This window comes from Lemur catta, chromosome 8 (assembly GCF_020740605.2).
Source record: "Lemur catta isolate mLemCat1 chromosome 8, mLemCat1.pri, whole genome shotgun sequence".
Taxonomy (NCBI): Eukaryota; Metazoa; Chordata; class Mammalia; order Primates; family Lemuridae; genus Lemur; species Lemur catta.
The window spans coordinates 21,237,361-21,309,449 of NC_059135.1; the positions used below are offsets into that span (position 1 = coordinate 21,237,361).

The 72,089-nt window shown below is 34.6% G+C and overlaps 1 protein-coding gene across 2 annotated transcripts; it reads right to left on the reverse strand.

The window, feature by feature from the left end:
- Positions 1-2,299: 2,299 nt before the first annotated feature.
- Positions 2,300-56,491, reverse strand: LOC123643395 (sperm-associated antigen 16 protein-like). Of its 2 annotated transcripts, XM_045558908.1 has the most exons (8): positions 56,304-56,491; positions 44,091-44,137; positions 35,787-35,882; positions 33,867-33,985; positions 23,716-23,853; positions 14,455-14,562; positions 8,340-8,457; positions 2,300-3,835 (listed from the first exon to the last, which is right to left on the reverse strand). In XM_045558908.1, exons 1-8 carry the CDS (start codon positions 56,428-56,430, stop codon positions 3,743-3,745), a joined length of 846 nt encoding a protein of 281 aa, XP_045414864.1. In that variant the 5' UTR covers positions 56,431-56,491; the 3' UTR covers positions 2,300-3,742. The 2 variants fall into 2 exon arrangements, with proteins under 2 accessions (XP_045414864.1, XP_045414865.1); XM_045558909.1 differs by lacking the exons at positions 2,300-3,835; positions 8,340-8,457; positions 14,455-14,562 and having other exon boundaries at positions 23,651-23,853.
- Between the last annotated feature and the right edge of the window lie 15,598 nt (positions 56,492-72,089).

Below are 72,089 nucleotides of genomic sequence, written 5' to 3' on the forward strand. Positions count from 1 at the left end.
AATGCTCAAGCCCCTGGCTAACTATCAGAAACATGATTACTTTCATTTCTGTGCCAGTCCCTAACTCCCTTATAGAGCAAACACAATGGAAAGGAGAATTATTTAACTAAAAAAATGTTTTGAAGAAATTATCTATAATTTAGCCCAGAGAAATAAATAGAAAATATCTAAGTGATTAAGACACATGTAAACTAAAATGGGGAGTAAGCACACATCTCATAGGAATTCTGAAAAAGTCAAGAGTTAAAGTGAAAGATGCCATATTTGAAAAAATAATATCTCTTTCTTAGACTATATAGTCTATATAATCACATGAATCTGGCATCTCCTAATATTAATACAATTCAGAGCAGAAAAAAAATACTAAACTTAAAAAGCAACACTTAATTTAACTATAAGGAGTACTTCGGTCTACTGCATATGGAATATAGTAAGGAGTACATTGCTTTACTGTTAATTTTAAAGAACTAAATTAAGGGGTACTTTGCTTTATCATATATGACATTTATTTCTTCTTTAAAGCTCTGAAGTCAGCTTTCATAATCTTTCACTTCACCAAACATTTCCAATTTCTAGCAGTTCATCTGAATTTACAATTTCCTAGGATAAACTAAAAATACAATCATATGTATTATTATAATATGGTTTGAATATAGGCATTATTGCATTTAAGTTGCAACCTTACAGCAAACCAAAGTAATATAAATTAATAACTAACATAAGTGTAACAATCAAAACCAGCAGATTTCATAACCTTTTCAAAATTAATCTGCAGCTTAGTAATGCAAGTTCTATATCTAAAACTAGAGTGCATGTTTATAAGGACAATAAAGTTATTCAGTACAGAATTTAAGGAATTAATTTTATTCAGATAATTAGGATGTGTAACTCAAAGAAACTATTTTTCATGTTGGGTCAGAATTTATTTCTTTTAACTAAAAGCCACTTAAAAATATCACAGATCAAAATACTCTTTCAAACTTAATTTTAACATGACTTGTAAATATCAGTCTAGAAAAAAATGCAACCTATTCTTTTATGAATTAGATTAAATACCAGGATATAATTTCATAAAGGAGTTATCTGTAAAGCATCAGTTTATTTTAATGGAGATGTACATATTAATATATTTTAATCTATATATTAATATATTTTAAACAAATATGAAAAAGGACTACAGAGTCAAGGAAGAGAAAAAATTAAATATGAGAATGCCAATTTTAAGCCTTAATCACAGAAAACAAAGAATAGTCATCTGGAAATAATAGGATGTTACCTTTATTAAGGAAATTCACCATTTTACAGTTTACAGTTTTTCTATATTTTAAAGCTTCCCATCATTCTTTTTTAAATCAATTTTATTGAAGTATAATTTATATACAATAAAATACATACATTGCAAGCATACAGTTGGGATTTTTTTTTTGTTTTTTGTTTTGTTTGTTTGTTTTATTTCAGCTCATCACTGGGGTACAAAAGCTCACGTTATATACATTGTCCATGTCCAGCCCATCCCCCTGAGTCAGAGCCTCAAGTGTGTCCATTCTCCAGACAGTGCGCCTGGCACTCACCATGTAGTCATACCTCCATCCCCTCCCCCTACACCCCACCTCCCCGAGTCAGCACCTTCAAGCATGACCATTCCCCAGACGGTGCGCAACACACTCATCATGTAGGCATACACCCATCACTCCCCCCACCCCCCGTCTCAGTCTGATATCCAATTGATATCCTTCCCCGATGTGCATTTAGGTGATGATCAGGGAAACCAGTTTTCTGGTGAGTACATGTGATGCTTGTTTTTCCATTCTTGGGATACTTCACTTAATATAATGGGTTCCAACTCTCTCCAGGAGAACCAAAGAGATGTCGTATCACCGTTATTTCTTATAGCTGAGTAATACTCCATGGTATACATATACCACAGTTTATTAATCCATTCGTGGATTGATGGGCATTTGGGTTGTTTCCACATCTTTGCACTTGTGAATTGTGCTGCTATAAACATTCGGGTACAGGTGTCTTTGTTATAGAATGACTTTTGTTCCTTTGGGTAGATGCCCAATAATGGGATTGCTGGATCGAATGTTAGGTCTACTTGAATCTGTTTAAGGTATCTCCATAATGCTTTCCACAGGGGTTGCACTAGTTTGCAGTCCCACCAGCAGTGTATGAGTGTTCCTGTCTCTCCACATCCACGCCAACATGTGTTGTTTTGGGACTTTTTGATAAAGGCCATTCTCACCGGAGTTAAGTGATATCTCATTGTGGTTTTGATTTGCATTTCCCTGATGATTAGGGATGTTGAGCATTTTTTCATATGTTTGTTAGCCATTCTTATATCTTCTTTTGAAAAATTTCTATTCATGTCTCTTCAATTTACTGACACTTTTGTCATCTCTAATTTCTTGTGAAGTATATTCAATAAATTTTTCATTTCATTTATTCTATTTTTCAGTTCTAGAACTTCAATTTCCTTTGGCGGGGGTGAGGGGTGTTTGTGTGCAGTTTTTCATTTCTCTCCTGAGATTCCCTATCTGTTCGTTTACTATCGTATTTTCCCCTAAGTCCTTGAACATATTAAACTAGCTGTTTTAGCATTTTTTTATTTGCTGAATCCAACACCTCAGCCATCTCAAGGTAGGTTTCTACTTATTGTTTGTTGTCTTGATTGAGGGTCACATTTTTCTGTTCCTATACATATCTAGAAAATTTTAATTATATACTTCGTAGTGTAGATGACAGATTGTAAAGACTCTGGATGATTGTCTTCCTCTAAAGAATATTAATTTTTGTTCTAAAAGGCAGTTCAGTTTTTGGCTGATCATCTTAAAAGTCTAGGTTTAATTTTATGCTTTGTTAAGATGGATCCATGAAAAGCTCTGTTTCCCAAGGCCCTCTAACTTGGCAGACTCAAACTCCAAACTCTTGTCTCCCTTAAGAATCCTGTGTAAGCTTTGTTTCTGCCTAATAAGGTGGGTACAGGATGCTGACCATTAATTTGTTGTTAATAAGGTATGAAAGAGGTCCTTCCACCCAGGAAGCGATCTGCAATGTCTCCCATCACTGCTTGACTTCTAGAATCTCTGGTCTCCTCTTAGTCCTCCAGAATTTTAATCCTCTTGTAAGTCTCAGGTAATCATGCATGTGTAGCACAGACATCAGCTAAGAACTCAGTAAATTCCCTCACAAACTGGGCTGTTCCTCATTACACCTCCCTCTTCTCTGGTGACTTTTCCTACAGATTTTAGTTGCTTCAAAAGCTGTCAACTATAGTCTCTGCCATTTCAATTCATCAGGACTGCCGTGCTCTTCTTAGCATCCATTTCCATGAAGCTTGGTTTGGAAATTGCCTAGCCACAAAGCCATTGTGATGTTAGAGCTCATCTTGTAAATTTTCCTTCTCTCATTTGCCTTCTGTGACTTGTATTGTCTGTTTTCTAATGCCTAAAAATAGCTGCCTTATCTGTAGAGTTTAGTTTTAGAGTTATTTATAGAGAGAAGACTAGTCTGGTACCAGGTACTCCATTATGGCCAGAAGCATAAGTCATTCCATTGTGGTTGACTCATTTTTCTCTAAAATTAATCATATAGTATCCTACCTATATTTCCTCTTAATCTTTATATTACAATTTTAATTTGAGAAATAGTTACACATCACTTCTCACTGTTAAATATCTCTAGAATGTTAATCACTGATAGGGATGAGAAATCACCAAACCAGTATTAAATTAGAATTTCTTCATCTTGTGCACATATTAATACCTTTAATTTTGGGAACATAGTAATTATATCCTATTGCTACGTTTTTAAATGTTGCTTGAAGCTCATTAATCTAAAAAATAAAATTGAAAGATATGAGGTTAAGTGACTTTAAAAGGGTTACATAAAATGCAATATTTAAACACTGATAGTAAAATATCAAAAATATTAATCTCTTGAATTAATGCCTTTAAATTTTAATCAAACATGATTTTTAACAAAAAGAAAATACAATTTTAAGTTAAAATTTAATCCCACAGGCAATTATCAATTATCTGTTATAGGTAAGCATCTAAAATGTATTTCACAGCACAGTTTCCTGAATCAAGAATACTCATTGCCCAGTTTGATAATTATTCAGTTCTCTATTTTGAGAAAGGTTTTTTCCTGTGTTCAAATTGCTTCCCAACAACTTACCATCTTTATATTTATAAAATATGAGGTAATTACTATTTGGAAAGTAAAATATGAAGAGGCTGTTTTTGTTCTCAAAACTCTTAGCTCATTTTCCACCCACAGATATTCTTTGTTTTATTAAACATGTCTTATAATTAAGAACATTTGTTAGTTTGATGGCACCATTTACCTATATTTCCTGAACAATAGATTTAAATTTAAAATTCAACCTTAAAAACTATCTCATCCCTCACTGCAAATGATTATACCAACACAATACACCAACTGTTTAATTATATAGATACACATATTTTTCTACTATCACTGGAAAGTTAATAGAAAATAGCATATAATAAATTGTAACCTATGGATTAGTGTTCATGAACTGCCTAGGTTTTAAAAAAAGTGGCAGATTAATATCTATTCTTAGACGCCAAAACGGTTATCATTTTTTTAAATAAATTTCTTACTTAGAATAAGATTTATTGAATAGTTGCTAATACAGTACTGAAAGTTCCTTTATGTTTCCCCTATTAACATTATACATTATGATGGTACATTTGTCACAAATAATAAACCAATATGGTATATTATTATGAATTACAGTCTATATTGTTTGAGTTTCATCAATTTTTCCATAATATCCTTTTTATGTTCAGTATGCTATTCAGAATACTACCTTACATTCTGTCATTATAACTCCTAGACTCCTCTGGACTCAGATTTTCTCTAATTTTGAAGAGTACTAGTCAGGTAGTATTTTGCAGACTGGCCCTAAATTTGCATTTGTCTCATGTTTTTCCTATATTTAGACTAAAGTTATAGATTTGGGGGAGGAAGACCACAGAAGAGAAGTTCCATTATTAGCAGATCACATCACAGGTACTTGCTATCAATGACTTAAAACTGATGGTGCTAACCTTGATCACTTAGCTGGGGAGGTTGCCAGGTTTCCCCACTGTACAGTTACTTTTCTACTGTTTCAACTGTATTTTTGGATGCAAGTCATTAAGTGCAGCCACTACTTAACAGCTGAGTTGTTAAGCTCTACCTCCTTGAGAGAAAGATTGTCTACATATGTTATTTGGGATTCCTCTATATGGGACATTTGTCTGCTCTCCCACATTTATTTACGCAATCATTTATTTATACCATTATGGAATTATAGGTATTTACTTCATACTTTGGGTTATAATCCAATACTATATTATTTTGCAGCTCAAATTGTTTCGGCAGGTTTGATTACTGGGAGCTCTTTCAGGGTGGATTCCTATAATGAGGAATCTGACTCTTTGTTTTTTTTTTTTTGATGTTTGACTGCTAACAGCTTTTAAGCCTTACCCTCTCCCTCTTCCCCTGGTACCCTACATCTGGGCAACCTGATAAGAAATCCTGGTACTGGTGGAACATTCCAATCACACAAGCCCCACCTCACACATAAGAATTCTCACCTTGGCCCTAACCCCCAACCACAATAAAAACCCGAAGCCAGTCTCCTTTCCTTCCTCTCTCTATCAAGAGATTTCAGAAATGCTTGGGAGGCATGTACTGCTCTCTGCAGAGAACTCAATTATGCATCCAGTAACTTTTTCATACCCTTTTGGTGTATATATGGCATTATCAGTCTAAACATCCAAATCATTTTTGGTTGGGGATCCATCTACCTCTGTACTGTAGTGCCCACTATAGTTCCTTTGTCCTTTGACATAACCCAATATTTTGTTGGGGACTTTTTATTTATTTTTCTTTTCTTTTCCACTCTTTGAGCATTTCCTTACTTTCTAGCATAACAAGGTGCTCCAAGTTCTCCAGGCTCATCTTGTATGATATTGTCCCTGCTCAGCCCTAGAATCAGCCACTTCTCCAAGGAGCCCTTATTTCTTTTCCTTTTATTAGTGAGTGATACTAGAAACAAAGTGCTGAGCCCTGGGTATGCTTGTTGCTGCTGGAGTGTCCTTACTTCTAGACCCTCTCAGCAGACAGACCTAGAAAATATATATATTTATTTTTTAATATAATAAAACCAGTAAAACCAGTCACACTACATTGTAAAGTGAAGACATAAGATAGCATATAGACTTCAGGCCATATAGATATATTAGTGCCTTTTTTTACTAGGAACTATCTGGGAAGAATAAGAAGAGGGTGCTATCTGAAGGAAGAAAATTAACATTGATAATTATGTTTTAGCTAAACAGTCAGTTAATATAATATTCAAAAAAAATCTATGTTAAACCCAGAGGCTGTTTTAACCCGGAAAGATCTGAAAAGTCTTTCATAGGCAAGTTATCTTTTCTTTTGCCTTAAGCAGGACTAGAAGTTCAAGGACAAAATAAAATCAGTTGCAGATAACAGAGATAACACCTCTTTGTGCATATGAACAGTAGTATGGAAAATTCAACCCTAACTCACCCTAACTCATAGAGTGAGTGATTTTAACTTTAACTTTTTAAACATGTTTTCATTTTAGATACATATCAATCATAAGGAGAATAATTTATCCCTGTTTAATAGGTAAGAAAACAGAATTATACGTAAATGACCTGAATGTTCACATGGCTACTTTATAGCACAATTGAGATTTATACCCACCACTCCCAATCCTTAGCTCTTCCCACTAAACCAGTGAGAAGCAAACTGAAACCCAAAGACTGTATGCCTAAATATGTTTTCAGTATGGCTTCAGGAAACTCCCTCATTTTAGAGATAGGGGAACTGATGACCTTTCCAAGAAGATAACTTATCCCTAATCACACAGCAGTTGAGTAGTAGATCCAATGCTGGACAGGTTGCAAAAGTAAAAATGAACAGTCTGGAGGGGAGTATAGACACTTGCCAGCATGGATGTCTGGAAGGCCCTGGTATTCTTGAAGAGGGAGAGATCAGTATAAAGTATGAGTAGTCTGTCACAAAGCATATGTGGTCACTGGGGAACTTATGGCCAGATCACAGATACATTATCTTGAAGAAAAATAAAAAGGAGATGAGACCATAAGACCAGGGGTAGCAAAAATCTAAGCTAAACCTGGGGGCAGGAATAAAAAATAGGAGTAGATCTTAATCTAGCTCCCAATACCCCAGGATATAGAATTATGCCTTTTCTTGGGAAGCTAGACAGACAGGTTAGATGAAAAGGAGAAAAGGGATGAAATTCTGAAGGTCTGACACATAATGCCATAAAAATTTAAATTATTGTTAAACTCATTGTGTTCAACATTACTTATAATACAATTCAAATGAACATTCCAAGACACAAAATTAAAATTCAAACAAAACAAGCATAGAGACAGTTATGTTTTGTATTTTAGAAGCTAATAATTATACTCAAAAGACAAAATAAACTTGATTAAAGCATATCTTAACAATAAAATTATTCAAGGAAGAGCATTACCATCATGCAAGCTTTTGTAGCTTCTGAAAGTTTGACCAAAAATGAAAATCTCCAGAAAACAATAAAAGAACATTAAGCATAGTTGCAGTTTTACATTGTCTAACAAACTGTTACATATTTATGATATGACATAAATATGTAACATTTTGTTTTCTTTTTCTCGAATTTTATGCGAAAGGTTCTGCACCCACTGCCCTAGCCCTAGGCCTATGCAAAAATCCTACAGAAAGAATAGAACAGGATGTCACCCATCAGCAAAAATGGCAAAAAAAAAAAAAGAAAGAAAGAAAGAAAAGAAAACTTGAGTCAGTAATTAGGCTTGTCAAATAATCATTTAGGGAGAAATTGCAGAGAGTTTTTATTTATTATACAAGTTTCACAGTAATCTTAAAAGGTAGTTCTTTGTGGCTATACTTTATATATGAGAAATCTGAGCTTTAATTGTTTAAGTAACTTTTCAAAGGTCAATGTTTATAGCTAACGAAGCTGGCAAGCTGGCATTTAAACCCAGGTTTGTCTGACCACAATCACTGAGTTTTTTCTTCTAACTACAATTTAATAATCTCCTATAAATTTAAATCTCAATTGAATAATATTTAATTTGATAATAATCTTTATAGGTTTGAAAATGGAAAAATACTTTTTCTGAATGTTTCCAAATGACTTTTTTATATGAATATTGGAAGAAAATATTTTAAAATTTATCTCAGAAATAAAACCAATAATTCTACTTACATTATAAAAATAATGATTAAAAATCATTTTGAGGTATTTCTGACTGTATCTTTACCTTCCCAATTGCTCTGTCTCTTTCCAAGGAGGTCAGCATTTTCTCCTTCAGTAAAGTGTGGTGCTTCTCATGTAACACCCTTATAGTTGGTTCATAAGATGCATAATGTAACTTCAACCTATGAAAAATAAAAGGCCAATATCATCTTAACGGGTAATTGAGCTAAATCAGTGATTTCCAAGTAACATTTAAACCTTTTTTTCTTTTTCTGTTTTTTTGTTTGGAATAAAAATGAATAACCATATAAAGGTCAACACACTACAGCCAAGAAGCATAGGAAGTGTCGTTTAGCATGCAACTTCACTGCATCCTGAGGTGGGGTGTGCGGTACAGGGGAAAGTCACTTTTGTATTAACTAGTTCTGTATTTCCTACTAGCACCTTTTGCTGTGTTGAAGTATGTACTCAGGTGAATGCTTCTGTTCTTCGATATTAAAAAAAAACGTGGTTACTTTAACCAATTCTGAAACAATTTTCAAAAAGACAAGGGCCACAAACAACGAATGATTAAACAGAAAGTGTCATTCAAGTATAAAAAAAGGATGGTATTGAAAATAAGTTTGGTTAACCTTATATTAATAAAATTAAGTATAAAAATATTTTTATATCTCATGAAAGAAATAATTCAACTCAGTATATGATATAAATACCTTTAAAAACCTGTTTTATTTGAAAATGCCTTCAAAATTTTTTTTACTTTTTTATTAAAGTGTAATTTACATGGAGTAGAATATACAGACCTTAAGCATTACAGTTCAGAGTTTTGAGAAGTATGCACACCCATACAGTACACACTGTTATCAAAATATAGAGCATTAATAGCATCCCAAATGATCCTAGAACTGTATTTGGTATCACAGAATATGTTCTCATTTCAAACTGGTTTCTTTCACTCAGCATAATGTTTTTAGGCTATTCCATGTTGTCTTGTCTTTAACTATTAATACTTAACTCCTGTTATTGTGAGCAGTTTTCCTTTATCTGCATATTCTACTATGTGCTCATCTGATATCCTGCTGATAAAAATTTGAGTTGTTTTCACTTTGGGCTATGATTAATAAGACTGCTATGAACATTTTTATACAAGTTGTATAAGATATTTTTTCATCATGTATCTTCATTTCTTTTAGATAAAAAATAGGAGTTGAATTGCTGTGTTGTAACAACTATATATGACAGCTGGTTACTCTATATCCTTGCCAGCATTTGCTGGTAATCAATCTAGCCAGGGTTTATCAATTTTTATTACCAATCTTATTATATTTTCCAATAACCAACATCTGACTTTGTTGATTTTTTATGTTTGCCCATTTGCTATTTTATTGATTTATAAGCTCTTTTTGTTTCTTTTTCTTTCTTTGTACGTAATTTTTTCCTTTTTAAGCTTCTAAAATGAAAGATCACATCATTGGTTTTAAAACTTTCTTTTCTAATATAAGCATTTAAAGTTATCAGTTTCACTGTAAGCTGCCTTGGCTGCATTCCACACATTTTGATATGCTATATTTTCAATCCTTTAGTTCAAAACATTTTCTAATTTCCTTCTTTGACTCATGCGTTATTTGAAATGTTACTTAATTTCCAAATATTTGGGAAACTTCCAGAGATCTTTTTGTTATTGATTTCTAATTTAATTTGGTTGTGGTCAGAAAACATTCTCTCTATGACATCAATCCTTTGAAATTTATAGAGACTTGTTTTATAGTTCAGTATATGATCTATTTTGGTGAACATTCCATGTGCACCTGAAAAGTACAAAGTAGAATTCAAGAAATGTTAATTATGTTCATTTGATTGATAATATTGCTCTATAGACATAGAGAATTTCTGCCTACATTTTCTAATAATTATTAAAAATAAAGAACGCTAAAAATCTCAATTGTAACTTGGAAGTATCTATTTTTCCTTTCAATTTTACCAGGTTTTGCTTCATGTATTTTGAAACTCTTATATTAGAGTCATGCATATTTAATGTTATATCATCCCAACGAATTGACCCTTTTATTAATGTAAAGTGGCCCCTCTTTTTCTCTGCTTCTCAGGATGCCCTGAGAATATTGGTTCCGTAGCCTGACTCCCCAGGCACTATGGCCTTCCAAATGTGGTCCCCTTTTCACAGAAAGAGCTAACACTAGATGTGCTGCAAAATGCTACAGAGGCTTCTTCCCCACAAGGTAATAGATGCCCTCCTGGAAGTACCCCACCACCTCTCCGGATTGCCAAAACAATGGTATGTTAAGAGAAGAAAGAAACTATATAAATAAACTGCTATAAGAATTAGTCAGCATGTACTGGCAGGAACCAAAAGAGTGACCCAGAGATTAAATCTTGAAGTACTTGATAAAGGGGCTGCAATATAAGACTGGATAAACAATATTTCATTGACCTTGAGACAATGGATTTAACACACTAGCAGGGTGGCTCTTAAAAATCTGGAAAAAGTTATAGCCAACATTCAGCAAAATGGAAATGCCAGAGCTGCCCTGGAAGACAGCACTCCATAACACCACAGTAATTATAAACTTATGATCACATCTGTTCTTGCACAAAATTACCTATGGTCATTTACTTGAGTGACTATACACTGGGGAAAGATATTTTAAGTATTTGACATTGAAATCCAGAAACCTAAAGCATATCATGAGGTTTCTGTTAGAATGGGAGTCTATAGAGGCCAGAAAATGAGTAGGGTATGGGCTAAAGTCTGGCTCACACTTAGCTTATTTTGTCCATGTACCCACCCAATGATCAATTCCAGTGATTCTGAGTGAATAATTTGAACAGGCATATTTGACAGTTGGAATAAGCTAGCAGAATAGGGAAGGCATTCCTCAGCCTCTTCTTGGATTTCAAATACATGCATGATAGAGTACTTGATATTGTTCCAGAGGTTCTGTTTATATTTTTTTTCTAGCCTTTTTTCTCTCTAGTTCTAAAAACTTCTTTTCAGCTTTTTTCTCTTTGTGCTCCAGTTTGATTATTTTCTATATTCTTGTCTTTGTGTTCACTAATCTTTTCACTGGCAATGTCTAATCTGTGAAGACCAATTATTGAATTTTTCATTGAAAATATTACATTTTCAGTTCTAGAATTTCCATCTGGTTCTTTGTCTATAATTTTCATTTCATTTCTGAAATTTCCTATTTGTTCACTTATTATAGTCATCATTTTCTTTAAAACTCTAAGCGTTTCATAAGAGCTGCTTTAGAGTCCTCATCTGCTAATTCTATTATTTCTGTCATTTCTGGATCTGTTTCTATTTTTTCTTAATTATGAGACATGTTTTCTGCTTCTATATATTTATATATATATATAGATATAGATATGTACACATAAACCTTTTTATTTATTGTATATTAGACATACATACACTTATCTGAATTTTGTTATCTTTCTTTAAAGAGTTATTTCCTGATAGACAGTTAATTTGCTGGTAGATAAGCTTGAGCTTTTCAAAGCTTACTTTTAAGATTTTTTTAGGGCAAGTCTGAAGTAACTCCTTCTCTAGGACTACACTAGCCTTGCTCTTATGGCATGGTTTACGAAGGCTTTTAACAGACTGTTCAGAGTATTCAATGAGGTTCCTCCCATATAAGCTGGTCAGAACTCCTGCATCTTCCAGCATTGTAAAACCTCTGGAATCTGTACTTTGCTCACAGCTTCCCAGGAGCTGTTCTTTGTGTTCTCTCATCCTATCCTTCCACAAGTTAGCTACTTGGTCAAAAACTAAAGAGAACCACTATAGACATTTCTTAAGTTACTTTTCATGCACCTACTTCCTTTTGTATACATTGTTCTGCAAATTCCAGTTACTTCTGTAGGCCTGCACTCTCTGATCTCTGATTCCTCAGCTTGGTAAGACCACTGTGTCCTGCTTAGATTGTATCTTGTCAAACCGTGGCCTGAAATGTACCTTCAGGAAGAAATCTGGTGTGATCATGCTGCTCACTTTCTATGTTTCCCTTCTCTGAGGTATCACAGTCCTGCTCTGCCAATCTTCCAACATCTTAAAAAACAACTGCCTTATATTATTTTGTCAAGTTTTGTAGTTCTTTACACTTGGAAAGGTAATCTGGTACCAGTGGAGAGCTAGTTCTATATCAGTTACACTGACATGGCCCAAAGCAGAAGTTCCCCAAACTAATATTATTTTTTATATTAAAAATTAAAACAGTAGTCTTCATTTTGTACAATAAATGTTTTCATAAAATATTTATCAAAGTCATTTATTTGGAAATCATATTATACTTCATTGATAGCAATAAATCTTAAGCATTAAAATACAATGACATTACATATACATTTAATGTATATTAATTCAACTATATTCAGAAAAGGTAATAAAAATAAAATATAAGTAGTATGTCTAATTCCATCCTCCATTTTGCTTAATATGCTTAGCATATATATACTTTGCTGTATACTATACACTTCCATAAACATATATTTACAAACACATATTCAGGTACAGATTTATATATACAAAACCATGTAAGCTATAATTTTTGGACAGTTGAAGGACTTTTAAGGAAAATATTGATAACACAATTTCCCTTTATTTACTAACTTTGGCATTAACTTATTCATGAGATATGGCTTTATTATCCTTTGTTCAAAGAATTAGTAACACATAGAACATTACTGGCCTATAACAAGGAAATAACATTCAGAGAAACTCTCTGGTTAATCAGTTTGAAAGAGTATTTCTGTTTTAAAAGGTCCATAAGTACTTTATAACTCATCTGTTTTCAAGTTCTAATATTTGGTATTGATAATTCTGAAAATAAGTATATTATTAATAAAATACTCATGTTAAATAGGAAATACTGTAAAATTTATTATCAAATTAGTTGAACAATTTATAGAAAAAAATAAGGTCAACTTTTAATGGTTTATAATGAAAGGAAATACGAATACACAATTGAAATATTTGGGTAAAATATGACACAGAGAACTCAGACCCTAACAGCATGGCATCAAAAACACTCTACCCTATAGCTGATTTATGATGCAATGGCAAGGTGTTCACTATGTTTGCTTGATTAACTTGATGACCAGTTTTTTGGGGGACTCTGATGGCATTACTGAAGTTTTGTTGTAGGTCCTTAGAAAATGTACATTAGGGATTCATCCAGATGGTTAATGGAGACAATATTCTTAACAATTATATGAAGAAATAAATCTATCTGATACACAATGTGTGGCTGTGTTACAAGGCAATGTGAATTTCTTCAAGAGGGCTCCTAAGATAATATAATACGAAAAAGTATAATATGAAATGATGAATTTTTATATGAAATGAATTATAAAGTATTCCCTTTAAACACATTAGGAAATTTAACAAGTATGATAGATTTTTAAGTATAAATGGCCAGTAGCTACTGTATTAGGCAGTATAGATATAGAATATTTATATCATCACATAAACTTCTATTGGGCAACACTTCCCTAGAGCAAGCAAAAGAGAATTTTAGTTAAAGATTGTAAAATTCTTTTCTTGCTTTTTTAGGGGAGAAAGGTAAGGAGGGAGGGAAAATAAAATCTCAATACTGTCTTCAAAATAATTTCTAAAAGCCTTATCATAAATTCAGGGTCATTTGGGATATGCCCTCTACCCCTGCAAAGCCTCATCTGCATTTTGCTCTCTATACTTACAATCTGGTGAACATGCCACGCTCCTACATGACTTGGTGCCTTTGCACAGGATGTACTATCTGCCAAAAGCAGCCTGCTGAACCCACTTCCTCACTCTGTTTGCTCTTACTTATACTCTAGAATTCAATTCCTCTGGAAATATGTCTTTGAACCCTTTCACATTCCAATCTGGTTGGGATGACTGCCCTTTTGTCTGGCATAGCAAGTAAGCAACATATTTTGCTACATTTTTGCTTAACTCCTCCCACATCACACAGCACAATAGTTCCTGGAACTCTTGACAGCAAGGGCCTCAACTCACTCATCTTTGTATTTCGAACACAGAGGGTACCATCTGGCACACAATAGATGCTAAATAAATGTTGAATGGATAACTTTATCTGAAACCTTCCATACACAAATTACTTAATACTAATTAAATAACTCTTTAATAAATATGCCAACAAATATGAGCAACTTACCCTTTGAGGTCATTAATTAATTTGTTCTTTTCCTGGTCTATTCGCTTGTGATGCATTCGATGAAAATCACGTTCTTTCTGAGTTTTCAGCAGGTCTTCTCTAGCCTTACTGAAAAATAACAACAACTTTAAAAATCACTGCTAATTCCTTTCTGAAAAATTATTTAGTTTTCAGTTCAAATCCAGTATTGAGTAATTCAGAATATAATAGGAAAACAAAGATTTTGCTATAATTCTCATTGAAGGATCTTGTCTGACATAATTTGTATGGGACCCATAATGTGTATGGGGGTGAGGGATAAAAGTACAAAAATTGCAGTTTCAAAAATATGATTCATCCACATTTCACTTAAGTAAATGAAAATTAAAGGTGTGCTGCCAGAATATGCCCAAAGTAAAATCCATCTACTTCCAAAGAGAATTTGTTTGGCTTACAAAACTGAAATACATATAGAACAGGATAATTCAAAATAATTACAAATGAAGGAGAAGACTTTATAGAATTTAACTCTTAACTTCCTAGAGTATAAGGTTAAAAGAGAATATATTGGATTGTTCGGTTAGCTTTGATAAATGGGAAGAAAAGCATATATAAATTCTGGAAACCCAAGATTTTATTCTCTTAATTTGTGTGAGAAATGTATACCAGCAGTGGATTAGATTACTACAAATAATTGGTAGCTTGATGAGAAAGGTCTTCAATGTCAGTGTTGCAATACAGAAGAATTCTTCAACATGATATATCTTCTGCAAACCCCTGGGATAAAGTAAGCAAGAAAATTCTTTCTAAGCCCAGATTCTATGTGAAAAATTAATGAGAATATTTCCCTCACCTCCATAATATATTAGTTTCAATATAATAATGTAAAATGTAATTTATAATGAAAAAGTAGTTCTCTAATAGTCTCAAATCACTGTTAGACTGTTAAAGAATTACTAACTCAATGCAAGTTCTATTGAACTGAGATTCACATTCTGAAAAATGGACTGAATTAAAGCACTGACACCTCACATTAGGATCAAAATGGAAGAAATCTGTTTCTGTCACAATATTTAAAAATTCAGATTCACATAAAATAAATGCACACAAATAGATTTCTGTTTTAAGCTATGTCAGAGCAATCACTGAGGAGCAGTGTGTGGGATAATACCAAAGAAGTTTATGGGATGAGGTTAGGTTTGCAGGCTCCTGATGCCATATATGTTGATCAGTATGACTTCTTGCTTCAAGATCAAATTACATGTCGCTTATGCTGAAAGTGTCTTTGATCCATTCTTCCAAGTTTCTTTCTCCCCCACCAATACTTTGTTTTGGATGACCTGACCCCCAACTTCATTTTTATGCCAACAATCTTGTAAGTGTAAGAAATTGTTTATTCAAATGTTCAGTCTTAAAAAATCATCTGAGGAATATGCCAATGATTAGATAAATAAAAATTTACTCTTTCCAGGTTCTAATCCATGTGTATATATTGACAATATAATTTGACAAATAATATAAATATAAATTGACAAATAATTTTGACATTGATATTGAATGAAAATTCAAGTATTTTCATATTTTAAAATTTGTTTCTTATTGTATTACTTCTGGCCAAGATGTCTCCACTGTCAAAATGAAATTAATGATTATTTTCATTCAAATACACATAGTTTATTTTTCAATGTTGGTGCAAGAGTTTCATATATTCACTGGTAACAAAACAATATAGCAGAATTTAGGATTGTTTTGCATCTTAACAACAATAAAGCCTTTATTCAAAATAAGAATATATGTACATCTTCCAATTTTTAGAGTGTAGATAGACCAAGGATATACTCTTTCTTGTCCAGTTCATTATGAGATTCTTCAGAATAGTCCGTTATGTTTGTTACAACTCTTTTTGCCATCAGATGATTTTGAGTTTCTTATTATTTGCATATTTTCACCTATTCAGAAATACTTCAAACTTCTAGTTTTCACAATAGTCTATATTGCTAATTGAAAATATAGGTTTTTAATTATTAGGTTAAAATTTAAATAGGAAGTCCTGCTTCTAACTAGGATGTAGAAATCTGCGAAGAACACTGTTCCACATTAACAACAATATAAATCTAGATAAACTACAAAATGTAACATTTTTCTTGAACTCATCAGAGAACAGAAGTGACAAGGCAACCAAGTAGCATGAAATCAAAATAGGGACAAGCCATTTCAAGTAGAGACAGGAATACAAACTGTGGCCAAGCGGAAGAGAAAGAATGTCAGAAATCGGCTAAAATTTTAACAAACTGAGTAAGGTTAAGTGAAGGTTAGCCTGGCAGTTTGAAATAGCTGAGAGTACTTGACAAAACAGGAGCTTAAACTCATTTAACAAGCTTTTTCCCACAGGTGTCCACTAAGTGTTCAGAAGAAATATTGGAGGAGACCAGAGAGAGCTCCCTGAGAGTGCTGGCATGCAGGAGATAACCAGTAGGTGCTGGGGAAAAGACATAAAGCATAGCCTACGTCCTGCACCCCTAGGGAAAGGGTAATACATAAGGCACAGGTAAAGACACTTTGCAGGTGAGGGAAGAATAGAAGAAAAACTCCCTGCCCCTAGTGTATGGACAGGTAAACCCATTTGAGTATAGGTCTCCTACACCTGAGGTAGAGGTGTGAAACTTCTACAAAGAGCAACTGCAGATACAAGGCAGAGTTTGGTCACAACACTGAGGAGGTAAGAAGAGTCAGGAACACTGACAAAGTCCTAACCCTCAAGACTCAGGTACATAAGGCCTCCCTAGGAGTGAACACAGACCAAAAAGAGAGAACTTCTCTACCACTTCCATGAACCTAGTCAAGTAGTAAGCAAAGGGGAGGAGAGAGTCTAAATACAGTGAATGGAAAAAGTAAATGGTTGAGTTGATGTTTTGTTATGAAAACACAAGAACCTCACCTGAATTCTCATTCATTTAGAAAATGATCCTATTCGCAATTAGAAGTGTGGGGAAAGGTGTCTATAGAATATGTAAATCGTTCTCAAAAAGGAACAATAAATCTATAAGAACACCTTGCCAAAAAATAATGAATAAAATCTTAGCACATTGATTTTTAAGCCCATATTTTTAAGGAGTTCAACAGAATATCCTGATATGCCTATCAAAACAATTTAGCTCTAAAATATATCAAGTTGAATGAGAGTTTATCTCAATAATAATATCATTTGTTTTAGAACAGTAGACAAAAATCCAATATTAGCTCTCTATAAATAATCAGCTAACAGATCCAGTTGCTTCATTAGAACAATTCTAGTATGATAATAAGATCATATTTAATATAGGAAACTCTTCATAGCATTGTGATCTTGACAAACTATATAATCTCTGTAAACATCAGATTTAGCGCCTGAAAAATGGACATACAATGGGCTTCAAAGTGTATTCAATGAAATATTTTAGTAAAGTGGCTTATGTACTGTCTTGCACATAGAAAGTAACATGTTACTGTAATCATGTTAGATTATTATACAGAATGTTACTGTAATCATAATTATAACCATCATTATCACCATATTACTATTATTATTTAGTATAGCAGAAGAGATATATTCAATTGCTCTGACAGCTAGATTAATTGTCCCAAAATAGGGGATGTGCCAATAAGTAGTTAAATTTCCTCTAATGAACTAAAAATATTAGGATACATGATTATTAGTAACACTGTGAATCTTTTTAAAAAAGAATTTAAACTTTTATGAACATCTATTTTGAGTCTACTAAATTTGTTTTATTTTCAATAACTTGATAAATTCTATAAATGAGCTTATGTCATATTTATCTTACCTGAAAAGTAAACCCACAATAGGTTAAAAATACTTTAAAAAATGATGCTACAAAGTTTCTTAAGCAGAACCACAAATGTGCAGCCCTGCATCAACTCACTTTTTTAATATACATTTAGAAGCCTATTTGTGCTCATCCCAGGAAAGAAAGCATAGGAATTGATTGAAGTGTTAGACCTTAAAGTTTTTCTGACCATTAAATTGGTTTTCAGGGACTCGCTTTCTGTTTGCACAATGAAGTCTACTCAGTAAAACAATTTAAATTCATTTCATGGTGATGCTTCTCTATTATGACTTTCCTGCTATCCATCTGCTTAATAAAAGGAAAACAAAAGTTATACTAAAGAATAAAGTTTAAAGTATTCATATAAGCAACATATAAACTTTGTAGCATCTTCTCATCAAATTTGTAGAGCATCTTTGAGTCAAAAAAAAACTTTTATTAACAGAGAGTAAACACAGAGATTCTGTTTCAAGTGCAATGCAGTAAGAGTTAATGAAACATTCTATTTAAACTTGTATATCATAAAGAACACAATTAGCATGTGCTTCATCTTAATGAAATGGTACAATTACCATCTAACCTTCCCATTTTAGGATATCAGCATGTTAATTCTATAATTGAAGTATGTAATATGTGCAGTATTACGATATACATGTTCTTATCATAAAAATATTGCCATCAAACTCCATTTTTCAATACGATATGAATGGTATTTAAGAGTATGCTGTAAAAAATCTATTTTTAAGTGCATGCCCATGGTAAGTAATTTTAACTGAATAGTTTTAAGTATTTTGGAATGATGATTTAATAATGAATTTATTGGATTATTTTATCATAATTTGGCAAAATAAACATATAAATATATTCTTTTTTACCTGCATCAAACTAAGCCATCTTTGTCACATATTTTTCTCATGTGCAAACTTGAATCAAAGTAATTTCTGGTAACTGTAACTATATAATTATTAAATATTTAATTTCTTTGAATTAGTTATAAATAAAATAATTTAACCCACTAAAATTCATAGTAGAATAATTATTGGATGGTTAAAACAGAATTCAATCAGATTAGAGGAAAAATTTCATTATATTCTTGACCAAAAAAGAAATGGATAAACCCATGTCCATGAAAAATACCTTCTTAATTTAACAAGCAATTATCTAAACACTAAAGCATGAAATTTTATGAGCCTCATTATTATCTTTATTTTCACAGTGTTTGTTTCTGAAAGTCATAAAATTAAATGGGTCTTCACAAAAGTTGGGCACTCTTTGACCTTTTATAGAAGTGAATTTCGTAAGTGAAATCCAGGCCTCTTAGTAAATAGCACCTTAATTTTCTTCAATATTAATTGCCATTTAATTTTAGTTTTACTTATGTTTATATTTGCTGGCAGATGGTAGAATAAGTATTTCATCATTTTTACAATGGAAGTTCTTCATCTTTCAGTTAGTAATCCCAGTCAGTATTATTTTCTACCAGATCTTTAGGGCTCTCAACACTTTCTGGTCTGCATTATATTTCCTCACTGCAAAAGCCCAGCAAAAGAAGACAATACTCAAAATGAGGCAAGACTTATTTTGAGAAAGTTGTTGAAATTCCCATGATGAAAAGAAAATGTTGCCTACTTCAAATAAATGGTATGAAATGCAAAAACCATCAATTAACTGCTCTAAAAATCATAAAAAGCTTAACTAAAGAGCCAAAATGTTAATAGTACACAATCACTCTTAATCCCTTAACAGCTATATGATTTGCATATATTTCTTTCTATTCTATAGGTTGCCTTTTCATTTTGTTTCCTTTACAGTATAGTACAGTATAGATGCTCTTTAGTTTGATGTATTCCCACTTGTTTAGTGTCTTTGTTGCCTGTGCTTTGGTGTCATACCTATGAAATCACTGCCAATACCAATGTCATAAAGCTTTTAACCTGTTTTCTTCTAAGACATTTTACACTTTTGGTTCTTACATTGAAACATTTAATACATTTTAAGTTGATTTTTGTGTGTGGTGTGAGATAAGAATCCAATTTCATTCTTTCGCATATGGACATATAGTTTTCCCAATGCCATTTCTTGAACAGACTCTCTTTTCCCCACTGTATATTTTTAGCACCCTTGTTGAAGATCAGCTGGCCATATATGTGTGAATTTATTTCTGGGTTCTCTATTCTGCTCCATTGGTATATATTTTTCAAAATTTAAAAGTTAATATGTGTAAATAAATAAATAATGGACTTGTCTTCTGTAAGAAAGTCCACTCTTGCTTACTTATTCAGTTGCTGCCACTGACAATAATGAAGTTGATGAAGATAACAATGATGACAGTGATGCCATTCTATCTACTCAATATATATTATCTACCAGGCACTATGTTCATTATACTAGTATGAGTAAAACAATCATAATCTTTGGCCTCATCAGTTTGCAGGGCTCTAGAGAAAATGAACAAGTAAATAAAATACATTATATAATTTAAAACTGTACTGAGTGTTATGAAAGAAAAAAAGGGTGCTATAATACAGAATATTGGTTTGATTTTTATAAAGCACTTACTATGTGTCAGAAATTGCACTAAACAATGAATAGATATTATCCCATTTACATATGAGGAAACTGTGTGATAATTACATTCTTGCATGTAATAAATGGCAAAGCATCATGTGCTTGTGTTATTTTGGACACAATACCTGATCAATTATCTGTTCTGAACCAAAGTTTAAGTGGAATTAGTAATGGAGAATTTGATAATAGCAGATACTATCCTTGCAAAAACTTAATTGTCCCATAAAGAGCTTGTCTGACTTATTACTCTGTAGTTACCAGCTAAGTCAACTCGCAAAAAAGTTATGGAGAATATACTGTTCTCCCCGTTTCTATCATGTCCCTCTACCCAGTCATTTTCCATGCAGGAGCCATCTCACATTATGCTTCTGTTCAAAACTGTCCATTAGCTTCACACACTACACAGGGGAAAAAGCAAAGTTCTAACAAAGTTCTCCATCACTAACCCACTGGTTGCAGCCACCATAGCCTCCTTCCTAATCCCCTAGCAAGCCAAGCTATCTCCAACCATAGGCTCTTTTTCCTCTGCATGGAATTCCATTTCCCAAGTGTAAATATAGCCTTTTTCCCTCATTCTTTTAAGGTATCTGAGGTCTCTGCCCCCTCATCCTGTATAAAACAACATCCCATTTCTGTCTCCTTTGCCCATGGTATTTTTCTTCACAGCACTTTCTGACCTACATGTCATGTTTGTCAATATTCACATGCGGTCAGTGGTTACCCTGATGGACTTAGAGAGTGTCAATAATTTGAAGGTGAGAAGAGAAAAGAGTATTGTCAATAAGGTAGAGGAGGGGCAGAACAGCATATTGTCACAGGACCTGGAAAAATAGGATATAGAAATGGAAAACAAGACTGCTAAATTTGACAGCAAAGAGTTTTTCAGTGTCTAAGAAGACCAACTGAAAAAAAGTGAGGTGAAAGCCAGGCTACAGGATGTAGGATGTTAAAGTACAAGTACACTGGTGCTTTTAGCAGTAAACCATCTAATCGAGTTTATTTGCACTGTTTACAGTATTAGAATACAAAATGCCAGTCAAAATAGGAAACAAGAGCAAGCAAACAGGTTTCTAATTAATAAAATTCATAAGAGTTATTTATGGACGTTACACCAAGGCAAATCTTTTAGCAGGTCAACTACCAAATAAAACAAGGTTATTGAAATAGTGTCTTAACTGTCGAAGATATTACAATTCTAAGTAATGTTTTCTAGTTTTCATTCAACCATCAATTCTCTGAAAATGTTGGGTAGATCACTTAAATTCTAGTCCTCTGCATTTAAAATAACAATGAGTCTACATTTCAATAGAAACCTAAAGTATGTTCTCCTTTTCCAAGAAAGATGTCAACCTATTATACCATTCCTACCCAGTTTCCATTATATATTTTTACTTCCAATGTAACTATAAATCTTTTTGTACTAATACATTTTCTCCTTAAAAACATCTATAAGGGTAGTCCCAGCTACTCGGTAGGCTGAGACAGAAGGATCGCTTGAGACCAGGAGTTTGACGTTGCTGTGAGCTGGGCTGATGCCATGGCACTCTAGCTAAGGCAACAGAGTGAGACTCTGTCTCAAAAAAGGGAAAAAAAAATCTGTAACGAAATTTTCCCAGTAACTATTTCCCAAACTTTATATTTTGGAAGAAAATCTGTATTTGTAACAAGTACAGGGAAAACCTCTGTTGTCAAAAACTGGCAATGCTTACAACAGAGAAAAAGACAATTCTTTGATTTAATTCTAGCAAATATTATTTTAGCACGAAATATTTTCCCCTTTCATTTCTTCCTTCATGCTTCATCATTGCTGAATTTTAAAATTATTAACAATGTGATGATGAAAAAAACCTAGGGATGAAAGCGTTTAGAGATATTGATAATAATAGCTGACATTTCAAAGCACCTTGTGATTTACACAGCTCTTTAACACAGATTGCCTCATTTAATTATCACATCACTCCCTAGGAGTTAATAATATTATGCATAATTATTCCCAGTTTAACAATAAGAAAACTGGGAGTAACTCAGTAAACCAATTTAGTAAGTGGTAGAATATTGGAAGCCAGGTATTTGAACTTTAAGTTCAGTACTCCTTCCATGAGAACTCTCCTTCAGATAAATATTAATTTAATGGCTCTATAATTTCTCTAATTTTTCTAGATGTATCATTAAGTGCTACCAGTATAATTAAGAACATATATCTATAGCCTGGCTCTTTTTGCAAATTAAATATTATTATCAGAGAAGTATTTTTAATTTACAATTGTCTTGCTTTAAGAAATAGCCAAATCCTAAAAGGATAAACATTAGGTCAAATTCCATAAAGGAGATTTCATGTTTATCACTAATTGCTATTGGAAAAATAAACTCACAAGTCACACTGAAAAACCTGTGTGATGAAATATTACAATTTGAGGCAAGCTTGTAGCACAAAAGAGTAGTTTGGAGAACTTTCTACAAAACTTAATTGCGGCACTATTCACAATAGCTAAGATAAGGAATCAACCTAAGTGTCCATCCATGGTTGAATGTGTAAAGAAAATGTGGGCTGGGTGTGGTGGCTCACGCCTGTAATCCCAGGCCTTCAAAAATTTCATAAACCATGAAAAGAGTATTAAATACACAAGGAAGTGACTATAATATAACAAATTAACAATCTCCTACCCATCCCCCTGCATTCTACTCTTATTGGTGAGTTGTAGTTGTGAGAGTTCTGGTCATCTGTTTAATTAATTTGCTAGTGAAGCCTTTCACATTCTTTATGACTAGAACTTAAATATAATTTAATTCTCCAAAATTAAGGCTCTCATACATTACACATATCAGCATCACTGATCTCTTTTGTTTAGTCCAAAAGAAAAAAAAAGTAATTTAAAAAATAACATACTCAGCTGCCTGTTTGTAGTGCTTCAAGTCTTTCTTTAAATTTTTGTTCTCATTTTCTAAAAGCATAATCTGGGTGTAGACATCTGGAACATTCCCAACAGCTCTAAGTTCATTTACTCCCTTCTGTATTAATTCATACCTAGGATAAAAATCAAACAAAAGTCTGTATGTTGTTTCATTCTACTAATTTGGTTTAATTTATATGTAATTCAAGAAGTTAAGTCACAGGGAATTTTATAATAATTAGTTGCTATATTACATTTATAAATTAAAATGTCAACATTCATAATATATTTTTAAAATAAAATATTAATAAATTGCTAGAAACTAATATTGTCGTGGTATATAAAATATAACTGAACATTTCCTATATTCCAAGCACTGGTCTAGAAGTTGACAAAACTAAGTCTCTATCTCATGGAGTTTCTATTCTAGCGGGGATGGTGATAAGTTCTATAAAGTAAAATAAGCATGAAAAAAGCAATAGAGAGGGTGAGGTGGGAGATTTGTAGGGCTGTTTGTGTTATGACTAACAAAGGATGGTCATGACTAACAAAGTGATATCTGAGCAGAGACCTGAAGGAAATGAGGACTGTGCCATGTATGTATCTGGGAGAGGAGTATCTGGGGCTGCGAGAAAAGTAAATGCAAAGACCCTGAAACAAATAAGTATTTACCATCTACAAGAAAGAGCAAAGAGCCTATATATTTGGAGTATCTGGAGGTAAAGCCAAGTAAGTAAGTAAAGGAGAAAGTGGTGAGACGTAAGTCATGAAGACAGCAGGGAGTAAGGAAAGTGATTTTACTCTGAATCAGAATGAAGCCATGGGAAGGTTTTGAGACAAGTCACCCTTAGCAGATTTATATTTTAAAGGGATGAATCTGTCTGTTTGAAAAAAGACTCTAAAGAGACAAGCACAGAATCAGAGAGACTAGTTAGCAGGCCTCTGTGATAGTTCAGGAGAGAAAATGGTGGCTTGGACAAATTGGTAGCAGTGGAGGTTGTGAGAAGTGGGTACTTTCTAGATAGAAAGTAAGGTAGAGTCAACAGGATTCTCTGATGAATCAACTATAAGGTGTTGGTAAAAGAGAGAAGTCAAGGATTACTCCAAAATTTTGATCTGAGCAATAGACAGCCATTAACTAGGTGGGGACAAATGCAGTAGGAGCTGGGGGGTTGGAGGAATCAAGGAATTATTTCCATTCATGTTACATGTGTATGTCTAGCAGACATTCAAGTGAAGATGAATGTTGGGTATACATGTTCAGAGTTCAGGGAAAAAGTTTGAGTAGGCAATTTAAACGTGAGACTCATCAGTATATACACACTATTTAAAGTTGTAAGACTGGAAGAGACCAGCTAGGTAGTGAATATAAAGAAAAAAATGAAGGCACCCTCAGACTGAGCCATGAAACACTCCATTGTTTCAAAGTTCAGGGAAAAAAGGAAATAGTACCAAAAGAGACTAAGAAAGAGTCCAGTGAAGCAATGGGAGAATATGAGAGCTGTGCCCAAGGGCCAAGTGAATAAAGTCTTCCAAAAAGAAATGAGCAACAATAACAAATGCTGCCTGCCAGGAGATTGAAAAAGAATACTAAGAATCAATCACTGAATTTGACAATGTGAATGTCAATGAGAAAAAAATTCAGTATAGACACAGGGGTAAAAGCCAAACTACAGTGGGAATGAGAGAGTAAGATATGAAAAAGTGGCAACAAATTTTTTTAAGGAGCTTTCCTATAAAGCAGAGTGCAGGAAATCAAAATGAACTTATAAGAGGACATGGAGTCCAGGGTGTTTTTTTTTCTTATTTTTAAACGTGAGATATTATTACACATCTGTATGCTTATGGGAATGATCCAGCAAAGAGGGAAAAAACTGACAATGAAGGAAAAGGAGGGACAATTACAGAAGCAATGTCCTTGAGTAGGTGAGAGCACCTGGGATCAAGTAGACAAGAGAGTTGGCCTCAGATTATAGCATGGTTTAGTGTGCTGACAGGAGAGAAGGTGGAAATCTGAGAACAAAGGCAGCAGGCTGGTAAAGAGAGAGACAGGAGTCATGGAACTTCTATATTCTCAGTGAAATAAGAAGGAACATTAGAGAATCATTTATAAATTGTAAATAATTAAAATTTTAATCACTGTATGTAGCAATCAATAAAGCTAAACAATCTGAGCAGAGAAAAAAACATTTCAAGTAATAAAGTTATTAACAAAGAAATCCCTACAAAGCTTGTTCTAGATGAACTATATATTAGAGCTAAAAATAAATTATCAGTATTTTCATATTATACATAATTTTATTAATGTATTACACAGTAATAGTCATATATTTTTGTGTTATATATCTTATCAGATATTTAAACTATCAGCAAGAGGACACCTGTAGAATATCCTGAAGGTTAAGATAACTGAATCAATATTATATGATATTTGTCACAATTTGTAAAACAGCAAGTAGACAACCATTAAATCATCAATTCAGTATTTTATCTGAATTTGGAATGTGATTTATACTTATCTCAGAAGAAAAGACATAGGGATTGATTGAAATATTGGACCATAAAGTTTTTCTGACCATACATTGGTTTTCAGCAACTTGCTTTTTTAATGCAGAAAAACCACTAAAAAATTATTTCTATAAGGAAAAAAGTGATTTGATGTTTTTCTCTAAATTAAATACTGTAGATAAAATAGTATGTGGTAAAAGAAGAACAAATCAAAACTTAACATCTATTATATAACATCTATCTTACAGAGTTCAAAAATCATTTATCATGCAAACTTCCTGCAATCCATGCAAAAATATGAAAGATGACTTTAAATTCACTATTAGATAATAGTATAAGTAATTGGGAATCTTAATCTATAAACTCCAGAAATACATTTCTCAGTACAATTTGCATCCACCTACGTGAGATTTTTTGGGTTTTTTTCACTTGTATGTATATGTTGTTTTGTTCTCTTTAGTTTTAAGAAATCCCCTGGCCTTTTTATTTCTTCCTTCTTATTCCCTCACCCTTAAAATAAGACTAAAAAGTGTTCAGGTAGGAAAAAAAGATTGCCATAACTATTAGGAATTTGAAATATAACTTATTCCCAACAAAATTTCCAATAAAATTAATGCTAATAAAATTAATGTCCTTAATACTTACCATAATCTCCATGAACTATTTAAAATTATGTAGAAATAGAGAATATGTATGCATTTCAGGGAGAAAGTACATAGAGCTTTCATAAGATTTGTCTATATACCAAAGGAATAAAAGACCAACTGCCATAAATGAAAAGTATAATAGAATTCCATTAAGCATACAATAGTATCAGAAGAGTAAGGATTATTTTTCCTTTATGATGGCACCCAAGGCATAGAATGTAAAAGGGGAAAGATCATCCAATTAATAAGAGGCATCAAATGAGAATTTTTCTGCCATGTTTTCAGAAAGAATTAGGGAAATATTTTACCAAAAAAAACAAAATTGTCTTTTTACTGTCCAAACTGAAGACGTTAGAATACCCAGTGTCATGATGACTATTACTATAGAAGCAGAGAGTCCTTCTTAGGAAAAATACAGTACTGGGAAAGTTGATGGAAAAGTTTAGTACTGATCCCATGATTCCTCAAGCCAATATGGAAAATACGTACAAATTAGGACTCTAAATCAAGATATTGCTTAAGTTCTTTTAGATTTCAGCCAAACCAAAAGGTTTCTTTATTAATATTTTTTCAAGGTTCCCTCTATATAATTCCAAAATATAGCACTTTGGTTGGGACATTGGTCTTTAAGATAAGTCTGGCCTTGGTTGACTCTGCCACTTACTGGCTATGACTTGCTAACACTTTCTGGGGCAGATTTCCTAACCTCTCTAAACCCATTCTTCATCAATAAAATGGAAATATAACTGTGGCTACCTGCTACTACCTACGGTTGTTAGGAGAAGTAAATGAAATACTACATAAGAATATACTGTACCACTAAAAATGATACAAAGTAAATTTCTGAGTGATAAGCCTAAGCCTTTATATTCTTGAATATTTTTAAATCCTTCACATTTAACAAACACTGTATTAAGTTTGTTCAAAAAACTCAAGTTAAATACCCACCTACACAGCTGTCTTTTTGATCTCATACTACATAAATATTTATAGTGCTCAACTTTATCATACTGTAGCACAGTAAAAATTAGCATTATAGAAGAGTCACTACATTTCTGTGTTTAACTTACTAATGATTAGGGAAAAAATTTCTCACATGAACCATAACTGGAAGCCAAGTCTTCACCAAGTAAAGAAATGACAGTAAGTTTAAAGATGAAGGAACAACTAGTTGTGCCATAGTCATTGGGAGTCATTACTACATACACACCACCACACATACTTCCTACACACACTGGGCAACATTAGGGCTTTTCAAAGATAATTTTAATTCTAGGCTATAGTGTTAAAATCTAACCATCACAACATTTTCTTCTACAATTCTTATAGTTTCATGCCTTAGGTTTAATTCTATTATCCACCATGGTTGATTTCTGTGAGAAGTGAGAGATATAATCCTGTTTCAGACGTCTACATGTGGCTATCCAATTTTCCCAGCACCATTTATTTATTCAATAGATTCTTTTCCTCAGCGTATGTTTTTGTCTGCTTTGTTGAAGATTAGATGGCTATATTAGCATGGTTTTATATCTAGGTTCTCAGTTCTGTAGCATTGGTCTATGTCTCTGTTCTTGTGTCAATACCATGCTGTTTTAGTTACTACAGCTTTGTAGTATAGCTTAAAGTCTGGTAAATTGATGCCTCCCAATTTGTTCATTTTGCTATAAAGGGTTTTCTCTGGTCCCATACAAAGCACAGAATTATTATTTCTAGATCTGTGAAAAATGATGTTGGTATTTTAATAGGGATTGCATTGAATCTGTAGATCACTTTGGGTAGTATAGGCATTCTAACAATGTTGATTTTGCCAATCCATGAGTATGGTATGGTTTTCAACCTGTTTACATCCTCTGCTATTTCCTTACTCAGTGTTTCATAATTCTCCTTTCAGAGTTCTTTCACCTCCTTAGTTAAATATATTCCTAGGTATTTTATTTTCCTTGTTGCTATTGTGAAGGGTATTGAGTCTTTGATTTGCTTCTCAGTTTGACTGTTTTTGCATATAGAAATGCTACTGATTTACATACACTGATTTTGTAACCTGAGACTTTGCTAAGTTTGTTTATCAATTCCAGTAGTCTCATGGCAGAATCTTTGAAGTTTTCTACATATAAGATCATATAGTCAGCAAAGAGCAATAGTTTGACCTCTTCTACTCTCTCCTTGGATGTTCTCAATTTCTTTCTCTTGTCTGATTGCTCTGGCTAGGACTTCCAGCACTATGTTGAACAGAAGTGGTGATAGAGGGCAACCTTGTCTGGTTCCAGTTCTAAGTGGAAATGCTTTCAATTGTTCCCTGTTAGTATAATTTTGGCTGTGGGTTTGTCATATATGGCTTTTATCATTTTTAGGTAAGTCCTGTCTATGCCTATTTTGTTAAGCATTCTTATCATAAGAGGGTGCTGAATTTTGTCAAATGCTTTTTCTGTGTCTATTGAGACGATCATATGGTCTTTGTTTTTATTTCTACTTATGTGGTGAATTACATTTATTGATTTGTGTATGCTGAACCATCCCTGCAACTCTGAGATGAAGCCCACTTCATGGATTATGATGGATTGTTTTTTTTGATAAGCACCTGAATTTGGTTTGCTAGGATTTTATTGAGAATTTTTGCAACTCTTATAGACATTGGCCTAGGGAAAGAATTTATAAAGAAGACCCCAAAGGTAATCACAGCAACAACAAAAATAAATAAATGGGACCTGATCAAATTAAAAAGCTTCTGCACAGCCAAGGAAACAATCATGAGAGCAAACAGATAACCTACAGAATGGGAGAAAATATTCACATGCTACACATCCAATAAAGGGCTGATAACTTGAATCTATATAGAACTCAAGAAAATCAACAAGAAAAAAAACAAACAACCCCATTAAAAGGTGGGCAAAGGACATGAACAGAAAATTTTCAAAAGAAGACAGACTAATGGCCAGCAAACACATGAAAAAATGATCAACATCTCTAATCATCAGGGAAATGCAAATCAAAACCACAAAGAGATTATCACTTAACTGCAGTGCAAATGGCCTATATCAAAAAGTCCCAAAATAATACATGTTGGCATGGATGTGGCGAGATAGGAACACTCATTCACTGTTGGTGGGACTGCAAACTAGTACATCTCTATGGAAAATAATAAGGAGATACCTCAAAGAGCTACAAGTAGAACTACCATCTGATACAGCAATCCCACTACTGAGCATCTATTCAAAGGAAAAAAAGACATTCTATAAAAAAATAAATCTGCACTAGAATGTTTATAGTAGCACAATTCACAATGGAAAGATATGGAAACAACCCAAGTGCCCATCAATACATGAGTGGATTAATAAAATTTGGTATATGTATACCATGGAATACTACTCAGCCACAAAAAACAATGGTGATCTAGCACTTCTTGAATTACCCCAGACAGAGTTGGAGCCCATTCTACTAAGTGAAGTATCACAAGAATGGAAAAATGAGCACCACAGGTACTCACCATCAAATTGGTATTAATTGATCTATACTTATATGCACATCTCATAGCAACATTCATGGGTATCAGGCAGGTGGAGGGGGAGAACAGGATGAGTATAGTCACACCTAATGAGTGCAATGCACACCGTCTGGGGGATGGACACATTTGAGGCTCTGACTCAGGTGAGGCATAGGTAATATATGTAACCTAAATATTTGTACCCCCATAATATGCTGATATAAAAAAATGTCTACTAAATTCCAGGATTTTTGCAAGGAATATGATGTTGAACAAATCTTGTTTCTCATCCTCAAGTAACTCTCTCCTAGAAGGGCATGCAAAATTCATAAATAGCTGTAAATTTAAAATATGTCTATAATTGAACATATACACCAGATATTTTGAACTGCATTCTGATTTGGCCATGGTTATTTAGCATGTTGTCGACCTAAGAAACGTCACTCTAAGCTTCTTGGACCTATATTTTTTATTTGCTTACTTTTCCTATTCCAAATGACAGTTGCAAATTTGAAATTTGCAGTAGTGAATCAGGACTGTAGAAGGGGTATGCTCATATGTAGAGCAAGCAGGCAGGCAAGTTACACCTCTATGAAGAACATCATAAACAGTGCTGAAGAGTAAGGAAAAGAAAGAAAAGGGTTAAAAAAAAGGAATCTGTTGGTGGCCTGGCAAGCACCAGGGCATCTACCAAAGGAGAGGCTCCTAATCATTTGTGTCATGGACTTTGTCTCAGAATAATGTTTTTAAATGTATGGAGTAAAATAAATAGCATTACAAAGGAAAGCAATGAACCATAAATATCAAATTAAAAAAAAAATCTAACCATTCCCAGGAAGTTGTGACTACACTGCCGACATTGTAGTAATTATATACTATACCAAATTTTATTGACTAAAAGCTGCAATATTTATCTTTTTTGCAAATTAAAGAAATATACTCCTAGTTTATAATCTCTGATAATAAAAAAATTAAATTGATAATTAAATGCTATAAATAATTGCACTATTACCTTTGATGGCATTTTTATTACCACCCTACCTTCCACAAAATGGTAGGCTCATGCCAAAGTAGAGACAGTCAGTGATTGAATAGGAAGTAAAAAAGTAAAGAAAGAAAAAAGTAAAAACTCTGTTTTCAAAATATTGGCTGGCAGGGGAAGAAGAGTTTGAGAAAGAAGGTGGTAATAAGAGGCAAGAAGAGTAAGAATGTACATGTAGGGTGAGTAGTTCTGACCATGTTAACAGCCAGGAGAATAATCCAGTATAAGGAGAGAGATGGATGACATATACTCAGGTAAGGGTATTTAAATTACATGCCCATATTTTCTTCATTTTAACCCCTTCTTTTAACCCCTTCTTTAATTTTTCCCCCATGGAAATTACCATTGTCCACAGAGTATTTCTCAGACATAAAAACAGCATTGACTAAATCCCCAGTAGTAACTTCTTATTGGTTCATAGAACAAATTCCTACTACATTCACCTATATATATATTACATAAAGCAGGGCTTGCCAATCTTTTTTGTAAAGGGTCATAAACATTTTAGAATTTGAAAAAAAAAAAATCTTTGTGGGCCATATCGTGTCTGTCCTGACTAACTTTGCTTTTATAGTGTGCAAGTAGCCATAGGCAATACCTAAAAGAAAGGTCATGTCTGTGTTTCAATAAAATTTTACTGACAAAAATAGGAGGCAGGCCAAATTTGACCCAAGGGTTTTAAGAATTTTCTGACCCTGGATTTAAAGAATGTATTATATTTTCTGTTTGAGGATTGAAAGAATGTAAGTCAAATTTTACTGCCCAGTGTTTTGTTTGTTTGTTTTTAACAAACTAACAATGGAAAAACCTGGTTTGGTCACCTTTTATAAGATTAAGTGAATTCACAGCAATGATATATTCTAAGCATTTTTTTCTCTAATAAAAATTATAAAAATAATATATTTGATATTCCTATAATTATACTCTGTTGACTTGGTAAAGGTTTCTGATCAAAATAAAAAATGTTTCACATGAAATGAAGTATTCAATACAGTATAATCTCATTGAAACCTGGCAGTTAGGGATAAGGATAAAATTATCTGAACCACAGTATTACTAAACCCATATTATAAAGAGATACTTTAACAAATTTTACCCTATAATTGTAACATTATATTAAATGGTATGCTTACTTGGGGATTCTTTAAATCCTCATATACTATCATAGTACCCTGAAATTTCATCTCATCTCATATGAAAACAATCAACTAATTGTTACGAGTATACTAAAATCCAGATTTCTCTAAGGGAATCATTTCACATTTTGGACTGGCCTAACATACAAGCACTACATGTCTTAACACACATTCTTAGAAGACAAAAAGATAATTGACTCACACTAATCTTTCATTTTATCAGTACTAGAAGTTAATCATTTACCTACTTTCAAAAAAATATATTTTCTACTCTATTTGTAATTATTTCATAGGGACATTTTTATAAAAATAATTTTTTAAATCATTCACACAATTTCCAGATTTAAAAAAAGCAGTATTATTTTTCTACCACCAAACGTGGTGTTTTTCTTAGTCTGTATTAATAAAAAATGGTTCTCTTCATTAAATTTATTAATATTAGATGTGCAATCTCAAATAATAAAACTGATCACTCCTATGTTCATGTTCTCACTGTATGAGAAATACAAAAAAGCAAAACATAAAAATTATACCACAGCTGTATTAGTCATAATTGCAAATTACCTATTTAAAATTAAGATTTAGTTCAAAAGCACTATAAACATCTTTATATTTCATATTAATCCCTTCTTATATAATATGCAAAGGTAATCAAAGATCAAAAATTTTCATATCCAGTCATTTAATAGTATTTCTTTAAAGAATGTTAGGACTCTGTAAACATGGCTGATAACATTATTACTAGAGGAAAGGAATAAAGATAGCATGTCTGCTGATTTTCATAACCAATAAGTTATTAAAATTTTAAATTATGACAAGAAAATCTTGTGTTTAGGTAATGTTTGAAAATACAATTCCACTTCTAAATGAAATAATATTTACAGAAAAAGAATCAGTTGTATGAGTATAAAAAGGCAAGCCATTATACTATAAATAAAACAAGTAAAGTAGTACTATTAGTAGGAGTCTAAATGCAGGAAATAATACTCTTGATAATTAGACAAAAATATTAGGAAAGTATTTCATAAAATAACTTTGTGTCTTTTAACTCCAGAAGATATTCCATTTTCTTGATTTTTGAAAAAAATCACTTAAACTTTAATATTTGAGAAAGATGTTTAATAAAACTTTCTTTGCAACTGATATTCTGATTTTTTTTGTGTGTGTGTGTGTGTGTGTGTGTGTGTTGTAGTTTCAAGGGTGGAGATGGGAAAGGGTGCCATCCATTTTGTGTAAGCTGAGTCATTTCAAAATCTGTTAAGATAGTTAAAAGTGTACACGTTAAATGTTATTAACATTTCTAGAGAACTACTTATCCACATTAATTGTTTACCATTCAGACTGAAAGCAATCAAGAGTTCTGGTCATTCCCATTTTGATCAGGAAATTGCAGAGAAAGTCTTCTATTACTTCGGGTACTATATGCTTTGAAGGAAAAACTGTCTTCTGTTCCTGAAATTTAAATGTACAGTTATTCATTCTGAAACATCAAAGCTTTAATTAATGACAGGCCTTTGATTCATTCATTCATTCATTCATTTTATCAACAATTTTTCTTGGGTGTTATGTGCCAGGAACCATTTTAATCACTAGGGATAAAGCAGAGGAAAACAAACAAGTTTCTGCCTTCATATCTAATAGTCAAGAGGATGAAGACAGAATATGAATAACTGAATAAAAAATATATAGTATAGCAGATGGTACTAAGAGCCTGGGAAGAAAAAAAGCAGAGGATTCATTTACTCAACTGCTATTTATTTATTGCCTACTATGTGCTAAGCACTATGTTAGGTATGTCTACCAAATATCAATACAAATAAGTGGTACATAGGCACTTTTAAAAACCCTTCTTTAGTTAATGTTGCAAAGCAAGAAAATAATGAGCAGTCAATAAACGTATTAGTTTTACTTCATTCAAAATGCTGTATTTTAAAACTATTCCTATAAATTATTTCATTGAGATATCCAACAGACTAGTAAATCTATGCAGTGGATTTCACTCTGTGTCTACAATGAAGGAACTATATCCATAGAATGCATTAAAGAATGCCATTTACTATGAGCTGGAGCCCTCCATTTATAACAGAATGTAATCAATTCTTCATGAAATATTCCTTTTGAGTTTTTTTTTTTTCAATTTTGAGAAGACAGATATTTTAGAAAGAAGTTATTGGGTTTCTAGATGGAGGAAGTCTACAGAATATGGAAGACTGACACAGGGTATGATATGGGGTAAAGTCTAATTATTTTGTATTAAGGAAGTCAAATCTGCAATTAAATAAGAGTGCCACAATTTCCTTCAAACTCTCAGCATGAAAAGGTTTGATCATTGAAAAAAAGCATCCTTCTTTATGTAGATATGAAAACATGATTTTAAATGTCCGGAGCCTTGAGGCCGGGCTACAGCATTGCCTCTGACCTTGAGCTCAGTAGTTTTCCACTCCACAAGCAGCAGCACAGTTATCTCCACCGTGGGAGGGACTGATGCTTCCCGCCTTGCTTAACGGTTGCTTTTTGTCTTTACTCCTTCTCCTCTCCCGCCTTGCTGACCTATATAACCTGCCATTCAGCGTACAATAAACGAGACTTGATCAGACTCCTGTCTTGTCTCCATTTCTCGCGTCTCTTGTCCCCCCAATTCCCACTCCCTCTTCCAGGGTCCGCGTTGACAGTCCTGCGGGCCGGGACATTTAAAAACATTTTTGCTATCATTATTTTCAATTTTTAAATTTGTATTCAATGTTATAGGAATGCCATCAGTTTTATGTACTTTTAATTGGTGATATTATAATCAAAAAACATCCCCCACCATATTCCTTAATTTAGTTCGTAAGCCTCAGAAGAAAAGTCATAATATATTAAGCATTGCTAAATACATCCATAAAAAAAGATACAGAATGCTTACAAAACAGACTACAGAATCTGTATATGATAGCGAATTCTGAATACAAGTGTTGGTTTAATCTCCGGTGAGATTAATCAGGCAGAGTCCTGATAGAAGGTGTCACTTTCTGCAAAGTCAAGCCAGAGTGACTATGATGTGGTGAATGACAACCCACAGAAGAATAAATATGACTACTTACCTCAAGTGAAGGTTTGATGACAAAAGAAATAGAAGTGAAAAAGACATGGCAGGCAATAGGATTTCATTTAATAGGTAAGGTAAATATTTAAAGTTTAAATGACTTTCAAAACTTCATATAAAAAGTATTACTGCTAAACTATAGGCTACAATAGTGTTCAAAATTCTCACCAAAATTTGAGTATCTGTAACTTGTTCTTGGGCCATCTGAATTGCTTTTGCCAGATCTTCTTCGCCTTCTGGAATGCTAAAATTGTCATCTGGTATCTGGATCACAGACAAACAGAAGGACAGAAAGAGTGAGCAGAGCAGAAATATAAAGTACCTTATTTCATTTCAGAAATAATTTTTCTTCACATAGCAAAAAATCAAAAAATACACCTTATGTAAGATGCCATAACATTCTGAAGATCTATGAAAAATGGATAAGTAACAAGCAGCTTTCTGACTTCCTTGTAAACATCACTCAATGTCACTTACAATAAAGGCAAGATCAGCACGTGGGCTACTGTTTTTATGTGTAATGGCAAATGTCATCTTACAATTCTGGTGAAAAAATATGTTAGGCTCCTCTAAATGCCATCATTGTCTCCCCATCCCAGGTTTTCTCCACTATTACTTTTTCACAACTAGCAACTGCAAACTCTAGTTTATTGAAAAAAAAAAAAACTCTCTTAGTGTTAAAATCTTGAAAGAATATCATGGATTATAATCGTACAAAGGAAAGCTTTGAGATAGGAACTACATTAGACAGAAGTACAGTGAAGCTGGAAGGAAGCATGAGGCCTGGGCTCCAATTGAGTAGTGGGAATCTGGGAATCCTTGCCAAGAGCAGACTGAATGATGGGAAATGCCTCCTAACAGAGATGACAGTCTATGGTATGGATCCATGAGCCAAGTGATAAAGAGCTGAATCTGAAGGACAATGAATAGGAAAACCTAAAAAAACAGATATTTTATCCAATCTAAATGTTTAAATGGAAGTTTTACATCTCACTCTTAACCAGCTGATATCAGCTAAATTTAGATATGTTAAGCAAGATGGCCGACTGGAGACAGTGCTTGCCAGACCGTGTGGTTAGAAGATAAGAATTCTGACAAAGGAAAGAAGAGAAGAGAAGTAGAGTGGGTGTGGATCATAGAGATAGGTGCTAGAGCCTGCTGGGGATCTCCCGGAGAAAATCTGTGAAGCAGAGAAGGTAGAAGATAAATAAAAAAAGATATTGACAAAGATCAAACCCAGAGAAGCTCCAAACATGGTGAAAGGGTAAGAGGGGATAACTCTCACCCATCCACAGGAATTAGGCAGCCAGCAGGCTACTGAGTTTCTTGGAAGCTTTTCCACCTCCATGAGCCCAGACATGGACAATATAGCAGGAGAACTTTCATGATCCCAGAGCTTGGACATTCTGTGCAAATCTCCCCACCAGGGAAAGTGTCACAAGAGGTTGGAGACCCAGCTTTTCTCTATTCAGATGCTTCCTTCCCAACCCCACCCCAACCACTGCAACACGGAAAGCAGTTTGGACTGAGAATTTGGCAAGCAGCCACCCTCCGACCCCCGGGGCAGTGTGCTACAGGCTGAGGAATCCACAGAAAGTGGGACCCATGCCTTTCCCTTTCATTCCCTGCAGAAGATCCTGGGGTGCCTGATTCGGAAACTTACTGCCCGAGGGCATTTTGCAGAGTTACACACCAGCAGGTCAAACAGGCTGGACTCCAGGCCTCAGGCCCTGGACAGGAGTGGGTTGCTGGGGACACAGCGGGGAGGTCTGTTGAGTTGGATTTGGGTGGCGAGGAAGCCCACACCAACAGATCTGATAGAATACTCTGGGTTTGTGAGACTTGGCCAGCTGAGAGAACACTCACCTTCCACCCCCAGGAAAACATCCCTGTTTAATTTGGGCAGAGTCTATGGTGAGGAAGAGCCTAGAGCACAGCCCTGGGTGCCATAACCACCAGGTGTACTTCATTCAGGTATTAGGGCTGACTGTGAGTGGTGGCCCCTCCCCCACCCATTCTAGCCAGGAAAGCAGTTTGAGAAGTAGGCAAGCGGCTGCCTCCCCAAAGCCGGATGTACCACAGGCTGAGGCTTCTACAGAAAGTGAGACCCACACCTCTCTCTTTGAGCACCTGCAGTGGATCTGAGGTGTCCGATTCAGAAACTTCCTGCCCAAGGGCATTACACACAGTCCCACACCAGCAGGTCAGACAAGTAGCCCACACCCATCCCCTCTAGACATGGGCAGGTTGCTGGAGACACAGAAGGGAGAGCTCTAAGTTTGTCTTGAGTGCCAAAGAAGCCCATGTGGACAGATATGGCAATAGAATACGGTGGGGTTCTGAGACACAGCGAGCTTGGAGAGAGCTCATCAATCCATGCCCCACCGCCCCAAGAAAATAGTTTAGGGTGGCTTCTATGGTGCAACCCCATTATCATAGCAACCAGGTACAGTTCACTCAGGCACTTGGGCTGACCACACATGGTGGCCCCTCCCCAACCCACTCCAGCTAGGAGAACAGCTTGTGCTGAGAAGTACTTGAGCAACTCCCTCTCTCTACTGGGTGTGTACTTCAGGCTGAGGCATCCACAGAGAGCTGGCCCCACACCTCTTCCTCTGTGGACTTCTGGTAAACCCAGGGTACCCAATTTCAGAGTTCCCTGATGCTGGCATTTTGCAGAGACACAGGCAAGCAGGACAGACATGTATGCCAGCGGGGAGATGTGAGAACTAGACAGTCAGATTGTGAATCTCCACAAGCAGACTATCTAGCTGGGTGGGGCCACTTCAGCTTCTCCCAGGTGGCTATCCCCAGAAGCTGGGAGCAGACATTTGAACCCTGCCCAAACAGCTTCCTTACCAACTTTTGTGAAGCCTAAGGGCAAGCCCACCCAACCCAGCCCCACCCAGCCTCACTCCCCCATCCCTTTCCACTGAGGCAGAGAAGGAAGACTCACTTGAAGTTCCATGGCCCACCACCTGGGGTATTGGAGTGCTCCTCCTGAGGGAGAGTCAGGCACAAAAACAAGGCAGCCTGGTCCTTTGGGCAAATGCCACCTACTGACAGGGAAGTCAATTTGCACAGACCTTTTCAACATTTACTGGCTCAATCATACAGGGTGAGGACGTTTCTCAGCTACAAGCACCACCTACTGTCTCAGTGATTACACTAGGTGTGCCATTACAATTCACACTGCTAAGAAGACCATAAAGAAGGATTTCAAAGACCTCCATCCTCTCTCATCAAAGAGAAATAGGATATCTGCCCACACACATAGCGCACCACTGCTACAGTATATAAACAACTAGCAACTGAGAAAAGCATCACACTAAGGATATCCATTACTAAGGCATCTATCAGGAACCTAAATCACCATCAAAGCACCCACAAACCAAGCCAAAGGTTCTTACCCAACATATGCTAAAAACACCCCCATATGACTGAGTCTGGGGGGAAATCCCCATCTAAACAAAAGAAAATCAATAATATAGAAGCAACAACTGCTCCAGATGAGAAGGAATAAGCATAAGAATTCCATAAGTATGAAAAATTAGAATGAAAGGTCTCCCACAAAAGGGAACATCAGCCCTCTAGCAATGGATACTAGCCAAATGAAATACAGGAAGGACAGATAAAGAATTCCAAATATGCATCATAAGGAAGCTCAATGAAACCCAAGAGAAAATGGAAAACCAACTCAAAGAAACCAGAAAAAGAATAGAGGAAATGAATGAAAAATTCACTAAAGAGATCAACATATTAAAGAAAAAGCAGATAGAACTTCTGAAATGAAAAATTCACTAAGAGAAATAAAAAACACAGTGGAAAATGTTAAGAATAGACTACACCAGACAGAATAAAGAATCTCAGTGCTTGAAGACGACTCTTTCAAATTAAATCAGTAAACCAAAATAATAAGCAGAGAATTAGGAGGAATGAACACAGCCTACGAGAAATATGGGATAATGTAAAATGCCCAAATATAAGACTTATAGGCATCCCAGAGGTTGAAGAAGAGAACACACAAGGGCTAGAAAACCTATTTGAGGGAATAATTGAGGAAAATTTCCCAGTCTTGTTAGAGATTTAGACATCAAGGTACAAGAAGCTCAACAAACACCTGGGAGATTCATTGCACACAGACAATCACCAAGACACGTAGTCATCAGACTAGCCTAAGTCAACACAAAGGAGGAACTCCTATGAACCACAAGACAAAAACATCAAGTAATTTACACAGGAAAACCCATCAGGCTAACTGCAGACTTCTCAACTGAGACCTTATAAGCCAGAAGGGACTGGGGCCTCATCTTCTGACTTCTTAAACAAAACAAATGCCAGCCTAGAATTTCAAATCCTGCAAAATGAAGATTCTTATATGAGGGAGACATAAAGACTTTCTCAGACAAGCAAACACTGAGAGAATTTGTCAAGACCAAACCTGCCCTGCAGGAAATACTCAAAACTGTATTATACATGGAGCAACAGAATGGTCATACTCCAGTGTAAAACCACCCAAAAGCTAAAGTTCAGAGATCAAATAAAGCAATAATACAAGAAATAAAACAAAGCAATAAGGTACTAACCAATAGGATGAACAGAACAGAATCCCACATATCAATTCTATCAATCAGTGTGAATGGTTTAAATTCCCTACTCAAGAGACATAGGTTGGCTGAATGAATTTAAAAAAAAAAAAAAAAAAAAACAAGTATCTGCTATTTCCAGGAAACACATCTAACCCACAGGACTCTTACAGACTCTAGGTCAAGGGATGGAAAAAAATATTACATGCAAATGGAAACCAAAAGAAAGCAGGTATAGCCATTCTCATATCCAATAAAATTGACTTTAAATCAACAATAGTAAAGAAAGACAAAGATGGTCAATATATAATGGTAAAGGGAGCAATTCAACAAGAAAACATAACAATCCTAAATATCTATGCACCTAACACAGGAGCACCCAGATTCATAAAGCAAACCCTACTAGACCTAAGTAGAGAGAGAAACAGCAACATTGTAATTCCTGGGGACTTCAATACACTACTGACAAAACTGGACAGATTATCCAAGCAAAAATAAACAAAGAAACACTGGACTTAAATGGTACTATAGAATAATTGGGCCTAACAGATATTTAAAGAACATTTCACCCAAAAACTACTGAACATACATTGTACTTATTAGTACATGAAACATTCTCCAAGACTGGTCATATTTTAGGCCACAAAATATGGCTCAACAAATTTAAAAATGTTGAAATCACACCACGTATCTTCTCAGACCACAGTGGAATAAAACTAGAAATCAACTTCAAGAGACACTCCCAATTCTACACAAAGTCATGGAAACTAAACAACCTGCTGATGAATGATTATTAGATCAAAGAAGAAATTAAGATAGAAAACAGAAATAGAAATAGATTCCTCAAACTGAATGACAAAGAGGACACAAACTATCATAATCTATGAGATATAGCAAAAGCCATCCTAAGGGAAAAATTCATAGCCTTAAGTGCCCACAACCAAAACATAGAAAGACTACAAATTAACGATATAATGGCACATCTCAAGGAACTACAACAGGAAGAGCAAATGACGCCCAAAAGCGGAAGAATAAAGAAATAACTAAGGTCAGAGCAGAACTAAATAAAATTGAAAACAAGAAAATTGTAAAGAAGATCAATGAAATAAAATGTTGGTTCTTTGAAAAGATAAACAACATTGACAGACATCTGGCTAGATCAACCAGGGATAGAAAAGAAAGGACTCAAATGAGCTCAATTAGAAATGAAAAAGGACATATTACACTGATACCACAGAAATACAAAAGTCAGTATCACCTTGAAACCAAAGACAGGAAAGGACAACAAAAAAATAAAACTACAGACCAATATCCCTTATGAATATAGATGCAAAAATCTTCAATAAAATACTGCCAAACTGAATCCAACAGATTATCAAAAAAATAAAATAAAATCCACCATGACCAAGTGGGCTTCATCCCAGGGATGCAGGGATGGTTCAACATATGTAAATCAATAAATGTGATTTACCACATTAACAGAAGGAAAATCAAAGATCATACGATGATCTCAATAGATGCAGAAAAAACATTTGACAAAATTCACCACACTTTCATGATAGAAATTCTCAACAAACTAGGCACAGAAGGAACATATCTCAAAATGATAAAAGCCATATATGACAAACCCACAACCAGCATCATACTGAATGGGTAAAAGTTGGAAGCATCCCCACTGAGAACTGGAACAAGACAAGGATACCCACTGTCACCACTTCTTGCCAACATAGTACTAGAAGTCCTACCCAAAGCAATTAGGCAAGAGAAAGAAATAAAGGGTATCTAAATCAGGAAAGAGGAGGTCAAAGTATCATTTTTTGCAGATGATATGATGTTATACCTATAAAACCCAAAAGATTCCGCCAAGAGTCTCCTGGAATTGATAAATAAATTCAGCAAAGTCTCAGGTTACAGAATCAAGGTACACAAATCAGTTACATTCCTATGCCCCAATAATAGTCAAGATGAGAGTCAAATCAAAGACTCAATAGCATTCACAACTGCTACAAAGAAACTAAAATACCTAGGAATATACTTAACCAAGGAAGTGAAAGACCTCTACAAAGAGAACTACGAAACACTGAGGAAAGAAATTGCATATGATATAAACAAGTGGAAAAAGATATCATGCTCATGGATCAGTAGAAACAACATTGTTAAAACATCCATACTACCTAAAGTGAGTTACAGATTCAATGAAATTCCCATCCAAATACCAATATCCTATTTCACAGATCTAGAAAAAATAATTCTACGTGTCATATGGAACCAAATAAGGCCAAAGAGCCAAAGCAACCTTAAGGAAAAGGAACAAATTGGGAGGCATCACATTACCAGACTTTATACTACAAGGTGACAGTAACTAAATCAGCATGGTACTGGCACAAAAATAGAGACATAGACCAATGGAAGAGAACAGAAAACTCAGATATAATACCATCTACATACAGCCAACTGATTGCTGACAAAGCAGTCAACAATATACACTGGGGAAAAGAATCCCTATTCGATAAATGGTACTGGGAAACTTGGATAGCCACATGCAGAAGAATGAATCAGGACCCATATCTCTCACCACTTAAATTAATTCAAGATGGATAAAGGACTTAAATGTAAGGCAAGAAACCGTAAGAATTCAAGAAGAAAATATGGGGAAAACTCTTCTAGATATTGGCCTAGGCAAAGAATTTATGAAGAAGTCCCCAGAGGCAATCACAGCAACAACAAAAATAAATTAATGGAATTCATTAAATTAAAAAGCTTCTGCAAAGCCATGGAAATAATTAACAGAGCAAACAGACAACCTACAGAATGGGAAAAAATATTCACACGCAATACATCTGATAAAGGACTAATAACCAGAATCTACAAACAACTCATGCAAATCAGCAAGAAAAAACAAACCACCCCATTAAAAAGTGGGCAAAAGATGTGAACAGAAGCTTTACAAAAAAAGGCAGACAAATGGCCAATAAACAGGAACAAATTCTCAATGTCACTAATAATCAGGGAAAGGTAAATTAAAAACCACAATGAAATATCACCTTACTCCAGTCAGAATGGCCTTTACTGAAAAGTCCAAAGAAAAAAAAATGCTGGTGTAAATGCAGACAGAAAGGAATGCTTATGTACTGTTGGTGGGACTGCAAATTAGTACAACCTCTATCAAAAACACTATGAAGATTCCTAAAAGAACGAAATGTCAACCTACCATTTGATACAGCAATCCCACTACTGGGTATTTACCCAAAGGCAAAAAAGACATTTTATCAAAAAGACACCTGCACACAAATGTTTACTGTAGCACAATAAATTGTAAAGATATGGAATCAACCTGAGTTCATATCCATTCATAAGTGGATTAACAAAATGTGGTATATGTATACTATGGAGTACTACACAGCCATAAAAAAGGATGAATTAATGTCTTTTGCAGCAATTTGGATGGAACTGGAGACCATTATCCTAAGTGAAGCATCTAAAGAATGGAAAAACAAACACCACATGTACTCACTACTAAACTGGAACTAACTGATGAGCACACATATACATAGAGGGAATAAAATTCAATGGAAATCAACCTGGGGAAGGGTGGAGGAGGAGACAGGCAAAAACGTACCAAACAGGTACAATGAATAGTATCAGTGTGACAGGCACTCTTATAACCATAACTCAAGCATTAAAAAAGTGATTCATTTAACCAAAATACCAAAATTATTTGTACCCCATAATACTTTTAAACAAATAATTAAACAAATTTAGCTGAAAGGCTAACATCTCTCAAGGAAAAAAAATTGCTTATATCTTTCAGAAAATAAAGTAAATATTTCATCAGAATGACTGCAATTAATTTATGGAATAAATTAACTCAAAATTAATAAATTACCTCTTCATATTCATAATCCTCTTCAGATGTTTCAGTTACGGTGACCTCTGAATATCTTGTCAAGTTTTAATCTCAAAAAATATAGAATAAAATTATTATACCAAAACTTGCATTGACCTTAAAATACAGTATTTGATTCAACTATCTCACTGGGTAGTTGGTAAATACATGTAAATTTAGTTGCTTAAAATTTTTCCCCAATATGGCCTATAAATATAGACATTTTAAAATAAAAATTTTAATTAGTATTTTGATTATTTTTCATAACCCAAATCCATGAAAAACTACATTTCTACCTGTCTGACTATTAACTATCTAATGATTTCCAACTTGATTCTAAGAATGCTCTCATGAACATACATAGTGTCATAAGGCAGCCTAAATTAGAAAGAGATAAAAACAGCAAATTTTTCAAATTCATCTTAAACCACACTGAATTTTCAAGAGCTCCTGAATGAATTATTCACAATGCAGTATGAGTTTATTTGATTTAAAGTATTGTGAACGAATACTAAAGGCCTACCAGTATTTAAATATTATTAAAAATGAAAACAGAAATAGTAAAAACAATCTTAAAATTTGTATGGTACCAAAAAAGAACCAGAATAGCCAAAGCAATCCTGAACAAAAGAACACAGCTAAAGGCATCACATTACCTGACTTTAAAATATATTACAAGGCTATAGTAATCAAAACAGCATGGTATTGGTATAAAAATAGACACACAGACCAACGGAACTGAGAAGCCAGAAACAAAGCCACACAGGTACAGCCGACTGATCTTCAACAAAGCCACCAAGAACATACATTGGGTAAAGGATACCCTCTTTGATAAATGGTGATGGGAAAACTAAGTAACGATATGCAGAAGAATGAAACTGGACCTCTATCTCTCACCATGTTTAAAAATCAACTCAAGATAAACACTTAAGTGTAAGACTCAAAACTAAAACTACTAGAAGAAAACATAGGAAAAACTCTTCTAGACATGGGTCTAGGCAAAGAGTTTATGGCTAAGACCTCAAAACCATGGGCAAAAAAAACAAAAATAGATAAATGGGACTACATTAAACTAAATGGCCTTTTTTTCAATAGAGTGAAAAGACAACCTCTTGAATGGGAGAAAATATTTGCAAACTACTCAACTGAGTACTAATATCCAGAATACACAAGGAACTTAAATAACAGTAAAAATAATAATAATCATCCCACTGAAAAATGGGCAAAGGGCATGAATAGACATTTCTTAAAAGAAGACACAGAAATGGCCAACACATATATGAAAAAAAAATGCTCAGCATCACTAATCATCAGGGAAATGCAAACCAAAACCATAATGAGATATCATCTCACTCCAATTAGAATGGCTGTTACTGAAAATAAAATAAAATAACAGATCTGGTGAGGATGCAGAGAAAAGGCAGCTCTTATACATGGTTAGTGGGAATGTAACTTGTATAATCACAATGAAAAATGGTATACAGATTTCTCAAAAAACTCAAAATAGAACTACCATATGATCCAGCAATCTCACTACTGGGTATATATCCAAAGGAAAATAAATCAGCATATCAAAGGGATACCTATACTTGCATATTTATTGCAGCACTATTTACAATAGCAAAGATATGGAACCAACCTAAGTGTGGATAAAGAAAATGTGGTACATACACAATGGAATACTATTTCAGCCATAAAAAGAATGAAATCCTGTCATTTGCAGGACCACGAATGGAACTGGAGGTCATTATGTTAAGTGAAATAACAGGCACAGAAAGACAAATAATATATTTTCTTACTTATATATATGTAGGAGTTAAAAACTTGATGTCATGGACATAAAGAATAGCATAATAGATATCAGAGACTGGGAAGGGTGGATAGGTGGGAGGGGGAGGATGAAGAGAGATTGGTTAACGGGTACTAACATATAGTTAGATAGAAGAAATAACTTTTAATGATTGATAGCAGACTAGTGTAAGTATACTTATCAAAAATATTTTGTATATTTCAAAGTAACCAGAAGAGAAGACTTGAAATGATACCAATGTATTGAAATGATAAATACTCAAGGTAATGGATACCCCAAATACCCTGACTTTATCATTATAAATTCTAAGAAGGTAATAAAAATTCATATGTACCCCATAAATACGTAAAATATTATATCTCAGTAAATAAGTGAAAAACATATCTCAATGTTTTTATCAATAAAATTCACTTAAATCCTTACTTTTTTCTTATATAGTCTCAATTTTTAAATTAACCTCTCTTTATATGAAAGAAAACCTAATTTTTCAGCAAATATAAACTACATATCAAACATAATTCATTATCTCATAAATGGTTAAGGAATTAAATATCAATATAAATGATTTTAACAAAAAAATTCTAAGAGCACTGCTGTAAGACTTTCAAACATTGCAAGTTACTCTAATTACAAATGAAAACTTCAAGATAACATTTTAAATTATAAGAAATCATAACACACACCAGTAATGGGTTTTTTCTGGGGGGGGTGGGGATAGGTTTATATTTTTTTCAATTACACTGACTTGGTTATGGCAAGTTTAAAGGTGTGAATTAAACACTTTAATGCACAGTAATGGTTATGAAAACCAAAGATGAGATTAGCCTATTTTTCATTTTGCTGCTGGTTGTAAAAAAATTGTCTCTGGTATTTTGTCTTCCAAGAGGTAGCTGAAAGTGTATATGACAACTATTATTTGTAACAAGAACAGATAACACTTATACAGTATATAATAGGAGCCAGGCACTGTTCTAAGGGATTTCCATGTATTAACTAATTTCATTTTCATCCTGTCTACAAGGCTAGAACTATTATCTCCATTTTACAAATGAGGAATCAGAGGCACAAGTTTCCACAGCTGGGACCTAACAGAGTTGGGAATCAGCCCTAGAAGTTCAGGCTTCACTATGTTATACTGCCTCTCCATATTCTGTATGGGGTTTTTGTGCTATATAAATGCTTGAAGTGTTTACCAGTTTTCTTCTACAGAATTCTAAACCTGTAAATGTATTGTTGTTACTCAGCTCCATCATAAGTAATCAATCTTCACTGCCTTCCTTTATCCCTATCACTTGCAGGAGACACTTAAGTATCATCTATTATGACCAATCCTCAGATAGTAGATACCTGTCAAAAGGCCAGTATTTTATTATCAAATATGAGCATCTCTCCCAATAATATGGTGAAAAGTAATTAGGCTCAATAATAACTAAAGATTAGTCAATAACCACACAAGAAAAGTTGGACACCTGCAGTCTATCCCATAATCTTAATTCATCCATACTAAGTATTACAAGGAGTGAAGTACCTACTTGTATGACGTATCTATTGCTGCAGAACAGTTTCTAATAGCATTTACCTCATTCTCTTCTAATCCCTTGTCATCAGCCTCCTAAAAGACCAAGAAAGTTCTACTAGCAATCTGTCCAAGGTATTCTATCTTTCACTAACACTCAACTTAAAGTACTTTTAACATCTGCCTAATCCCCAGTACCAAAGCCACTCTGAAACTTTAACATATTTATGTTAGCATCCCACTCCAAATACCAAAATATATATGTTACTTACTGCTGCATAATAAAGTCCCCAAAACATAGGGGTTAAAGGCATAACCCAATTCTACCATTTGTAACAACATGGATGAACCTGGAGGACATTGTGCCAAGTGAAACAAGTCAGACATATAAAGATAAATACTGCATGATCTCACTTATATCTGGAATCTAAAAAAAGTCCCACTCACAGAAACCAACATTAGAAGGGTAGTTACCAGGGTTTGGGGGCATGGAGAGATGTTGCTCAAAGGGTACAAATTTTTAGTTATAAGTTCTGGAGCCCTAATGTATAGCAGAGTGACTATAGCTAATAATAATGTATTATGTACTTGAAATTTGCAAAGAGAGTGGATCTTAAGTATTCTCACCACCAAAAAATAACAATAAAAAGATAACTATATGAGGTAGACATTTTAATTAGCTTGATTGTGGTAATAATTTCACAGTGTACATGTGTATCAAAACATCATGTTGTACAACTTGAATATATGCAATTTTTATTTTTCAGTTATATCTTAATAAAGTATAACAAACAAACAATAAACATTTACTATCTCATAGTTTCTGTGGGTCAAGAATTCAGTAGTGGTTTAGCTAGAGGGTTTTTATTTAGGGTCTCTTATGAAGTCACAGTCAAGATGACAGCAGGGTTGCAGTCATCTGGGGGCTGAGATGAGTGAAGCAGTAGGATCCACTTCCAAAATGACTCACGGATGTACCAACTGTTGGCTCCCCATGTGGGTCCCCCCACAGGCTGCTTGAGCATCCTCAGGATATGGTGTCTAGCTACCCTCAGAATAAGCAGTCCAAGAGAACTAGGTGGAAGCCACAATAGCTTTTATGGGCAAGCATCAGAAGTCCTGTTGGTTACATAAATCAGTCAACCCTATTCAGTATGTGAGGACTGTACAAGAGCATGAACACCACAAGGTGTGGATCACTGGGTGTCCTTCTGGAGGATGGCTACCATACTATCTGACAGAGTTTAAAAAGTATTAAAAGAGTTAATATACGTAAAGCATTTAGAAGAGTGCCTGGCTTGTAGTAAATGATATACAAGTGTTTTTTTATCATCATTTTCTTCACTTTGGAAAGAGACGAGTCTATCTATGGAAAAGTCTCTTAAGTCTACCATTCCCCAATCCCCCCGTATGTTAAGATGAACAGATAAATAAAATATATTCTAAATTTCCCTTAAGTTCTAGATTTATATTTTTCTGATAGTTTTATTAAATGAGAAAAAATCCACTGAGATTCAACTAGAAGTTAGCCTCTTTTCTATGAAAAAGTATGACCTCTTCTGAGAGATAGCTATTAGAAGGTGATTTTGTAAGCAGTCACTTGTCATTAAGTCTCCAGAAATTAATACCATCCTTCATTATGTTCATACCATAATATTTTCAAATATTTAAAGACTCTAAAATCATCTGAACATACTTTAAAATTGTAAATAAGGCAACCACTGACAGTATTATATGAGGAAGAGGTGTCACAGAATAGGTTGTTAAACATGGCAATCAATATAGCGAAGAAGAGATGTCACTTATCCCCAAAACGTCAGAAATATCAAATAGCATTTGTATATTCCTACTCAGCAAATATTCTAGGCAAACAGCTTTTCATTGCTAATAACATATTGTTTCCCCACAATCAAAAAAGATCTAAGAGAAAAAATAACTGCCATTTTATAAAGCTTAAAAGTATTTCCACATGGACCAAAACCATAATTATTCTCACAACAATCCTTGAAATTGAACAGTACAGATATACAGTCATCTTTAAGTTGAAAATGAAGAAACTGAATCAGGAAGGCTAAGAAATTTTCTCAAGATCACACAGCTATAAGTGACAAAGACCAGTTTCTTAAGGATAAACACCATGAATTTTCTACTATTTCTACAATGACACAATAGGAATATACAATTTTTTACCAACATCCTGTGTAATGAACTCACCTATTTGTTTTTTCAAACTCTCAAGTGTTATGCTACCAACAGGTAAATTAAATCACATAAATAGCTCAATTTGAAGACTCCAGAGGAAGGATAAGTATAAAAGAACTACAGGCTACAGACTTAAAAATAAATTTAACCAAGGACAGGAGATTAAAGAGACAAAAGGTCAGGTAGAGGACAAAACACCCAAAATAGGAACAGATATCCTCTTTGATTGATATTCTAAAGTGTTCACAATATGATTTGTACAAAAAAAATCTTCCCAGAAGCAACTAAGTTTAAATGTGATGTTGTAATTATTAAATAAATAAATGTACTTTGACACATTGTTTGTATGCATCTGTTTATCTGGACATGGACAAATACACAAGCTAAGCTTAAAATGATTCTGTAGCAGTTTACAAAATGCATGACATATAAAATGTAACAATAAATGAATGTGATAAATTGAGGAGAAAAGGAAATAGTAGAAATAACGTACAGGTAAAGATGCAGTATATCCCATAAGTCTCCTTAGCTTTGTTAAACATAAACCACAAATTTCACTCTAAGCTTCCCACCAGTCAGGGTAAAAGGGAGAATAGAATCAGATGCTAATTCAGTATCCACCCAAGCAGATATACAGCAATTTCTTGTTGCAAAGCCTGAGAGAAATACTCTTGCATTCTCATAAGAGAACACTGTACAGATGTTGATTCCCTTGGCCCTTGGGGCAGCCAAACAGGCAGAGTGAAGTAGAATCCAATGGAATACCATTACGTGAAAAACTTTGGAAAGCACTGTTTTGGACAGCAATCTTGCCAGAGTAGAAAAGGGCAATTCATCAAGAATCCTCTGAGAGATAAAATCCTTTACCTTATTTCTACCTTTACTGAGCAACTTTTTCATCTGTAATTTAATCTATTAGCTAATACTGCTCTCCAGGAAACATCCATACGATTAAGCTGGTCACAGTTGTCATGTAGTTATTTTTCCACTGGAATAATAGCTAGCATTCTGGCTTGAAATCAGTTTCTTAATGCCAAGCAGACTCTAAGCTCTTATAAAACTCGGCTCCCCCAATCTGCCTAGTAGTCCTTCAAAGAATATCACTGAATTCCAGTTCCAAAATTCATTTTTTCTACACTATCTGTTCCCCTCAAATCTGTTTCTTGCCCATCTGCCTGCAAGGCCTTGACTTGACACTTAATACTATGTGCGGGTTTCCAGTTTGCTCTTGCCTAGGGTACTTGGCTCCCTTCCTCCCTGCCCTGAAGCCACAGCCCAAAGAAACATCCAATTCCAGGCCAGGTTTTGTCTTCTACAGCCATAATCTAGACACAGACTAAGGCCTCCATTCTTCCCAAATCTCTATTTGCTCTGGAAGGAATTCAGTAGCTCTTTTGAGTTTGCATAGTATGAATCAATTCCCTGGTACTTAGTCACCATGAGTGAACCAGTTGGTAGTTTCTGCACTAGTAAAATATGTACCAGATCCTAACATTGTAGATCCTATCAGAAAATAGGCCAATGTAACACCCACACGAAAACTGACAGAGTGCCCTCGACCCATCATGGTACTACGGAAGACACAACCGCCAGAAGCTTCAGAGAAGCATTTCAGCTAGCCTAATGGAGCAGAGCTTGAGGTGACAGTTGGTGAGAAGGGGTGGCAAACAATGTTCTGCAAATGGACCACAGCCCGAAGCCAATGAAAAGTTTTAAGATGTGAGCAGCATGCAAAGTTCCTCACACACTGGTCTCTTCCACTGCTGCATTTGTGGTAGTGATCAGTGCCAGCAGCAACAGCAATTTTATAAGGAACTGGAGTGAAACATATTCCTAATTATATTTTACATGATTTCTCAAAGTTACTATAGACAGAAATCACTTGTAATCTTTGCCATCACTGCAGAGCCAATGAATACAATCTAAAATCTAGCCTGGATCCTCCATAATCAACATTTTACTTATTAAATTAAAATAAAAGTACTATAAATAGCAAATATCACAGTTATGTTCCTTTACTTAGGAATGCCAGTTTAAATAAAGTAAGTCAACTGAATAATATAAACCAACAATGGCAAATACAGGCATGCTGCGGTTACTTTCCCCATTGCTGTTTGCTCCCTGCAGTCTATACCACTGAGTCTTCATGAGGTCTCAGAGTTCTCATTAATACCACACACCAGGGAGCTGGTACAAAAGTGGAAATTTATTGGCCACCCCAGTCCTAGATAGCTATTGTGTATCTTCTACCTCAGAAGCTAGAAAATAACTCTTTTCTCAGCCTGTAAAACGCATAGTTCTCATGGTGGGTGGTGGTGCAAGTACTTCCAGCTTCTAAACCAGGAGATCCAAAAATATGGTTTCTACATGTTATACTTCTATCTGAAAATATAAAGGCTAAAGGTCAAGATATTTATCTCCACACTTGCTACTTCAGTTGTAGTCTTTAGATCACAGCAGCACCTGGGAGCTAGTTAGTAATGCAGAATCTCAATCCTCTCTCAGACTTGTTGAATTAGAATTTTCGTTTAAAGATCCACAGATAATTCATATGCACATTAAAGCTTGTCTAGACTAGAGCACACAAAACAATTTTTTTTCTCTCCAAATAACCTATGGCTTTCATACATATAAAACCTACTACTCTGGCTTTAGTAAAATGGCTCTTGGTCTAGATTCTACATTCAGATTGTCTATCATTTTTATTTGAATATATGTGGGATACATATATTCTAATATCTAAGCACCCATGGACAAATTAAGTTTTCCAATGATAATAACAAATATACTATTTTATTATATAATTAAGGATTATTAAGGATTTTACAAATGTCTTTTTATTTAATACTATAAATATTCCAGAGAAATATTATATCATTTTATAACAGAAGAAAAAAAGGCTAAGACATTTACCTAAGGGAATGATTAAATTTAAAATGAAATCTATACATACAGCTTTATAATCCTTTTCACTTACTGAACTACATTTAGTTTTACAAAAAAACTAAATGTTGAAAATAAAAAACAAAATAACAAAAATGCCAAAACTTCTATTTTAATTAAAGTTATCAGTGAAATTACTATTGCCGCCGCAAAAGACTGGAAAGATATGGTACTTAAGAAGAAAGCATGCATCTTAGATGGGCCTTAAGTCTAATGTTATTCCCTTATTTCAGAGTGTAGAATCCTTAATTTTGTGGTTTCAGAAACAGGTGAGTTTGGGACTGCATCCAGAGCTGAGCCTCAAATGACTAACTTAAACTTAATAAACCCTCAGAATGTGCTTCTGGGAGCAAGGGAGACCTTTCCAGTGGCCAAAAAACTTAAATCCTCAATCTAAGACGTCAAATTCTTAAGTGTTAGAATGCCTAGAAAGACGTAATAATCAAAAGTTAATTAAGGGAGCAGAGAGTCTGGCAAAAGGAAGCAGGTAACAAAAATAAAACATTGAGTGCTACACTTTCCTAGGGTCCACATATTCCATTACTCTTCCTTCAACAAAGTTTTTAGATAAGAAACAACAAAACCAATTAACCTTTAGCTTTCTCAGTACAAATTCATTCCAGCCTGCATCTTTCAATTGGAATTGGGAACTACCAAATGTTCACTGCCCTACATTAATAGGCATTCTCTACTCGCTATTACAATGGGAAACCTCACCCGAGTTGTGTTGACGTCTAATAGAGAATTCATTAACAAAAGACAACCAACCTTCTTTCCAAGTTCTAAAGATATGTACTTGACCCTTTACTTATCATATAGTTAAAATCTAGCCTTATTTAAAATTGCAAATACTTTTCTAACGAAGAGTCCTACAAAGGATTCACGTACTCTATGATTAGATTTCTCAAAATTCTAGTGATAGCTAAGAACTACGTCATGTATGTTTGTACCTCCCTTGTGGAAATTTAAAACATAAAAAGCAATGATACTGTGAAGATCCTCAGAAGAGAAATAGGTGGTACTGCTACAGCTAGGAGATTATAGGGAAAGGGTGTTGCAGGGGTAAGAATTCTTTTTCCTGAAGACAGTCTCTAAATCGTTATAAAGGACATGGGGCCTTTTTTAATGAAGGCATTTCCCCCATGGTGGACTGGCTTGTGTTTCTGGTTTGGACCACATTACTCTATGAATATTCTTTATGTTTGACTGTTGAAGAACAGAAAAGTGGATGATTTCCTGGAAAATCCAAGTCAACCTCTTTCAAAGGATTGTTTGATATTGATAATTTATTGTCTAGTGTACTAGGAGCATCTGTTCAGTTATAAATAAGGGAAGCCCAAGGCCAAATGCAGTAGAAGTGATTAAGTGTATGTGCAAAGTAGAAAACATCAGATTTCTGATTTATTTGTGCATTCTATAACTTTTATTTATCCACTGCAGTAGCTCAATTAAATTACTTGAAAGCTAAAGAACTTAAACCAAAGAAAGTCTCACTTCAGCAACTATTATAATTGCCTTTAGAAACAATGTCAAATAACATTATACAGGCAACTCTTAATTATGCATGTGAAAAGAGCCCCAAGGATACAGGAATAATTGACATTCACAAGTAATCCTCAAATTTTATTTTAACTAAGAGTTTAAGCCTCTCCCATGACTAAACCTCTTCCCTGAATATTGAATATTGCAAAATTGATGAAATATTTAACTTTGCCATCCCCTGATTACCCCTTGGTTGTAACACAAAATAGTAGTTACTCAACCAAAGAGAGATGGAAGAAATGCAAAGGGGTACATAATCCACAAACTGGGTAACAAAATTCTAAAAAGTTAGACTTACGTACCTTTGTAAACATCATTATTTATAAGTCTTTGTAAGACAGATTTGCAAACTGCTACTTGTTGGTAGTTGTGACTCAGTCATCTCCCTGCAAATTAAGTAAACCTAATTTCCATTGCTAAAAGTTGCATATGTTGGAATCCTATCATTTATTTCACAAAGATGTTTGTAAAAAGCTACCTTATTGGGTTAGTCTCATGTTAACAATTAAAGTATGTAATTATAGAAATCATTTTAATGAGAAAAATGACAAGATGCCTTGTTACCACTCACTAGTAAGGACACTGGATAACTTAATATTTGATAAAGATATCTCAGAAAGAATTATTCAAATCATTTTTTTTTTTTTTTTTTGAGACAGAGTCTCACTTTCTTGCCCGGGCTAGAGTGAGTGCCGTGGCATCAGCCTAGCTCACAGCAACCTCAGACTCCTGGGCTTAAGCGATCCTACTGCCTCAGCCTCCCGAGTAGCTGGGACTACAGGCATGAGCCACCATGCCTGGCTAATTTTTTTTTTTGTATATATATTTTTAGTTGGCCAGATAATTTCTTTCTATTTTTAGTAGAGACGGGGTCTCACTCTTGCTCAGGCTGGTCTCGAACTCCTGACCTCGAGCGATCCACCCGCCTCGGCCTCCCAGAGCTAGGATTACAGGCGTGAGCCACCGCGCCCGGCCCTCAAATCATTTTTAATTTAAAAAGGAATATTACGGGAAAAAGTAGCCTGTCAGACTATGAAAACAGAGTATAAAACCTCATTTATGACCCTAACATACCAAATATATTACATTCAAAGTGATTTCAATCTACTCAAATTTATATTCCTATAAAAATCATTTTTGCACCCAATAAAATACTACATATTTTACTTAATCTTTCAACTAAATTCGTCAAAGCTCTCTGTAACATGGATGTGTACTGTTCTGGGTCAGGAGAGATTAATCAGCTTGTCAAAGCTCACAAAAATGAATCATTTCTGGATCTCTGAAATCTTGAATTAAAGTTGGAGTGATTACAGTTGGACAAAAAAATAAGACAAGGTAGATTTGGAGTTTCCTTGCTATCTTTAAGAATAAAACAGATAACCATCTCTCTGTTACTTGCCGGAAGAAAACAGTTAGGTGTCTTTTTCTCATGAATCCTCCCCACCTCTCCAGTAAGATCAATCTGTTTACCTACAGGAGGGGGGGCTCTAAAGCCTTACACAAGAAATAGTAAACCTAATTAACCACAAAAGGTTACCTAATTTTTCTGGTACTCCCATTAATAATCGCTCAACACTCTACTTTCTTCTTAACATCTCTGAGCCTTAACAGCTTATTAGATCATTTAGCTGCTGAAGAAAAAAAAGCAATTATTATTAATTATCATTATTAAATAACCAAAATTGAAATTATCCAGGAAGGTGATGCTACAGAAACTATCTACGGGATCATGAGTTGGGTATTCTGAGATTACGTCCCTTAAAGTCCAGTGGCAGCGGCCTTTCCCTAGTCTCCTAAAGTTCCCCGACTGAATTTACTGGGACGGTGTTCTTAAAGCTTGAGGGCTTATTTAGGAAATCTTATTAACCGAAAAGAGGGCTGAATCAATTTGCTGCGTCTCCTTAACATAAAAAGCAACCTTCCGCCGAAAATTTATCGAGTGGTTACTAAGTCCGAGGCCCTGGGAGGTCTCCTAACTCTTCTAACAGGTGCGGGGCACCCCACACTTCTAAAAGGAGAGGAATTCGGCGAGCAGCTATCAAGGGGGCCCGCGGTGGCAGGGACGCCACCTTGAGGTCCAACAGACTCCAGGCCGGCTCGGTGGCCCCGAGCCTTCAAAGGCGCCCCCCGCGGGAAGCCCTCGCCTTCGCCCCCAACAGCCGCAGGCCTGCAGGCCGCGCCTCCACGGGAAGGATACGTTCCAGGTAGTAGGCGCCCTCGGCGGCCACCGCGTCCGCCGCGTCCCCCGCTGCCGTCAAACCCATGCCCAGAGCTTCTTCCAGAACGCGCAGAGCGGAGCTGGGCATCCCTCGTCCAGCAGCCATCTGTGGCGCTCCGAGCCCCCGCCCTGAGCGGCCCGCCACAGTCCCTCAGGGCAACCGCGAAGACGCTTCCCGACTGCCCCACGCAGCTCTCGCGAGATCCCGGCGCTTCCTCGCCTCCTCCCTCCGGACCAGTCCCGGACACGGAAGAGCTGCCCCCGAGTCCTAGGCGCTGGTGCCCTCTGCGCTTCCACGGTTACCCAGACAACGTCGTTGCCTAGTTACCCTAAAAGCTTGGGACCCAGCTCCTGGAATGCATAGGATGCCACAAACAGTTGGCTTGGATTACATCTTCTGACAGAGGCAGGCTGGTTTCCCTTCGTTTTGAACTTATCATTTCTTTCTCACTTCATATTCTTCCCTAAATTGCCTTTCTCGTGGTTCTTACGTGCCCATTGTCAGTCCTTGAATTTTAGATGTTCGTAAAGCCCCAAGTGTTTGTTCCCAGGGAAAACTACTAGAAAAGAGGAATATGCTCGGTGCCTGGAGGGGAAAAAAAAGTTCTCGAAATCATAATTGAGAGACTGACTCAGGGGAGCTATCAGACGCTTTTCAGACCCTTAGCAACAAAGAACTAGGGTGGTCACCTTAGTCATTTTCTTTCTTTTGATCTTTAATGTATTTATCTGGACATCTGTTGACTTTGGTTTCATACACTGGGACTTGGAATGGTATTTGTAGCACTGATTCTTGCCTAGGTAAAGCCACTTTCATAAAAATTGTGAGCTACGAATGGCCTTAACATAATGTATATAGATGATATTTGCCCAATCATGGGTAGTCCTATTGCCATGACAGGATCTTCCTCAGATTTATGTTTCGTATGTATCGGAAGCATCACCAAGGCCCTTTTCCTTGAAAATTCTTTTTCATTCTACATTTCTTGATGAATACTGGATGCCAAACAGTGACTCTATGAACGCTTTCATTTATTACCAAAAAGTAGTGGGAACCTAAAGAAGTGGTTGAAAGCCTGGGTGCTGGAGCCAGAGGTAGCATTCAGAGCCTGGTTCCACCACTTTCTAGCTATGAAACCTTGGGCACACTACTTAATGCCTCTAGGCCTCAGTTTCCTCATTTGTAAATAGAGGTAATAATATTACCTACCTCAAGGTGTTACAGGGGGTAAAACAACAAAAAACCTTAAGAACCTACCAGACACGTAGAAGGCACTAAGAAATATTAGGTGTTATTTCTATTAAATTTAATTGTTTGATTTTGTTTTGTGTTTTAGAATAAGCAAGGGTCATAAATAGATATAATAGTTGGAGAATTCTTTCTTGTATATATTCTTTTACTAGCTTACTTTTTGTGCTTGACTTGTCACATCAAACATATCCTGAGTACTCACTAAATGCAAGGAACAATTATAGGAGGCTGAAAATGCAGAATAATTCTGCAGTTGGGGAATCCACTGCTTTTAAAGAAAATCTGACATAAAAATTTGACATAAAGAAGGCTTTACGTCATTCCTCGATATTGTTTCCTGTAAACCCAGCCTTGAGAAATGACCTGGGTAAGGAATGGTCCAGTCCTTACATTTTTGGCGTACTCAGCAAGACATGTGTAAGCATGAAAGAATCATGGAGGAGAGTGTCTTGGAACAATTAATGTTTACTTCAAGTTTTTTGTTTGTTACAATGGATCATCTTTTTCTTAATTTTTAGACATAATGGAGTATGCCATCTTTCACAGACAGTTTTGTCTCCTGGCTCCTCTGTATGACCTTAATTAACTTGAGCTCTCTGAGCATAGTTTTCTGCTCTCTAAACCAGAGATTTTAATACCTACCTTACTAAAGCATAAAGAGTAAATGAGAGGAAACATGTAAAAAGCACTTATCTTTTTTTTTTTTTTTTTTGAGACAGAGTCTCACTCTGTTGCCCGGGCTAGAGTGAGTGTCATGGCGTCAGCCTAGCTCACAGCAACCTCAAACTCCTGGGCTCAAGCAATCCTACTGCCTCAGCCTCCCGAGTAGTTGGGACTACAGGCATGCACCACCATGCCCGGCTAATTTTTTCTATATATATTTTTTAGTTGGCCAGATAATTTCTTTCTATTTTTAGTAGAGATGGGGTCTCACTCTTGCTCAGGCTGGTCTTGAACTCCTGACCTCGAGCGATCCACCCGCCTCGGCCTCCCAGAGTGCTAGGATTACAGGCGTGAGCCACCACGCCTGGCCTAAAAGCACTTATCATAATGTCTAGTCTATCAGATGTTTTCAGTAAGTAATTGTTAATAAAATTTGCTCAAAATACTGAGTGACTATGCTAAGCCCAAATTGAATATAATATTTGTAAAAAACTTACAATATGTAGTATCATTTTTAAGATAAAACTTAAATGTTTTTTAAAATATTTAACACTTTAAAAAGGAAAAGATTTTAATAGAATCCTAAAAAATATGAATAAGTTATGGCCAGTATCCACTGCTCACAGTCAAGGAGAAGAGGGAAAGATTCTTGTCAAAAGAGCTCAAAAGAAATCTGATAACTCAAAGAAGTATCATTATGCTCCTCAAAACTAAAAAATTGTAAGTCTAATTCTATAAAGTTTCCAAATAAACAGTTTGAATTCAGTTACCAGTTTGATTATATTCATTTCATGAATTTCAAATTTAAGAAGTCACCCAAGATATCTGTGGCTCAACTACAATTTGAAATACATTTCACAGGGACCTAAGCTGAGGCACTTTTAAAAATTCAAATTAGAAGCAACTTTAACATTTTATTTTGTAAACCTTTTGGTCTCTACAATGGATGAGCAATATTCTTAAAAGCAATGAAATAAAAGCAAAAATAATCTTAACAAATATAAGCAGAACCAGCAATTGCCTTCAAATAAAAACAGGATACAACTTTTTATGGGGATTGCTAATATCTTAAAACTAGTATGCCTTTGCAAGGAATAAGTTTGAAAATACACATGTTACATTAGAATTGGTATTCTGTTAATTGCTGGTTTAATTAAAAAGTGGTGTGGAAGCCTTATGAAGAGAAAACACAAAATCTTCAGTTCACAGTAGTGATTTCAGTTATAATGCATTTCCATCCTATGGCATTTCCTTTTTAATGCATTTTATAAATTTCCTTGAAGTAGAAAAAAAAAGAAAGTGCCTTAACATTTTGATGAATGAACAGCAAACTACTTTCCCTTTAAATGTGTTCCTCAAAGAGGTAAATAAAGAAAACCAATGAAGACCCTAAAATGATGCAACAACCACAAAGGACAACAAATTTTATCTCCTCCCAGCCTAATTGCTCCCTTTGTGCAAAAGTGAAATTATTTTTAAAAGCAAAATCAGAATGGAATCTGATAATGGATGTATTCTTTGCTTTTGCAGTTTCAAAGCAGAAAATAATCACATGCAAAACTAAAGTACTATTCAATTTTAAGAAGTTATGAGCATTCATTTGCTACAGATAGAGCTCAAACCACTTACTGATGCATCTTTTTATAAAAGTAGCTATCTTGTTTTCTTTCACAAGTTCACAGTAAGTGGTAGCCAATTTTAGAATTTCTGAATCCATAAAAGTAGTGGTAATTGACTGTAGTGGAAAATTATCATTTCAACCATACAGAGTATAGTTTTCCTTTTTCACTATGATTTGAAAATCCATTTCTCCAGTGTTCTGAGCCCATGGGGTTCAAACAGGGTCAATCCTCTGTCTCTGGTGAAGAATATATAACCCAGGTTTAACCCAAAAAGAACATCTCATTTCTCTTGGCAATAGTGATCAGTTCTGGAGCTGACGTGTGTTCTAAAAGAAGCCAATTAGATTTAGTAGGAATTTGTTGGGAATTTTGGGAAAGAGACGCTTACTCTGCCCCTTGGGACTTAAGATCTGGAGTTGCTACAGCACCCTTGCCAGTATGAGGAAAATTTCTAATTAAGAATTGGGTCAACATGGAAGGCTTGAGTGGAAAAAAAAAGTAAATTAACCCCAGATAATATCACTTAAACCTCTAGTATACACACATATATTTCTTTACTTTGTCATATGAGAGGGCCTAGAAGCAATCACATCCCCATTACAATAAACACTCTAGATCGTGATTTTTAATACCATCAATAAAGGGAATGGTGGCTTTTTGGAGAAATGGCTGATTTAGGGCTGGGCTGGGAATATGCAAGATGACCCTGGACAATCTTACATTGCCAGGAAATATAAAATGAAAAGTACCCCCGACTAAAACTCTCACAATGATGGAGGTATATAAAAGGGACACAGAGCCAACTGAACTAGCTCCCAATGGACAAAGCTAGGATAATTTGAGCAACAAAATAAGGTAATGCTGAATTATAACTCAAAGTATAAAATAAATATCTATGAGTCCATAGTGATATAGATAAATGAAGAATGAACAAATCTGTGAAGAATAATTCTAAATACATAAATATTCCACATTCCAGGAAATGAAACACAGCTGCCCACTTCTTCAGTGTGGGCTACATGTATTCAAAGATATTTATTTTATACTTTGAGTTGTAATTCAGCACTACTTTATTAATTTGTTGCTCAAATTATCCTAGCTTTGTCCATTGGGAGCTAGTTCAGTTGGCTCTGTGTCCCTTTTACATACCTCCATCATCTTCCAAAATTGCACAGTGTGGGAAGAGGGGGAAATCCCAACTTTACAGTAGAGAAAGTTGGTAAACACTAGCTCATCCAGGTGATCAAGATTAACACCAACAATGATAAACTGTGTTGATGGCAAGTGCCCTTAGTATGATGTGACGAAAATGGTACTTCATCTCTGTTGTCTTACTCCCCAAAACTCATAACCCCAGACTAATCATGAGAAAACAACAGACAAACTTCAGTTGACGTATACTCTACAACACGCATTGCCAGTACTCCTCAAAACTGTCATTGTCATCAAAACAAGGAAAGTGTGAGAAGTGCCAAGAAGTGCCTGAAGAGACATGCTAACTGAATATAATGTGTGATCTTAGGGAAAAAATGGACATTACCTAAAAACTAAGGATATGTGAATAAAGTATGGACTTTACGTAATAATGTGCCAATACTTCCTCATTAGATGTGACAAATGTACCATATTAATGTATGATGTTAATAATAGGGAAAACTAGATATTAGTGTATGAGAATTTTCTGTACTATCTTTTGCAATTTCTTGGTAAATATAAAACTATTTTAAAATAAAAAATTTATTTTTTAAAAAATTACTTGAACCTTGAGTCTAGCATTGCCTTAAACAAGCCTGCCTTATCCCTTGACCTTTCTTTTTTTTTTTTTGAAACAATAAATTCCTGTTGCTTAAGCTAGTTTCTGTTAGGCTTTCTTTCACTTGCAATTCCACAAGACCTACCTGATAAATTGACTATGTATACAATCTCTATTATTTCCATACTATCTGAAGATATATTCTACAGCTAAGGGTTTTTTCCTAAAAAATATCTGATATACAGGGTGTGCCCAAGGTCACCATACATAGGGAAAATGGGAAATTGTAGCTAAATGTACCTTTATTTACAAAATACTCACTACAAAATTTTACAAATTTTTTCCTTTGGAGACTTTGGGACACAGGGTGTAACATGGTATTTGGCACTTAAAAATTTGTTGGGAGGGTAGACCTCATGTTAAGCATTCTTCCCCCACACACAGAAGTCTGATATAATATACCTTTGTCCATTTAGACCTGAAAGTGTTTTTCTGACTACAAAGATGGGAAAAATACAGTTTATTTTCACTCGTTGGAGAAAACTGAGTGGGCTACTTTAGAAGTCCAGCACCCTCCTCTATCTTGTCCGCTAATTAGGGACTCCCTCATCTACAGACTGAGAAAAGAAAGATAAAAAGAAGTGGTAAAGAGAACAACAATAGCAGTGACTGGAAGGTGAGAGGAATTGCGCAGAGAGCAGTAGCAGGTTGGAGGTAGGATTTGGAAAAAAGATCTACTTGTTAGATAGAAGAATAAAGTCTGACTTGGGAGAGCATCATGACAACTCTGGCAGCGAATATCTAACACACATCTAATGGCCACTTTAAGCAGTGGAGACTTGCCTATGGATATTCCACTGGTCAATAAATACACAGTGCCATGCACAGCAATTTCCAAGACAGCCTTCTTTGATGGAGCTGCCTTCTAACCGCTGCAAATTCTCCTAATCCCCCATTGTCACATCCCATATCTGAAGCAGCAGAGCAGATTTATCTACAGTATTTTATAATCCCTGATTGACACCTCTTAGCATATCCACAATTATCCATATCACCAGAAAGAAAGACGAAAGAGAGAAAAGGAAAACAAGAGACAGGGAGGGAGAAAGGAAGGGAGGAAGGGAGGGTGAAAAGAGAACCTTTTCTCTGAGACATATAATGCAGTACTCAATTCTTTTGAGATAACAGGAAGCAAAGTTTGAATTTTCCCCTTTTCAAAAAATAACTTTTTTAGTCCCATGCCTTTCCCAAGTGGGAAAACAGATTTGGTAGTGAATAGGCCAGTTAGTACATTGTATCCAGGCTGGTCAGTTCCTGAAAATGTTGGGATAGACAGTGGGTTGTATCTCAAAGAATTTATCGAAGTCAGAGGCCCGTAAATTGAGTGTCCAGGGACAAAGCACAGAACCACACAAGTCACAGATTCAGGGAAAAGGAGAGTAATGGACGAAGTAGTGGGTAACAGACAAAAATCCAAGTGAAATATATGAGTCGATTTTAATTACTGTAATTAAAAGTGTTGTACTTTTTAGGATAAGCTAGTTCTTCAGTTGCTTCTTCTGTACTTGATTTAAGTCACACTTTCAATCTAAATTACTTCTTTGGTGTTTCATCAATTGAGTTAAAGTCTAGATGCATCCTTCTTCAACCTGAAACCCTGATTTTTAGGACTTGCATATTTTATAAGTTCTTATCAACAATTTTATACATTAATTGGGCACAAGAAGATCCCTCTAAAGTTTTGGTAAAATCTTTAGAAGAAAAATAATCTGTGTTTACAAGAATAACCTAGGAACTTCAGAGACAATAATTGCTGATGACAAACTAGAGCAGGAGAGAAGTTTCCTTAAGCAAGGATGGCACAGTTATGTTCACAATTATGAAGTCTCCAATTTTCCATTCTTTAAGAACAAACTATGAGAACCGATACCCTATCAATATTCCCAAACATTACTCTTGCATTTACAGCAGAATGTTATTTTAAAATTCTTTAATAGCTATAATATCCAGACAAAGTTTACTTATGTAAATCTACTCATTCATTACCATTTATTCATATTTACCTACTTTAAACAGTCAATGCCTTGGAATCATTGTTTTTGCATAGAAACATTTGAAACATTAAAAAAAGAAATAGAATATAAAATATTCAGATGAGTGAATTTAGCAGCCAGAGAACATTTGAATAGGGATCATTGTTCCCTGAGACTGAGGAAATTCAAAATTATTGCTGGATGGTCAAGAATTTTTAATAAACATTCCAGAAAGTCTAATGGCTACTAGATTGCAAACTTGAATTTAGGGAGAAATAAACGTTCCATTTTCTAAGAAAGCTTCAGTCGTAAAAAACTGACTCTTTTAAATAAGATTATTCACAATTTTGGCTTCTGAGAGTAAAAAGTAATCTGGAAAGTATTTCTGAAAATCTTTCTACATGATTTTACAACTGTGGAGACCACTCAGCCAATTGCTCACTACCACCCAAAGTACTCACAGCCACTGTTTCCCATTACCCTTGGTCTTTGGTGAGACCACCCACATGAAGGCATCTACTCCTTGGAGTGGTGAACTGAGCACAAGATAGAGAGCTACATTAGGAGCAATTTCATGAAATTTCATGATCTTTCTTTGTTTTCCAATACTGAGAATAAGAACAATGACAGCTAATGTCTTTTCAAAGATATTCTGCCATAAAGTATGTATAGTAGGCTACCAACTGTGTAAAGAAAAATAATACATATGTTTGTACAGTCTTTTGTATTTTTTCTTAAAATGCATTTTAGACATTGATCCATGTTAGTGTATAGAGAAATGGCACATGCTTTTTAGTGGCTATATATTAATAGTACTCCTTTATGTAGATATATTATAATTTATTTAAGCAGACTTCAGGCCACTTTTCTGGTTTTATTTAAACCTTGGCACTCCACCAAAGCTAGGAGTGAGAACAATCATCTTCCCTTCTTTCTAACCCAAGCTGACCCAAGTGGAAGGGTCAGTAATGTACCATATACTTTTCAGAAAATGCTTCTCCTCTCATTTTCTATCTCTGGAATTCCGTAAGCCAATTCATTGTTGACTATTGTATGGAATCTTCCCCTGCACACACAATAAAGTATTTAACATGTAGAGTTTTATAATTAGATTGTGTTTTAAAATGTTAAAAAATTAAATGTAATTTAAATGTTCAGAGAGAATTCTTAAATAATCTCTTCTAGAAAAATTTGTCCTCTTGTTGTTTTCTTACTGTTAGTATTCATGGGCGAGCTTCCTCTTCAAAGCAACAAATAATCATTACCTTTTAAAAAGATAACAGTCAGGTTGTAATGATTGACCAACTTTAATTAACAGAAATGAAAAAATTATTTACATATTTAGCAGAACACTTTTTGTACTGTTCTTTGGAACAATAATGAAACTGCAAAATTGTGATAAGGGAAGACATAGATCTTTTTGACATCACATTTCTAAATCCAGAGTTAGATCACTGAAAGTTAGCATGTCAATGAATGGACCTGTGACTTTTCTTGCTTCATAATCTTTCTTACTTCACAGTCACAATATGCAAGATGTCTGGTCTAAATCAGTAGGTGCAGCTAAAAGTGAGTATCAACAGTCAAGTGGGAATTATATATGCATGGAAATTACTACAAGCCATATTTAGATACTATATATGGGCTTCATCCCAAAATTAATAGGAAGTCTACTAAAGGATTTATATAAGAGAACAAAATGGCCATATAATGGGGATCTTAACATTTTTAAAAATCTATTTGTAACTTACACCGCTAATTAAAAATATAATTACACATAAGTGTATATACATATATATGTAATTATATGTTTATCACATGCAGTCTTTTTCATTTCTTTTTTGTTTGCCTCATCCTTCCCCATCTTCTAATCCTTTCCCCCACATCAGCTCACTCCCACCCAGGTTACTTATTTTGAAAATATGATACATGTTCTTCCATATTTTTCTCCATGCTCATTTGCAGCCCACCGTGACACCTAGGCATCACTTCATGTTCTTGCTGAGTGTACTAAGTTGCAAGGTTGATCAGTTTTCTGATACTGAGCAGATTGTCTAGCTATATACATAACAAAGTAGGTCAAGGAGCCCACAGTGTGACTACCTACCACAACTTGACTGCCTACTGGGGATCTCCTTGCTCCCAAGGGGAGGACTGGCTTATTTTCTGCATGCCATGATATTTTTTGCTTGCTCAAAAAGTTCAGGGGTCTTGGTTCTGTTTTTCCATTTTATAAGGCACGCATCTGCTTGTGCAGCTGTCATATGGCTTTCATGTCACCTCTGTAAAACTCAGGGACAAAAGGAACTATTACAAATGTGACAATGCTCACACTGTTTCCTGTGCCATGAGTAACAAAGCTCTCAGTTTCTGTTCCAGGAGTCTCATGTCTTCTACCAGTATCTATGAAACACAAGCAGGCTAACTTGTTAGTTTGCAAGTAAAACCTCAGACCCTTTGTAGTTCTTGACACTCATATAATCCATTATGCATATTCAAATATTAATATAAATAAACAAAGGGCTTTTTTGGTTGTTGTATGTCTTACAAAATTGGGATGACATTATATTTATCTTTTCTCCTCTTGCTTTTCTTATCCAAAAATACCATATAGAAAATTGTCCAAGTCAACTTGCATTAACAAAGTTCATTTTTAGTAGCTATATTTTATTCTTTGATGTATATATAAAACAGAATTTATTTACTTTTTCCCATCTAATGCCACCATGAGCACTATTGTAATAAAATCTATCTATGTATAATCTTAATAAACAGTGCTTTGATTTCTATGGTATAGATTTGTGGAATTGCGGAAGACCTGGGTCAAAGGATATATTTATTTTTAATTCCAATAGCTGTTGCCATATTCCTTTCCCAAAAGTCCTATGAAACCTCACATTTATATGTATAGCTTTCACTTTAATTTCTGATTCTGTACTGGGGGTAACATAACATCTCAGTATTACTTTAATTTTCATTCCTCAACAAATAGTGAATTATACAATGTCTTTTTTACGTTTGTTGCCATTTGCAACTTCTGTCCTTTTCCTATTTTCTATACTTTTTTGTCTCTCTCTAAATATTGATATTAGGCCTTCATCTATCAATTCTGTTACAAATATTTGTCCACACCTACTATCTTGTTACTGACTTTATTTATAAAATATTTTGAAGTGAAAAAACTTTCAATTTTCCGATAGTCAACTGTGGCTTTTTTTAATGTCTACTGGGTATACAGTATTGATTATAAATAGTTTCTTAAACCTTACAATATATAAACACTCCCCTAGATATTCTTGCAAGGTTCTTAACTTTTATTTTCCATATTTAAGTTTTCAATTCATCTACAGTTTATTGTTGTGTAGGAGATAAAATAGATTCCAATTTTATTTCTTCCAGATGGATAACCAATAATACCAGAACATTTGTAAAAATAATTTCTTCTTTCTCATTGAATATATTATTATTTTTATGTTGAATTCTCCTCATTCTGAGATTTGTTTACAAAATATTTGTTCTATTCCTGCAATTTGTTTTTCTGTTTCTATACCAATGTTATATTGATTTGTGTTTAGTGGTTTTTCAGTTTTGATGTTCTGATATCTAGAAAGTCAAGTCACTTTTCCTGTTTATTTTGCATACTCTCTTAGTTCTTTTCAGGTAATAAACTTTAATGTTATTTTATAAATGCCCCCTCCAAAATAAAATACCTTGAGATTCTGACTGGTACTGCATTAAATTATTAATTTTGGAAGAATTGACTTCCAAATGATATTGTATTTCTTTTTAAGACATAGTAGGCCTTTCATTTATTCAATTTTGTTTTATGCCTTTCAATAAGATTTTATATTTTTACATTATGAAATATATCCATTTCCAGCACACATAAGAATAATGAAAATCATTTACTATATATCTCTTACAGAGATTAAAGAAGGATCCTCTCATTTGAGAAACTGTTTTATATATAACTCCCAGTTATTATGACAAATTCCTTGATATAAATCACTTCATCTTGCCCTGTGAAGTACTCTCTACTAATTCACTGCATTTGACTTATTTAATAGTGATTGGATTTAGCCAGTGTCCTCTAAAAACTATTTTCAGGCAAAACTCATTTATGATCAATATGCCTACATTGGTTGCTTCCTCTTGATATACTGTACTATAAAACACCAAATAAATAAAGATGGTACATTCAAATAAAGGAATTAATAATTTAAGATCCTAATTGATTCAAGTTTAATCATTTCGTACTCCCTTCTCTTTCTACAGACCCCTATTAGCCTTCTATTCTTTCCTTCCTTTTTTCTTTGCCTTCTTTATATTTAAATTTCAGACTATTTAAAACTCTATATGTGATTTTTTTGGTCTTCAGAAGAATGAAATAGAGCTAAAAATGTAACAGTATTCAATTCAGTACATGTTATTTATTTCTTCTGTGCACTATGTTGTGTTAAACATTCATGATAGGAGGAGAATGGGATTCAAAGATGAACAGCACATGGTTCCTTTTGTCAGGAAGCATACAACCTAATAGATCATTCTAATCCAAAAAATTACTCGAGAAATAATTACTGTTCCAGTAATATGACAGCCATAAAACCAGGACAACGTTAGCAAAACAATGAGAAGGGGGAAAGATACAGGTTGGGTTAAGAATAAAATGAAGACTAACAAGGAGAGGGGGAAAAAATCCAAAAGAGTAAAAGAGGAAAAGTGGATTCTACAATACAAGCAGCTACATAAAATACATTTTATGGTGTCATAGTTGAGTTTCTATTTAAAACTGCAATCTGATCATATAATTTCAGAGTATAAAACAATCATCCTTCTCTCAGGTGGCTCTCTAAGGTTCTCTAAGTGCAGTGCTCAGACCAGCAGCAGCATCACTTGGCAACTTGTTAGAAATGCAAATTCTAGGGTCCAACACAGATTTATTGAATCAGAATCTCTGAGGCAGGTCCCTGTAATCTGTGTTTTAACAAGTTTTCCAGGTAATTTTGATGGACACTGGTTTGAGGGGCACTGCCCTACCACATTTTTCCTACTAGTTTTCCAATGCTTGTCCTCAGGATGAGTGTGGGTATAAAGGATGCAAAAAGAATGCTTGTAGACAGATGTTTGGTACAGTGCTTTCTCTGAGTGATTATCAGATGCTGGGATTGACTCTGATCAATCACTAAATAGTCACCAATATATGTGCAGTCCATCTGGTTAACAAACTTTATCTCCATGTAATCTAGTCCAGTTTTTACTTTCTAATTGCAAAAGCTTTTCCCAGTAAATATGCACATGTTACTTTTAAATACCACCCAGAAGGGGTTAGATGACATTCCCTACCAAGTGAGGCCAATAACATTATACATTAATTCCACATATAAAATGGTTATTATTTACAGTTCCCTGAAGAGTATCTGTAAAAGAGATAAATAGCAATCAGTAGTCTCAAAAAAAAAAAAAATACAATAGATTTGTATAGTAGCCTTGTACCACACTCCCCAGATAGCTGGGAACCTAAGCTAGACAACTAAAAGGACAACCCTGTTTTTGCTACCAAAATGATAACACAGGTGCACTGGGAGTAATTGAATGGATTTTATCTAGGTGAGAATTGCAGATTTGTCTAGTAAAATGATGAAACCTTTAAGGTTAAAAAAATACTTAAATATAAACATGTAGGGTTTTACTATTAATACTACTGATTTTTATATAAAAGTATCATAGGCATATATGCCTCTTAATGAAATCATAAGCTTTCTCATCATCACTTGGCAGGTGAAGTGGGACAAAGGTGAAAATCCAGAAACAACTTTTTGAACTGGCATTTGAGACCTGTTGGAGTTATAATATATAAGAAATTGAGGACAAATCCCAGAGCAGGAAGGAATATTAGTGACGATAGTACGACATAGTCATAATAGTGCAAACTATTGAGCAACTATTTACCAGGAAAGTGCCACTGGAAAAGTTACTTAACCCTGGCGGGCATCAATTACTCATCCATAAAATGGGATTATAAAATAATTTATATGGAGTGGTAGCAAAGTTTCTGGAATGCTGTAAGAATTCAGCAAATCTCATATATTAGTAATTATTTTTATAGACTAATCTAAGACTGAGATACCTCCTTGTGCTTAGCAAATCTGCCAAATTTCAGCTACAGGCATAATTGATAAAGTTGAACATAGTTTCCTCTATAGCACTCCTGATGTCTCCACCTGGGTTTCTGTTGCCCCAGAGTTTCTCTAAACTTCTGAGAGGAATTGAGCAATCACCAACAGGAAGCCTGAGGGCAGGGATTTGCAAAGTCTGTCCCAGCCATCAGTAAAGTAAATATCACTAAAAGCATTCCTATATTTCTATCTATTTTTAAATGGAAGACAACCCTCCCCGATAGAGGTGAAATCTTAGCTAGGAAATAGTCTTAACAAAAGAAGTTCAGCCAGGGAGATGACAGTCCCACACTTCTCAAATGAGCATATCCAAATTCAGTGAAATTGACAGCAAAGTAGCAAATACACTGAATTTAACCTAGATTTCATCACACTCAAAGTAACTGAAAACACCTGATTATCTAATCATTAATTAGAAATGTGAATTATCATTTGCAGTTAATGAACTTACAGTCTTGAATTTCTGAGACCACAGGAAGTATCCATTTATTTTTTTGATAGTCAAATTTTAAAAACAGTATTATTTCTACCTCGTTTCATTTGGATATTTAAATACATGTGTGAGCACAAACTATTTATTTGGTATAAAAAGGACAAAATGTACTTCAGGAAAAAAGGTATTGTATGATATCACTCAAAAACAGGAATTAGTGTTTGGTTTTGTAGAAGTTAATATGCTGTTTCATGTATTTTAAAACACGTTTGCTCTCCAGTGAATTTAACAATGTATATATATGGAAGTACTGTAATGGTCCTTATAAGTTTGTACTATTATTATTCACCCTGTCAGAAAATATTTAATAATTGTAGTCAACTCAAAAAATAAATCAATTGCCTGAACTATTATTAATTGAAATAAACCAGTCAAGAAATAAATCAGTGTTATGTCAGAAATATATCAACACTTTTTCTGGTTGAGGAATTTTTCCTTTTAACACAACCATCATTATTGTGCTAGGAAATTTCCATTTGTAAATTCTAAATATAACTTTTTCCTTCTTTGTCCATCTTTCTAACATCTGAGGTACAAATTTTTTGTTTACCACTTCTTATCATCCATTTCAATATTCACCTCCATGATTCTAAGTTAAGCAATAAAAAGTTTGAGCTCTTACTATTTAAAAGTTTCTTATAAATTGTTTAAGTACCCTACTTATTTCACATATGAGAGACATTGCAGTTAAGCTGCCAAAAATATTGGAAGAGGGCAATATCTGGCTTCAAGGTGTCATTCTAACGTGACCTCCCTCCAAAGAGACCAGACTATTTTCTGTGAAAGCTAGGGAATCATCACAACTAGAGCGCAAGGTGTAATTAATCTATATCTTATTTGTAAGAAATGAAAGTTTTTGACTTAGAAGAAAAAAATCCTTCTCAATTGAGTTTACTTCCACTCCAAAAATAGATTAAATCAAAACTGTAACATTTTCCTATTTAGAGTTGACCTTTGCTCAGTGAACCATGTATAAGATCTTCTTGGTATATTAGAAATAATGAGTTTTGGAAAGGAAAGAGGATGGTAGAAATAAAAGGGAAGTGGAACTAAAAATAAAAGACAACATTTAATTCTTGCCAATGTGAAAATATTAACTCTTTATAAAATATTAAAGGGAAATATATATAATAAATAAAATCTCGTATCAAAAATAAGTATAAAACTAAGATAAAGCAAACCAATAAAACATTAATGAACATTTCAAAAAGCTAAGTATTGTAAAGCCCCAGCTATCTAAAATTCTTTGAATAACAATAATTTGGATAGTCAGCTTTTATAGACATATGATGTCTTACCTTCAAAGTTAAAAGCAAAATTTTGATATGTGAATGTTTCTAAAATATATATTTCTCTGAATCCTTAAATAAAGAATTCTGCTGAGACTCGGTCTGCACCCAGGTGATGGAGCAACATTATTATGAACATCTATTTCACTGTCTGTAAATCAAAGAGAAATAAGACTGTTTGCCCCATTTTAAATGGCTCTAGACTTTGTACTTTTGTGATCATATAGCTGCTTTCAGTACTTATGTGATTATGTGATAAACTGCTCTCTCATACTTCTACATTTATCAGTGTGCCTGCATATAGCATCACTGTAGAGTTTATTTTGTTGTTTCTAATCTATACAAGACATGTTAGTATTCTGTGCAAAATAATAATAAATATCTTCTGAAAGAAGACCAAATGAAACAAAGTGTCATTAAGCTAGGTGGTATTTCTTTAGCAGGAGGCTTTTTTGCTTACCTCCTGATGGTAGATATAACTTCA

What these genes read in the sequence shown, in the direction of transcription:
- LOC123643395 (XM_045558908.1), bottom strand. Translation starts at nt 56,430, where the DNA reads ATGGCTGCTGGACGAGGGATGCCCAGCTCCGCTCTGCGCGTTCTGGAA. An exon ending in GGGCGCCTACTACCTGGAAC is followed by an intron (nt 44,138 to 56,303) that starts GTATCCTTCCCG and finishes CAAGATATTCAG; the next exon opens with AGGTCACCGTAACTGAAACA. An exon ending in AGGATTATGAATATGAAGAG is followed by an intron (nt 35,883 to 44,090) that starts GTAATTTATTAA and finishes TCTGTGATCCAG; the next exon opens with ATACCAGATGACAATTTTAG.